Raw genomic sequence first — 72,089 nt, 5'->3', positions numbered from 1 at the left:
CTCTTTTCTTTCCTCTACGTCCCTGCTCCTCTGTCACCAATGGATCCGTCGATCAGTACTGAACAGGGTCAGCGACCCGCCCCATGCACCTCGCTTTGTGCTGAAGGCGGAAATGGACACAGAAGCATCGCAGCTGAACTCCCATCCATGACCTCCTGGGCGCCTGTGGAGGTGGTAAAAGGTGTGGGCTCTGGGGTCAGCACCCTCTGGCACGAGGCCACAAGTTATTGGCCGTGTGACTTCAGGCATATAATTAAACTACCTGAGATTACTTCCTCCTCCGTGAGATAGGGAAAAACTCATCTGCTTCACAGGGTCCTTTTGGGAATTTTGAGATAATATACGGTAAGCGATTAGCCCAAACAATCAATCAATGCTAATTATTATTAGTGTTGGGGACTTGATGTAATACAGGATGAAGTGTGATCAATGCTGGCTCACAGGTAAAACTAAATTGTTTTGAGAAGACAGCAGGAGACTATTTCTACCCAGGGGACCGGGAAATACTCTGTACTTTTGCAGTGTGGCAGTATTCCATGAGAGCCTGGAAGGATGAGTAGGTTTTATCTTAGAGGCAGGGGGATGGTGCAAAGAAGGGAATGGCAACCCACTCCAGTATTCTTGCCTGGAGAATTCCATGGACAGAGGAGCCTGGAGGGCTACAGTCAATGGTGTCGCAAGAGTCAGACGTGACTTAGCGACTAAAGAAAGAGAGAGAGGGAGGGAGGGAGAGGGCGATGGTGAGTGTGTATGTGTTGGTGGGATGTGTTGGAGGGGAGGGATAAAGGACTCTCTCCTGGAGGAACTAGCACTGGTGGAGGCAAGGGGTCAACAGGGTCAGCAAACAGCAGCCCCTGTTTGTACATCCAGCATTCGGTATGTGTGGTGTGCGGTGAGATGTGGGACCCACAGTGAGGGAGGTCTAGACAGCAGGGGCCCCGATGTCACCGGGAAGGAGGAGTCGGGTCTTGATTCTGAAGGCAGTGGCCCCTGTGGAAGTTAGACTAACACCAGAGGCCTCCAAAAGCTGGAGGAAGACACAGTGGAACCAGGAAGTTCCTCAAGGGTTCAGTAATCTACTCCAGTGATGACAAGAGTCTGAACCAGGATGGGGTAGAGGAAAGGAAGGGGCAGATTTGACAATAATGGAGCTAACATTGAGAGCACTTGATACCTGGGGGAGAGGGGGTTCTGGAAAGGAACACTGAATGTGATTCCTTTGTTTCTTGCCGGAATTATCTGGAAGGACAGTAAGGGAGGGTATTAGTTAGAGTCCGTAAGTAAGGCCCCCTCCAGTCCCTGCCCCAGCACCCTAGAGGCCTGCAGGAGGTGGAGATGGGCACTCAGTCAATGAAGAATTTGATGCCATGGCAGGGAGGGAAGCACAGAGAAATCCCAAGTTTGGAGGGGTGCTAATTAAGGTTAAGAGACCCAGTGGCAATCATGCTCTCTCCAGAGGGCTGCTGGAAACACAGACTTGGATAGAGGAGTGGGGTGGAGATAGAATCTTAGGGACGAACGGCAGCAAAATGAAAATGACAGCCGCACCCATGCTTAAAGCCCAAAGATGGCCCAGATCTTTAATCAATCTGTAGGCTCCGTGAGATTTGTCATGACAGTGATTTTAGAGACAATATCAGATGCCGGGGTTGGCGGGTAGGGAGCACATGATGGACTAAGATAACCAATGCTCCTCATAGCAACCTCCAGGAATAGGAACAGACAGGTCCACTTCCTGCTGGAGTCTCACGTGCCTCAGACACCCCTGCAGGGCCGGGGGCAGGGGTGGTGGGGAACACCAGGAATCCCCTCCTCCTCTATCGCCACTTTGAAATGTCAGCGTGAATCCTTTTCTCATCAAAACATGATTTTAAGACTTTGTTTTTTTAAATCAAAAGGGGTTTTAGAGCTGGAAGCCTTGCTGCCATAATGAGACATGTTTTATGGAGCCATTAACAGGCACTTGGCGGACAGTGATGACCTATAAATGTATTCATGGATTCAGAACTGAGGCAGGTTTCACCGACTGATTGCAGGTGCCTTGGAGATGACGTCCACAGGAAGGAGACAGCCAGCCATGCTCACCAGCCACGAACGAGGCTGCCCACACCTCCCCACCTGCATGCCCACTTCACGCTCACCCTGCTGCTGTGGCATGGACCCCAGCATCTCAGTATCTCTCTCAAACTCTGAGACACCTTTCAGGAAAACCACAGGTCCTAACCAGGCCGTCATTTTCTCTGTTTCATCTACAGGACGCCCCCGGGCAGCCCAGCACCCCAACTTCCTCACTCACTCCCAACTCCCTCCGCCATAATCGGCTTTCTCTGAAGTTGTAGCATTCAGAGTTAGGCTGACCTGGGTTCCAGTCCTGCATGCTTAGGTCCTGACCATGCACAGCCAGCCTCTCTGGCCTCAGCTTTCGGGTCTGTGAAAGATTCTCTCCTTGTCTGTACCCTGCTGGGCCTGGCACAGTGCCTGGCACACATCTGATGCTCCACAGATGCCAAGTGGGTGCTTGGCTGCCTGCTTCCCGGGAGTGCTACGTGGATGTGCACCAACCCGCCTTGCTTGCCCTATGAAAGTGCTCAGTGATGTTTAGGTTGGCTTGTAGATGTTGGTTATATCATACCAGCCTCCTCCTGGTGTCCTGCGTGGCTCCCCATTGGAAAAGACTTTGCCCGTTTTCAAGAGCAATCTGGGAACTCCCCTGGTAGTCCAGGAGCTAAGACTGTGCTCGCAATGCATGGGGCTGCCCAAGTTCGATTCCTAGTCAGAGAACTAGATCTTTCATGCTGCAATGAAGATCAAAGATTCCAAATGCAGAAGACCTGGTGCAGCCAAATATATATATATATATATGTATGTGTATATATTTATGTGTATGTATGTGTGTGTGTATATATATATATATATATATATATATGTATGTAAAAAGAGGACCGGTCTGCCTCACTCTCTGGTCCCAGCAGACTTTTGCCTTCCTCGTGCAGCTCTCCCTGGCTGCCCCAAGCCTGGATGATGTCCCTCCCCTGGCTGATGTCTTCCTTTTAGTTCCTCTGAGTCTGGGACTTGTGCTAACTCTGCAGCTCCCAGCCAGGTTCTAAGCCCTACAAGATGCTGTTCGTAATCTTTCTTTGCTTGGTAGACATACCCAAAGATAGGCGGGCTGGCCAGTCACCAGATGCAGTCACTGATGCAGTCGCCAGAAAGGAATCCCAGATAACACATCAGAGCAGAATCAAATCTGTCCCACAGTTTTGGGCGTGGGACCAGGCCAGGCATTGGCAGTGCACGCAGGCCTGCACACAGACACAGACACACACACACACACACACTTGAGTGTGCCAAGGCATACTGGGGAAGGGATAGTCTTTTCTTCCCTGTAAAGCTCCACTGAGTTGTGCCCCAGTTCTGAGGGCCCAGGTCTGAGCGTGGAGATGACCTGCACGAGGTGAGGAAGGTTCTTGTCTGACGGACTGGTCGAATGTGATGTGGCTGCTGCTCCACTGCTGAAGGGGCACCGGGAGGAGGCGAGGGCTAAAGCTGTGCAGCCCAGCTCGGCGGGGGGAACACTGCCAAGCCTGGGAGGCGTGGGGATGAGATGGGTGCATGGGGGTCCCAACCTGGGGCTTTGTCCTGAGGTAGGGGGGCTGACATCTGACAGTAGGTTTTGATTTCAGGTGAAAATATCCACTCACACACATGGAGATCCATTCTTGCCACACACACACACACACACACACACACACACACGACACCCTGAGGCAGTAGGTACATAGCTCCCTAACACACCCTGCTCACACACTGATACTGGACGAGCTCTCGCTGGTTTCTCAGGACAGGAAGTAGGAACAGAGAGTGGATGTGCCCACAGAACAGAAGGGGCATGTACACAGCGTGCAGCCTTGTTGAGTGGTGAGTGGTGGGTACACTGACTCAACAAATATCTGCTTATTTACTGAGACCCACAGTGCGCCAAACTGTGAACATACCAGACATGCATGTACCTACCTACACATGCACACTCACACACACACCCTTAATTGTATCTCTTCAGGGGCAAAGCCCTACACAGAGGCATGTTTAAATGATGCTCACTTTCATCACAAAGGCATCCACACACACATGCACTCATCCATCCACAGACGCCCAGAAGTGGCCAGTGAACTTGTGTTCTTTTCCTCACAAACTGGGAAGCTTGTAGTCTGAATCACCAGCTCCAGGTCCAACAGTGTTTCCCTAGCTGCCTCTCCTGGGGCCAGGGGCCAAGTATCAGACGAAACGACTTTTTAACACCCATCTGGAAATCAAGAAGGAAAAGGAGGTGCTACTAACACTCCCTTTGTAACCCCTTTCCAGCGTTTGAGAAAATTGGGTGTTATTAAAATTGCTTTAACTCTAAAGGGCATGAAAGGTGGACACGGGAAAAGCCAGCAGTTGCAGCCTGGAGGGCTTGCTGGATGCTGCAGGATGCTCTTGGGGAGAGGATCCCTGCACACAGGGATCTGGCAGGCTGTCCTGGCATGATTTTTCCAGCAACTGGAGCATGACGCCAATCCAAACCATTTGCTGTGAGTCGCAGCCATTCTTCTCTGAGTGCTCCCATGGGTGGCACCTCTTGGGTTCTCAGGTGAGCTCAGGTAAAGGGAAGCTTAGACCCTGTTGCCTGGGAGCTCCTCAGCTGATGGGAGAATCAGAGCTCCTGGTTTCAGGTGGCTCTTGGCCTCATTGAGGGAAGATGGACATAAATATGCTAACAAGAGAGGGAAAATAGAGTTGGAAGAGAAAGAAATATTCGTGCAGTATAATTAGCATTTATATGAAATTTTAAAGCATGAAAAACAATTCCATATGTTGTTTTGACAGACATACACAAGAAGAATAAAGTGCAGGCAGCCGTTGCTTTGAACAATTCCCCGACATATACATGTGTACACATACGCTGCCAGCAAATGTAAGGTTCTTACTTCGTTGGCACTGGTGGGTGAGTCATTTAGATGCTAATGTGTTACAATGAGCATATAACAAGGATCAAGGTCTACCGGAAGTCGAATCTTATGGATCTTGGACTTATTTGTCTCCAATTAGTTTATGTCATATCCTCAGGCTATTCTTTTAAAGGTTGTGCCCTGCCCCCTGCCCTCCTATTTCACGTATATATCCAATTCCCATAGATTAATATATTCCATACATATATACATTCTTATGTGTATGTATACATGGGAATACACACGGATTTCCATTATCATGGTTGGGTTAAACCTGTCCCCCAACAACACAGTTTACATTTAAGTTACCGTGGTATGTTGGCAATGAGTAATCGCACAAGGCGCAAATTCTGATGCTAGTTCTTCATCCCATGTAACACTCAATAAAAACAAAACAAAACCGTGCTTCGTGGTCAGCAGCTGGTCACGTCACGTCTTTCACCCCTGCAGTGATTGGTCATTGCACGTCTGTTCATCAGCTCGTGCACAGACAGCAACATGTGCAGCTGTGCTGTTTCCCTGTCTCCTGGTGGTGGCATTTTGCAAAAATGGATCATGTAAAGAGGAAAACGGCCAACAGGGATGAAAGCATAGCAAAGACACAAAAAGTTGACAGCCCTGGGACTAGAATAAAAAAAATCAAATGTCGGCGGAGTTACAGAAGAAATAGCTGACCGTGGGTGTGTGGACTCAGCTGCCATGCGGGAGACCACAGATGTGCGGCCAGAGGAACTTAGAGAAGGACAGTTCATGGACATTAATGAGGTTGTGATAAAAAGGGCGAGGATATCTCAGAGGAAGTGACGTGGGCACAAACTTCACAGTAAAGGAACTCTTGGAGATACTTATGACATTGGAAGTGCAAAGGATAAAATTCAAACTTAGGAAGGATGGAAAAGATATTTGCTCTTTATTGTAAAATGAAAAAAAAAAAAAACAGAGTTGAAAGATGTTTGCCCTTTATCTATATGATGAGAAGAAGGCAGGCACTATTCAAACTACTCTTGAGAATTTTTTTAACAAAGAAACAAAACATTTTAATTAATGTTTCTAATGTTTTAAATTAAATGAATTACATAAAATTAATATTTTGAACATCATTTTTACTAGTTTTAAAGAACGTTCCTGTATGTTTCCCTATACGTTTCCTATAACCTATAGTGAGAACTTTTTAATGTTTTATCCCCAGTTTTTTAATCTTTAATTGGAGATAATTACTTTATAATGTGTTCGTTTCTGCGGTACAACAATGTGAATCAGCTGTAATTATACATATAGTCCCTCCCTCTTGAGCCTCCCTCCCCTTACCATCCTTCCCCTCTAGGTCATCACAGAGCACTTTGCTGAGCTCCCTGTGTTATACAGCAGCTCCCCACTAGCTATCTATTTCAACAAAAACATTTTTAAAGTCACAATGAAGTCATAAATTTTCCCACTGATTTTTTTATTTATTTATTTATTTTTATTTTTAAATTTTATTATTTTTTTAATGTGTATTTTATTTTATTTTTATTTTTTTAAATTTTATTTTATTTTTAAACTTTACATAATTGTATTAGTTTTGCCAAATATCAAAATGAATCCGCCACAGGTATGGGACGACCCAGAGGGATGGTATGGGGAGGGAGGAGGGAGGAGGGTTCAGGATGGGGAACACATGTATACCCATTGATTTTTAATATGACTTTGCATAGTTTGAGCTTGTGTGGTCCTTTTTATGGCCCTGAACTACTGTGCAGAGTGAGAACCACCTAAGTAAAGAATAATGTATCAAGGATATAGGAGTGTGTGGGGATGATAAAAACCCGATTCAGTGCTTCTGGTTAGGTCTGGAGGATGGAGAGGGGGAATGCGACTAGGGAGGTGAATACAGGAGACTTTGACTGTATTTACAGTATTTTATTTCCTAACTTGGTATCATAGTTTCAATAGTATTCGTTGTACCCTCTCAAATATTTTTATACATTAATTTCTTAATAGAAACTTAAATAGAACTTTACGAATAAGCATTTCCAATCATCCCATTTCTTTACTATAATGATATGGTGCTGATTAGGGGAAGAAAAATTATAAGAGCAGGGCTGGTGATTTAGAGGAGACTTTCTGAAAGAGAAGGGCTTCTCCAGTGGCTCAGAGGTAAAGAATCCACCTGCAATGCAGGAGACCTGCTGGCTGATGCAGGAGACCTGCCTGCTGATGCAGGAGAAATAAGAGACTCAGGTTAGATCACTGGATCAGGAAAATCCCCTGGAGGAGGAAATGGCAACCCACTTCAGTGTTCTTGCTTGGAGAATCCCATGGACAGAGGAGCCTGGCAGGCTACAGTCCGTGGGGTCACAGAGTCGGACTGGACTGAGTGGGCATGCATAGGTCCCGAAAGATGATGACTCAGGTGATAAAAAAGACAGGAGGGGCAGGAGGGCGTCTGAAAAGGTAGAGAGCACAGACTCCAGGGGGAAGCAGGCCCTGGGGTTACAGATATCCTAGGAAAGACTCTGGGCTCCCCAGGATGGAGGTTGGGAGTGACTGTGGAGAAAAGGGCCTGAAGGAGGCCCTGGCTCTGGTCTTCCTCCCACTGTGGATGAGCCCACCACCCGGGACAAGTCCTTAATCTCCCTGGGCCTCAGGTATCTCATCTGTAGAAGGGGGATGCTTGGACCTTCTCAGAAGAAACACTTTCTCGATGTTCCCTCTGGGATTAATTATATTTCTTTCTTGCACACTAGGGTTATGGCCAAGTGTTTCAAGTTCCCCCGACCATGGGCTGTGTGACCTATTTCTGGGCAAAGGAAGGCCATTCCCACTGACCCTCCAGGCAATCTGGAAGCTCTCTCAATAGTGCACCAAGGCGTGCGCCAACCCTATCAGAACCATCGGCACCTTTCCTCTTCTGTCCTTGGAAGCCACCAGAAGCACACTCAGGTTGCCAGCCACCTCTGCTGATTGATTGGGAGAGATTTCCCAGGGTGGTATTGGTCATGTGCATGCGTGCTAAGTCCCTTGAGTCATGTCCGACTCTTTGTGACCCTATGGACTGTAGCCTGCTAGGCTCCTTTGTCCATGGGGATTCTCCAGGCAAGAATACTGGAGTGGGTTGCCATGCCCTCCTACAGGGGATCTTTTCGACCCAGGACTGAACCTGCCTCTCTTATGTCTCCTGCATTGACAAGCAGATTCTTTACCACTAGCACCATGTTGGTCATGGGCCGTGGTAACACAGGGACGCTACACAGCTGGAAGCGGAAGCTGTCAGGCTGACCTGCAGGGGGGCAGTGCTGGCCTGTCAGAAGGATTTGGGGCAAAGAAAACACAGGGTTTCTTTTCAGGCAGAAGGATTTTGGGCAAAGAAAACAGTTTTCTGTTTTTCTTGAAGGCTGATGGGAAAACTTCAATTCTCATCTATAGGAACCTGATCCCACCCTCTCCAACCCCTCGTCTTCCCAGGGGCCTCTGAATTTCCCTAAATCCTTCACAACAGAGTTGGTTCCCAAAGGATAGAGGGAGATCTTCCCCTTTTCACTGTCTGTCATTCATTTTGGATCTTTTTCTCATTACCTTCCTTCCAGTTCTAATTTAGTCCCTGGTGCCTCTCTCGTCCTGAATGACAGAACCAGATGAAAATCAGAAAGAGAGGAACTTTCTGCAGAGGTGAGAGTCAGGTGCTTTGGGGATATCTCTCTTTCCTCTAGGGATGAGGCTGATTTTCCTAAATCTATTATTATAAGATGAACAAAACCATTTCAAGAATTTATAACTCTCATAAGACATTCCAGATGGGAAATACTCCTCTGGGACTTGGGGTGAGCTGGCTCTTTTTTGGTAAAAGCAGAGATGAACAGATATCATACTGAGAAGGTAGCAGATAATGTAGACCCAGTGGAGAAAAGGAAACCTTCCTATGCCAGGAAGCCTGCAGGGGTGGAAAAAGCGGTCCTTTCATGGGGTAGAGTGATGACGTAACTACCATTTAGTGTAACCACAGGTGTTGTGCTAAGTGTTTCACATGTCACCCACACCACCACTCACAATGTAGCTCCTATTATTAGGCCCATTTTACACGTGAAGAAATGGAGGCATGGAAGGCAATGTGCCTAAGACCATAGAGTGGGACCATGGGCTTCCCTGGTGGCTCAGACAGTAAAAGAATCTGCCTGCAATGTGGGACATGGGTTTGATCCCTGGATTAGGTAGGTTCCCTGGAGAAGGGAAAGGCTACCCACTTCAGTATTCTTGCCAGAGGAACTCCATGGACAGAGGACCCTGGCGGGCTACAGTCCATAGGGTCAAAAAGATTCAGACATGACTGAGCAACTTTGAGAGAAAGATAGAGTTGGACCATAAAGAAGGCTAAGCACCAAAGAAGTGACGCTTTCAGATTGTGGTGAAGACTCTTGAGGGTCCCTTGGACTTCAAGGAGACCAAACCAGTCTAATCCTAAAGGAAATCAACCCTGAATATGCATCGGAGGGACTGAGGCTGAAGCTGAAGCTCTAATACTTTGTCCACCTGAAGGAAAGAGCCAGCTCGTTGGAAAAGACCCTGATGCTAGGAAAGATTGAAGGCAGGAGGAGAAGGGGGCAACAGAGGATGAGATGGTTGGATGGCACCACTGACTCAATGGACATGAATCTGAGTAAACTTCAGGGGATAGTGAAGGACAGGGAAGCCTGGCGTGCTGCAGTCCATGGGGCCGCAAAGAGCCAGACATGACTTAATGACTGGACAACAACGGCAGCAACAATGACGACAAATAAAGCCGATGGAGCCACTTGGGTAATAAATGCTGATGTCTAGGAGAGAATGTGATTCACTTGCTGGAGTTAACTGTGTAAATTGATGCCATCTTTTTATTTACTTTCTTTCAAAAATTTTTTTGATGTGGACCATCTTCAAAATGAATTTGCCACAACATCGCCCCTGATTCATGCTTTGTCTTTCTAGCCACAAGGCATGTGGGATCCTAGCTTCCCGACCAGGAATCCAGCCCACACCCACTGAACTGGAAGGAAGTTCCAATCATTGAACCACCAGGAAATTCCGGATGTCATCTTTTATACCGCTGTTTCTTTGTTAGTTGCTACCACTCACTTTCCCTAAACCCAGCAAAAGAGGAACTCCAGGATGGAGTGCTGTGCTGGCGTTAGGACGGCTCCATTCTGCAGCCAGCTCAGCTCGTCCCTCTGTGTGTGACCCCAGGCAAGACCCTCCCTGACCCTGGGATGTGGGGTGTACATCTGTCAGAGGAGGCAGTGAGACTAGTTGGCTCCAGCAGGACATCTCAGTCCCACCATCCCGTTGACATCAGTTTACTGACTCCATGGAGGGTGGGGGATCATGTCGCAGCTGCTGTTTGTGACTTTTCCAGGGCTCTCCCTGCCTGGGCGTGGCCCTCATGTTGCCTGTGTTTTGCAGTGAAGCCAGTCATATAGGAGTGCCTAGCCGCCTGTCCCTCTTGAATTCTCCCTTTGGGGATGTGACTTCACACCTCCCATGCTGGGTGGGAACGGATCAATGCTAAATGTTTGCTCTGAGGAGGCACCTTCCTTCCCTTCGGCAGGATGCCTTCAGCCCAGGATCTGGGGATGGATGTCTCTGATCTGACCTTCTGTGAGCTGCTAGGGGATGTCCTCCCAGCAGCAATCGATCACCCCTGCTGTGTAAGCCCATCTTTCCTGGTCCCCAAAGGCCAGAGGTAATGCCTGCTTTGCCAGAGCTGGTCCCTAACTGATGGAGGAGGTGAATTAATTACGTAGCCTCAGGCACATCGTGGTCCCACTCTGGGTCTCAGTTTTCACAATTGTACCATGAAAAGATCAGACCAGACAGTCCCCTAAGATACTTCCACCTCTAATATTATATAGTTTATTTCATTTCTGTGTTTTTGTTTCATGTTCCTCCCAGGCCCTCACAGTCCCCATGTCTTAGCTACATCATAACTGCTGGTTGGGCTTTTAAGCTGCTTCTAGCATGTCACTGGAGGAGCATAACACACTGGGCTAAGTGCTATTTTGTTGGGCTAACTTGCTATTAAAACATGGCTAATATTGAGGTTTTGTTTATGAAATAACACTGCATGCCAAAGGCAAAACAGGAAAGAGGACGCACGCATTTCTTGGAACGTAGGGAAAATGTCTAACAGCACCGGAGAAGGAACTCAGAGAGATGGGGTGTTTCAGTTTCATATCCGGTGGCTGCTTTTGGCTGTAATGTTGCTGGAAGCTAATAATTTCTAAAAAATGCGGTTGATGAGACTAAGGGGCCTTCCAAATTTCATCAAGGAGCCTATGGGGCTTCCCTAAAATTTCATTAGGAAGAGACCAATTTAAAGATTAACTAATGGAAGAGATGCAGTCATCTAATTAATTGTAGCAGGCCCAAGAGGTAATGTAGAGAGAGAGGTTCCTAGCAAATGATGGAGATCCAAAAAAGAGGAGAGCTGAAGAGTAAAGAATAATCCATGTTTGGGAGGGAGGGGACATGGGTATACCAATGGCTGATTCTTGTCGATGTTTGACAGAAAACTACAAAATTCTGTAAAGAAATTATCCCTCAATTAAAAAAATAAAGTGTCAAAGAAAAAAGCAGGCCCAAGAGATAATGTAGGTAGAGAGGCAAAAGAAAAAAAAAAAAATCAGTGTTTCTATGGCCCAGGGAGGAAGGTTCCCTTTCCAAATGATGAGTCTCAGTATCGAAAGAGTGATGTTCCTGGAAGCTGGACCCCTCTATAGTTATGGAATGAAAAGAACCTTGAGATGACATTCAACTTCCTCTCACTTATCTCAAATTCCTCAATAGCTTTGTAATGAAGTTTAGTCCCTATGCAAATCTAACCAGCAGGAAGAAGCACCTGTGCAAATATCATTGCTAAACTACTGAATAAATCTCCTGGTGCAAATAATGACAGCAGCTATGACTTACAGTGCCTTCTGTGTAAAATGTACTTCATATGCGTCTAACTATAGTTTTATAATAACCCTGCATGGGGATTAATATCTCAAGGCTACCGTGTGTAGTTATGCAGATGACACATTACACAACGATGGGAGCACCATTCACACTGGAGTCTTTGTGAATCGTAGCTTTGGAAATTGTGCAGTGCCCAACCTGTACAACTGCACAAGTTTAATCATAATATGACAAGACCTCTACAGTGTTCTGCACTATTCTAAGCACTTACGTATTTGTCAGCTCATTTAATCCTTATACCCCACCATGCAAAATGTCTGGGTTCAAAATATACCTTTCTGTCATTCCATGTTACCACTTGGGCAATTATTTTAATACATTGTCCCATGGTCTCTGGTCAGCTTCTCTGCCTACAACTGTCATGCATCTGTAGAGGGTGACTGTACTGAGTTCCTGAACCTGTGAAGCTGACAACCCAGACCTGGAACACGGTGACCCACTGAGGCAGATGTTCTGGGAGGCCCTCCTGAGTTGGCCAGGGAGCCACTTCCCATGTTCATCAATCACCATGTTCACCACACACCACTGGTCTTCACACCTAAGGAAGAGGCACTTGCTCCACATTTTTGTAGAATAGGAATGTAAACCATTTTGAAAGATTCTGTGTTGACTGCATAAGAAGAAGGGAGTAGAAGAATTATCTGATGACCACTCCTTCCCCAAACTCTCATATATGAGGTACCAAGGAGGGGGAGAGGACATTCCTCGGGTCATTAGATCTCTAAGACTGGCCTCTGGTTGGGCTCGGCACATTCTGTACCAGAAGCAGTGGAACGGACATGGTGTTCCTGTCAGAGCCCTGGTTCTAGCTTCTTCTTTAAAAAAAAAAAAAATTGTTTCTTTGGCTGCACGAAGACTTAGTTGAGGCAGGCAGGATCTTTGATCTTCTTTGTGGCATGCTGGATCTTTAGCTGTGGCGTGTGGGATCTAGTTCCCTGACTAGGAATTGAACTTGAACCCCCTGCATTGGCAGCACAGAGTTTTAGCCACTGGACCACCGAGAAAGTCCCCTTACTCCTTTTTACTCACATGCTGGTGTGATGTGTCTGGCTGTGCACATGGTTAGAGGAATCATTTTGCAGTTAAGTGGGATGAAGCATCAAACCATCCCTCCATGGAAAAGGCATGTCTGCTCATGGGCATGACTCATGAGGACCACGGCTCACTCCTTGTATAGACGTGCCTTGTGGCTGCTCCAGGTCTTTCTTCTCTGCAACCCCTGTCAGCCAGTTTTCAGTACGAAGAGCACCCTCTCTCCCTCAGGTGGGGAGGACTTCCATCCTCCACAACCATGTAGCCCCCACGGATTTCAAGTAGCCTTGCTGTTGCCATAGCAACTTGACCCAACCTGCTTGTTGCATATTTCTGAGTGCAGATTGCATTCTGTCGTCTTGTCCACATGTCTGGGCCAGCTTGGCTAGAAGAGGGGGTGGTGGGTGTTCAGTCAGACTGGACAACAGCAATGTCCCTCAGTCACTTGGGCTTGGTGGGAAAAGCAGATGAGCTCAGCGTGGTTTCCTAAGCCTCTCAGCCCTTTATATGCCATCTAATGCATCTATACCATGGTACATTCCCTGCTTATCTTCCCCATTTGTTCTTCCTCTTCCTGAATGTTCCTCAGGCTCCTCCCACATGTCAACTGTCATCCTTAACCCAACCAATCTTCCCAGAGGCCTCAGGCCCCTCTCCTGGATCAGACCCAGAGGTGGGGTGTGGGGCTTGTGTCAGAGAGCTGGAGAAGGAACTTAAGATAGAAAACCTGTCCTTTGGGCAACATTCCAAACTTCTCAGCCCAAGGTTTTCTCTTCACAGGGGCAAAAAAATGAGGTATAAGAGGATATGGGAGTCATCATCCTTATTTATCCTAAAATCTTCAGGATAGATTGCTAATTTTCCTTAAGTCATGGCCAGGATTTCTCTGGGTGATTTATACTAACCTTACATTTCCCCCTCTTAAGATAAGTATTTTACCATAGTTACCTTGCTGAAAATTGGATTTTTAAAAACTCTTTTACTGGGATCTTCAGTTGTTGAAAGTGAAAGTTGCTCAGTCGTGTCTGACTCTTTGTGACCCCATGGACTGTAGCCCACCAGGCTCCTCTGTCCAATGAATTCTCCAGGCCAGAGTACTGGAGTGGGTAGCCATTACCTTCTCCAGGGTATCTCACAACCCAGGGATTGAACTGGGGTCTCCTGCTTTGCAGGCAGAATCTTTACCAGCTGAGCTACCAGAGACCCTTAAATTGTGATCCTTCTTATAGTTTGTGCTCAATTCCTAACCACTCCTCAGAACCAAGGCCAACCCATCTCTCCTCTTGTCCCTGAAGTGATCTGTTCGGGTAGCCCCTCAGGGATTAGAGGCATCTCAAGATTAGGGACTGGGCATCTCAGGAGCCTGTGAAGATGATGCTGGTGTCTTTCAAAAGGGCTCCACGTGGTGGCTTCAGAGCTGGTGTTGGAAGGTCAAAAAGTTGCAGTCCAGCAGCCCATAAACACATACTTGATTTATTCATTTGGTTGTAAAATTTTTAGTTTATACATATATGTATTTTTAGCAAAAAGTTTTTAAAATTGAAGTATAGTTGTACAATGTTATATGTTAGAGGTGAACGATATAGTGATTCCAAATATTTAATGGTTATACTCCATCTATAGTGAAAAGTGAAAGTGTTAGTCACTCAGTCAAGTCTGGCTCTTTGCGATCCCATGAACGGTAGCCTGCTAAACTCCTCTGTCCATGGAATTCTCTGGGTAAGAATACTGGAGTGGGTAGCCATTCTCTTCTCCAGGGGATCTTTCCAACCCAGGGACTAAACTCGTGTCTCCTGCATTGTGGGTAGATTCTTTACCATCTAAGCCATCAGGTAGTGAGTGAGTGAGTGAAAGTCACTCAGTCTTGTCTGACTCTTTGCGACCCCATGGACTATACAGTCCTTAGAATTCTCCAGGCCAGAATACTGGAGTAGGTAACCTTTCCCTTCTCCAGGGGATCTTCCCAACCCAGGTCTCCTGCATTGCAGGCGGATTCTTTACCAGCTGAACCACAAGGGAAGCTTGTGTTGAGCCACCAGGAAAATTATAGTTATTATAGTTAGTATTTATCTATAGTTATTATATTACAGTTATTATAATAGTTAGGATTTGTTTATGGTTATATAATAATATTATAGTATATTAATTATTATATTACACTAATAATTATATTATATTTCTTATAAAATATTGACTACACTCCCTGTGTTGTACAATATGTCCTTGTCTCTGATTTTATACACTGCAGTTTGTAACTCTTAAGCTCCTACCCCTATACTACCCCTCCCCACTTCCCTCTCCCCACTGGTGGCCACTAGTTTGTTCTATATATTTGCGAATCTGTGAATATATTTGTGAATTCTTTTTTTGTTATATCATGAATACCTATTTTAAAAATATTTGAAATTGATTGTTTTGAAGCAAAGCATGCACACTCGTATTTGCCATAGTGTCTCTAAGATGTGGTTGTCTTTTACACTCTGATATGTCACTAAGTGACTGGCTTGATGCGAAAAGCGTTCACGTTTGCACCATCTGGGAAAAGAGCTGGTTCCTCCTTGGTCAGTGGTGGCAGATCGGGACTGTGCTGTTAACTGTCTCCTGCACTGAGCTTGGTAGACTCCCACTTGCTGAGTAGGAATCTATCTTTCGGAGTCAAGGTTTGCGACTCAAGATATTATTCATAGACAGGGTCAGATAATGAAAAAGGCTCTGCTTTAAATAGGAACAAGTTCTCCTTCACATTATTAATACACGGAGATAATTATAGTCTCTGGACAAAATTCCAGGGAAAGGATAATTGATTTAGGAAATGTTTGGAGTCAAGGTCAGGTTGACCTTTGATACAATGTCCCTGGGAACTTGGTGAGCATTGTCACTAAAGCTAGGCTGGCCATAGTGGGACAGGATGCAGGATATGCAAAATTTGTGGAACTGGGCTCAGGAAATCCAGCTTGGAATCTGGAAGGGTGAAACAGGAAAGGAAATGCTTAAGTTGGTAGACAGCTCTCTAGACCACAGGCTCTTGAAGTGGGGTTCATGAACAGCATTCCAGGGACCCCTGAACTTGTGTGGGAAAAAGTCATAGTTTAAAAAAAAAAGTCATAGTTTAATTTCAATAACTTCTAACTGCAATCTAGCATCTGCTTCAATTATGAACATAGACAAACCCCGGCAGTATTAGTGGTGCCTTGACTCTCCTACGAGTGGAAATAAGCTTTTCCATCATTTGACATTTTCTGCAGATACCTCGAAATGGTGTTTATACTTATCACTCTTCTAAATGCCTTTAGATTTTAATGGGTTAATCAAAAGTATTATTAATACTACATTATAAATTTGAAGACATACATATAAATAACTAGCTTCTTTTGTAATCCTATACATTCATGCATTTAAAACATCATTTGGAGGAGGGTCCGTGGGCCTCACGTGTACATCTTGCAACCCAGCCCACCTGTGGCCAGTCCTATTGGAAGGGCCCAGAATCTGGGGGATGGCCTCGGTGACAACTCTCACCAAGTTCCTGAGGACGCTGTATCAGACGGCAGCCTGATTTTGACTCCAAGCAGCTCCTAATCAAAATCACCATGCTAAAGGGGTCCATATCACAGGGAAGAGTCACAACAGCTGCTCTAGGCATCCCTTTATTTATTTGGGGGGGGGGGAATCTTTTTTGTTTATTTTTTTAATCTTAATTAATTTTTATTGAAGTATAGTGGCTTTACAAAATTGTGTTAGTTTCTGCTGTATAGCAAAGAGAATCAGTTATATGTATACATATGAAAGTGTAAGTCGCTCAGTCACGTCCGACTCTTTGCAAACTTATGGACTGTTGCCCATCAGGCCCCTCTGTCCATGGAATTCTCCAGGCCAGAATACTGGAGTGGATAGCCAGTCCCTTCTCCAGGGGATCTTCTCAACCCAGGGATCAAACCCAGGTCTCCCGCATTGCAGGCAGATTCTTTACCAACTGAGCCACCAGGGAAGCCCGTGTACACATATATCCCCTCTTTTTTGGATTTTCTTTTCTTTTAGGTCACCACAGAGCACTGAGTAGAGTTCTCTGTGTTATACATAGGTTCTCACTGCTGCTGCTGCTGCTAAGTTGCTTCAGTCATGTCTGACTCTGTGCGACCCCATAGATGGCAGCCCACCAGGCTCCCCTGTCCCTGGGAGTCTCCAGGCAAGAACACTGGAGTGGGTTGCCATTGCCTTCTCCAATGCATGAAAGTGAAAAGTGAAAGTGAAGTCGCTCAGTCGTGTCCAACTCTTCGCAACCCCATGGACTGCAGCCTACCAGTCTCCTCTGTCCATAGAATTTTCCAGGCAAGAGTACTGGAGTGGGGTGCCATAGTGGTGTACACCTGTCAAGGCTTCCCTTTAAAAGGAGAAGCAAATTCTGGAACCTACAGGTAAGGCCAGACTGGAAGGGAAGAGCCCCAGAAGCCCAATTTAGCCACACTTGCATATATAAGGAAGAATATTACGAAGGTTAGGCTTAAACCAAAGGAGTAAAACTCAAACAGTGGCATCTTGGTATTTGTGGAGAGATCTTTTTAGAGGGCTTCCCTGGTGGCTCAGACAGTAAAGAATCTGCTTGGAATGCAGTAGATCCAGGTTCAATCCCTGGATGGAGAATATCCCCTGGAGAAGGGAATGGCTACCTAAGCCAGTATTCTTGTCTGGAGAATTCCATGGACAGAGGAGCCTGCTGGGCTGCAGTCCATGGAGTCGCAGAGAGTCAGACACAATTGAGTGACTAGCACTTACTCCTATAAATACTGCACAGGCAAACGTCCCCTCTGCAGGCACAAAAGCTTGCTTTTGCTTCAGATGGGGTCAGAATGGTGTCAAAAGGAAGTCAGGAGGGTGGGCTTGCCAAAGTACCCCAGTGTGGATTATGGAAGAGCATCTGGAAAGGTCTCCATTGGGTGGATCCTGCTCTTCCAGGGGATGAGTAGTGGAGATGCTGAACTTCACCTTGATTCCAGCAGCCTTAGGGCTACAACTGTCTCAGTGTCCAGGAAGCCCCCTCCTCCTCCTCAGGTGGCTGCTCGATGCAGAGGCCTGAACCTCCTGGGGACATGTGTCACAAGAGTGTGCCAGGAGCTGGAGTTGCAAGCAAAATAGAAAGCCAGGTTTTTGATGTTCAGCCAGAATATTCGGTAAAGGATTATTATCCCGATTGCAGGTAGCAACTTATTACTGGGTCATAAAATCAATTTAGTGGATCACAACAAGCATTAAAAAGTAGAACAGAAAATAGTGTATGTCACACCCAGGTTAAGTATTACCTTGTTAACCTAGTTTTTGTTTTATATACGTGTATGTGCGTGAGTACTGGGTTGCGATGTGATTTATTTCTTACTATGGATCACAGCCAAGAGTTTAAAAAACAGTGCTGTCAAGATGCCGGTGCAACCCCGCAGAGAAATCACAGCAACGGGAAGAGAGTGTATCCTAAAGTAATAATTTAATTCAAGGACTTAATAGTGATTTTAGTGAATATAAGGGGAAAAAATGAGCATACCAAGCCACAAGAGTGCCATCTATTATTCAGCACTAGGATCAAATCAGGACCTCACCTTGCAGGGACCTCATCAATCAGTGAGCGGTGCTTGGATGACTAGAGTAAAAACTGAAACAGTCTCTGGGAATGAGAAGGGAGAAGAAAAGAATTAATTAGATTATCCCCACGAAGGCAGGCCTCACAGTGGGGTGGATCACAACCGAGGTCCTTGCGTCATTTTTTGAGACTTGATTCTTAAACTCTAAAATGAGGATGTGGGTGGGTGAGGGTGGGAGGGAGGCTTAAGAGGGAGGGGGTTTATGTATATTTATAATTGATTCACACTGTTGTACAACAGAAACTAATACAACGTTGAAAGCCATTATCCTCCGATTAAAAAGTTTAAAAAATAGAGCAAAAACAAAAAAATGTATTACCTACTGAACTTGGGAAACCTTCCTAATAAAGAATTGCCTTTAGTTTCCTTGTCTAATCCTGCCCCACCAAACAAAAAAGTTAATAAAAGGAAGATGATTACTTCAGGCTGGCTGACCTCATGGGACCGGTTTCCTGATCAAGTGGGATAATGCAGAGGTAAGCTCTGGCATATCACTCCTCCCTAAAACAGAAATGCTAGTAAATTTGAGGAGCCGTTTGCATTACAGTAAGAGGATGGGCTCAGGCACACAGGGCCTTCAGCATTTCTTGCTCTAGTTTCTTCCATTAATACTTCCGGGCGGGGGCAGTGGGGGTGGTGGTGCTGGAAGGTGTCCTCAGAGTGCAGGGCAGCCTGCTGCCTGGGATGCAGATTTTGGGGATGATGACCCAGCCCCGAGCAGACTGTTCCTCCACAAGCAATTCACTGTCTTCTTCCAGAGTGACTGGGCCCTGCTAATCTCTCCTGTTAGGCACAGAGCCATCGCAGAGACTGGAGCTGATGTGTACCTCACCAAGCTGAGGTCAGGCTGGGCTCTGCTGCAAATTTAGCCTCCAGGTTATCATCTGTGAGGCTGTCGGTCCCTTCAGGAAGCCAGGCAGTGGGAGAAGAAGGCAGCAAGAATGGAAGGAGTGGACTGTGAGAGGCGTGGAACACAGCCTGCTCCCCACCCCCTTGCCCTGAGAAAGAGGATGAGATGGTGCTGTGGGCTGAATTGAATTCTCCCAAATTCGTATGTTGAAGTCCTAATCCCAGCACCTCAGAATAGACCTGTATTTGGAAACATTATCTTCAATGAAGTTAAAATGAGGTCATTGCTGCTGCTGCTGCTGCTGCTGCTAAGTCGCTTCAGTGGTGTTCGACTCTGTGCGACCCCAGAGACGGCAGCCCACCTGTCCCTGTGATTCTCCAGCCAAGAACACTGGAGTGGGTTGCCATTTCCTTCTCCAATGCATGAAAGTGAAAAGTGAAAGTGAAGTCGAGAGGTCGTGTCTGACTCTTAGCGACCCCATGGACTGCAGCCTACCAGGCTCCTCCGTCCATGGGATTTTCCAGGCAGGAGTACTGGAGCGGGGTGCCATTGCCTTCTCCAAAATGAGGTCATTAAGGTGGTCCTAATCCAATATGACTGGTGTCCTTATAAGAAGAGGAGATAAGACACAGATGTACACAGAGGAAGCTGGATGTAACTTGTAACTTACAAGCTGGAATCAAGATTGCTGGGAGAATATCAACAACCTCAGATACGCGGATGATACCACTCTAATAGTAGAAAGTGAAGAGGAACTAAAGAGCCTCTTAATGAGGGTGAAAGAGGAGAGTGAAAAAGCTGACTTAAAACTCAACATGAAAACAAAGATCATGACATTCATTCCCATTACTTCATGACAAATAGATGGGGGAAAGAAAGGAGTGGCAGACTTTATTTTCTTGGGCTCCAAAATCCCTGGGGACTGTGACTGCAGCCAGGAAGTTAAGAGATGCTTGCTCTTTGGAAGGAAAGCTATGACAAACCTAGACTGCATATTGAAAAGCAGAGACACCACTTTGCCGACAAAGGTCTGTATAGTCAAAGCTATGGTTTTTCTGGTAGTTAGGTACAAATGTGAGAGCTGGACCATAAAGAAGGCTGAGCACTGAAGAACTGATGCTTTTGAACTGTGGTGCTGGAGAAGCCTCTTGAGAGTCCCTTGGACTGCAAGGAGGTCAAAGCAGTCTAATCCTAAAGGAAATCAACCTTGAATATTCATTGGAAGGATTGATATTGAAGCTGAAGCTCCAATACTTTGGCTACCTGATGCAAAGAGCTGACTCACTGGAAAAGACCTTGATGCTTGCAAAGACTGAAGGCAAAAGGAGAAGAGGGTAGCAGAGGATGAGATGATTAGAGAGCAAGACCAACTCAATGGACATGAGTTTGAGCAAACTTTGGGAGATAGTTAAGGACAGGGAAGCCTGGTATGTGGCAATCCATAGGGTTGCAAGGAGTCCGACACAACTGAGCTACTGAACAGCTGAACTATATGCAGAGGAAGGGTCCTGTGAAGACTCAGGGAGAAAGCGCCATCTCCAAGCCAAGGAGAAAAAACCCACCCTGCCAACATCTTGATCTTGGACCGTTAGCCTCCAGAACTGGGAGAAAATACATTTCTGTCATTTATTTTGCTGTATAAACTTCACTATCCCAGGGGGCCTGGAGAGCCAGGGTGCCTGGAGCAGCCCAGCTTCAGGCTTAGGAGAGAAGATGAACTAGTGTTAAGAGTCTGTGATTGGCAACTATGTAGTCTTAAGCTGTTATATTCGTAGCTTGTTGAAACTAAAAAATGGAGATCCTTACTTAGGTGGTTCTCAGTATGGTTCCCAGACCAACAGCATCAGTGTCACCTGGGAACTTGTTAGAAATGCAAATATTCAGGATTTGCCCCAAACCCACTGAATCAGTAACTCTGGGGATGGGGTCTAAGTTTATTCAAGACCTCCAGGTGATTCTGAGGCATACTCAAGCCTGAGATCCATTGCTCTACATAAAGGTTTTGATGATTAACAACAGGAGTCTATAAACTTGTGTCATACAGGGTAGGGAGTCAGTGAAAGCTGTTGCCATGGGAATTCAGCCCACAGCTTTCTGAAGGGGTCTCCATGACATGCAGATGGAAAGAAGAAATATCAGATGAGAGAAGAACCATTTTGGCTTCCCATTGGCTCCTGCCAATGCAGGAGATGCAAGAGGCGCAGGTTCAATCCTTGGGCTGGGAAGATGCCCTGGAGGAAGAAATGGCACCCCACTCCAATATTCTTGCCTGGAAAATCCCATGGATAGAGGAGCCTGGTGGGCTACAGTCCATAGCATTGCAAAGAGTTGGACATGACTGAACACAGAGGGACCATTTCAGTCCCACAGCCCAAGTTCCCCTGGGCTCAATCAGAAATGAGAGAGCTAGTGTGGCCACAGGACCTTAGCACCTGATTTATTCCTAATCCCCTCAATTCTTTTTCTTCTCAATCCTTTTTCTGACCAAATCTTCACCTACTACAGATATAATCTTAAACAATGACCTTGGTCCCTCTAAGATTTATATACTGGGAGAAAGTAGGGGTGGAGAGAGATAAGAGAGAGGAGAGAGCAAGAAGTTTATTAAAGGGATGCCTACTCAGGCATCATAAAGTGGTCCCAGAAGTGACTTAAATGGCTCAATAAATGTTACTTTCTTCCTCCTTCCTTCTGATTCTTGAACAACTAGAAGCACATTAGTATATCAGAAAAGTTAGCAATAACTTTAAAAGTACTTGTAACTCTCTTTATATGGGACAAAAATAACTAATGTCAAGACATTTGTAAATATGATTTTTATACTTAACCTCAATTTTAAAGGGATTAGGATGTAATGACAAATTAGTTCTGAAAAGGCATCTTCATGTGAAGCTAAAATAATGCCATTAGAGTCTGCAATTTTCTGGCATTCTAGCTAGACTCAGGGATTCTGGAGGAATGCATGTTGAGAGTGTCTTTTATCCCTCAAGTATAAAATGAGTGCCCCGTTCTTTTCCCATAATGATGTTCATTGGGTTTCCTATGGCTCTGGGGAGAACATTGGAGTCCTAGGATCCTGGCAAAGGTCTAGAGTGCAAGCAATGGACATTGAGAAGAGATCTATCTCTTAGCATAAAGCTAGCTAACTTGGCATCTTGCTATGATAATTGGAACCCTGGTTCACTTTCAGTACTTCCTGACTTTCTGGAGCTGGACTCTCATGAAAGACACATTAGCAATAAAGATAGCTAACACTGGCCGGACACTTACCAGGAGGGTCAGAGGCTACCCTGCATACTTGACTACATAGTTAACCAAAGATTGGTAATTTAAATAACTCACCTTGCTTAGCTACTAAGTAGCTAAATAATCTAGAACCTATGTTTTGCTGCTATCACAATGCAAACTTTCAACAGGTATACCCTGACTCAGTGAGATGGAGCAGGGTTTTTCTGGGAAGGCGGAGAACAAAAGAGAAGGAGCAGCAAGTGACCGATGTACCAAACCAGGTCAGGATACGGGAGGATTATCTACCGACTCCAGGTCTTCCTGGTGTGATTGCTTTAAGAAGGAGGCTGTTGGGAAGCACACTCACTTGGAAAGGGACAGTTTGAGAGACCTCAGCGACTACAGTGAGGCATCCAGATAGAAGCCAGCAAGATGAGAAGTTGGCAGCTGAGCAGGACGTGGGAACGGCTGACCATGAGAAGGCACAGAAGACATGAGATTCACAAATGATGGGGCCTTCTGGACGGCAGCGCCTTTTCTCCTACAGGTACCCTCTAGGGAGGGAGGGGTCTCCTACTGACCTGCCCCAGACGCCATATTTATCTCCAAAGCCACCTTATCCTTTCAACCTACATTTAATCTTGACTCCCCCCAGCCCTCAACTTCCCTGACCTTCACCTCACCTTCCTCCTACCTGTTTTAACCTCCTGTGTGTCTGTTCACTGCCAGACAGTCCCTGTTGGGACCAGACATGGCCTTTCCACTTCACCTTTCCACACCTTGAGATGCCTCTCCACCTAGAGATCAGAGCCCTCTCTGTTGACTTGCACACCCAGGGTATTTGCTTTTTAACTCAGCCAGACAAAGGCCCACACCACCACCTCAATAGATCCATGAGAGTTGCTACTTAAGAAGTTCTGCCACCTGAGGGACTAAGACCAAAATTGACTTTTGCAGGTCTGTGACTTCTGATTTTATTTTAATAACCATCAGTTTCCAATGCAGTAGTTCATCCCTTTATTATATGCTCTTTCCCCTGCTGCCATCTACTTGGTGCCTTGGCTTCTAGCACCTGTTTTCCCAAACCCACACCCTATTGTCAAAGTCTCCTCCATTCTACACCTCCTTTTTATTTTTAAAAGTTAAAAAAGTGCTGGGTCTTCACGGCAGTGCAGGGGTTTCTCTTGTGGCCCGTGGGCTCTACAGCATGTGGGCTCAGTAGTTGTAGCATGCTTAGTTGCCCGGTGGCATACGGGGCCTTAGTTCCCCTACCAGGGATCGAACCCATGTCCTCTGCACTGGAAGGCAGATTCTTAACCACTGGACCACAGGGAAGTCCCATCCTGCATTCTAGACTCACATAGAAAGCTCTGCCCAGACACTTTAGTGCCCTCCAAACCCAGTGTGGGCTGTGCTCTGATAGAGATGCCAAGGGAACCGCAGTGGTCAGCTCTCTCCTGGCTCTGCCACAACTCTCAGAGCATCTCATCCTCCTTCCTTTAGGACTTGAAACCAATCCTTCACCTGAACCCTTTATTTTCCTCCTCTGGAATCTCACTCCATTAGCCATGCTTCCCTGACAGCTTCTTTTTCTTATGACTCCCACCATAACCCTCCTTGATCCTCTCCCTACTGCAACAGGCTTTTTCATTCTCAAACTTGGTCTTCACTTCTTAGCTTCTACTTAAGCCATGTGTCTTGGTATAATCAAGTTCCTAGTCCCTTATAACTTCACTGAAACTATTCTTGCTAAGGTCACCAAAATTCTCCTAATGTTAAAGCTTAATACATCCTCTTGCTAATCCTTAGTGTCTACTCTGCTTAGATCTTTGGCCACTCTTTTCCCTATAGAAGCATATGCATCAGTTCAGTTCAGCCGCTCAGTTGTGTCTGACTCTTTGCGACCCCATGAATCACAGCATGCCAGGCCTCCCTGTCCATCACCATCTCCTGGAGTTCACTCAAACTCACGTCCATCGAGTCAGTGATGCCATCCAGCCATCTCATCCTCTGTCGTCCCCTTCTCCTCCTGCCCCCAATCCCTCCCAGCATCAGAGTCTTTTCCAATGAGTCAACTCTTTGCATGAGGTGGTCAAAGTACTGGAGTTTCATCTTTAGCATCATTCCTTCCAAAGAACACCCAGGACTGATCTCCTTTAGGATGGACTGGTTGGATCTCCTTGCAGTCCAAGGGACTCTCAAGAGTCTTCTTCTGGAGAAGGGAATGGCAAACCACTTCAGTATTCTTGCCCTGAGAACCCCATGAACAATATGAACAGTATGAAAAAGCATATGCATAGCACACACTTAATATTTCTTTGTCTCTTCTTTCTCTCAGGCCTTTGGGACTCAAAGGATTTTAAGCACCTGCTGTAGCAGTGCTATAAATGGTGCCAGTGCTATTTCCTCCTGCTGTTCACTGTTCCCATGTGGCTGTGGGCTTACTCTTTTCCTGCGTTCCCCACTGAGCCTGGTGGTGTGGACTTTCAGTTGTGAAATGAAGGAAAGTTGAAAGGAAATGAGTAGGGACAAGAGAACGATCCATGTAAATGACCCTGTTGGTCAGACATCAGTCCTGATCCTCCAGGAGAACAGAACATGTTTATTTGCATTTGAAAAAAAAATGTTAGTAAAATACTTAAAATACTGTCTGTTTTATAGATGCTCTCATCTCTTGAGTCACAAAGTCTCCTTTGTGACCCAGGGTAGCATCAGAACATTCCCTGGAAAGTATTTTAAGAGAGGGGATTGAAAACCAAAGATCTGGAACTAGACGACCTGTCCCCACATCCTCTCTACAGACACGTTTCAGTCCTCCTTAACCAGCCAGAAGAGCTCTCCAGAGGCAGAATTCCATTGTCTCAGTTACCCAACCATCTCTTGTGGATCTTGTATTTCCCGTGGTCTGTCTCCTAATGGCTCCATCTCTTCCATCTCCATCTAGATTGCATAAGCATTAAGCCCATCAGAAATAACTCTCATCACATTCAGGGGTTCTCAATGACTGCCTGGAGGAGAAGAAAACCTCTTTTAGCTGTTTCCTTTTTTTTTTTTTTTTTTTAAGCTGGTGGATGGGGACTTCCCTGGTGGTCCAGGGGTTGAGAATCCACCTTGCAATGCAAGGGATGCTGCTTCAGTCCCTGGTCAGGGAAGATCCCACATGCTGCAGGAGCAACTAAGCCTGTGTGTGGCAACGACTGAGCCCATGTGCTGCAAGTGATGAAGTCCGCCCAGCTAGAGCCCATGCTCCCCACAAGAAAAGCCACCACAATGAGAAGCCCGAGCACCGCAGCCAGACAGGAGCCCCTGCTTGCTGAAACCAGAGAAAGCCTACGTGCAGCAACAAAGACTCACTACAGTCAATAAATAAATAAATAAAGTTGGTACGTAGGAAGCATAAATAGTTTTAAAAAGGTACTTCCTTCTAACAGATTTGAACAATTTGTCCAGTCACTGAACATAGAGGAATTTATGTTTGTACAAGCATTTCCTGGAAATACTGTAGCCAATGTTAACACCTTTAGTAGCTTAAGTGATAAAGAGCAAAGATAAAAATACAGGAAAAGCTTTTCTGGAATGCATTTGTACCTTGAGGGTATAAATCACTTCGATATTTATAAATCTTTATAAAGTTTCTGACTTATTTACACTCAGATCCTGTTGTGTCTGGTCCTTCCAGTGCTGCATCTGCCAATTATGATCTTCCCTCCTCTTATCCCTCTAGGACAGGAGAGCCTGGCAGGACAGAGGAAAAGCCAGGGCCTTGAGAGTTTTTGACATTTGTCTGTGGCTTTCCCTCTATGACCACTCAGGGAGTCCTCATCTGCAGTCTCTCTTCTGTAGAGGGGAAAGTTTTAATATCCTTCGTCTCTTTACAAATTAACACAGAAATTCTGCTGACAAGCCTTACCCTTTCCAAGGTTTAAATCCCAGGGCCCTTGAGCTGTGACAATTTAAATGAGTAAGATTTCCAAAAACTGATGAGTGAGGTTTTAAATGTCTCATAGAAGCAAGTTGCCAAATCCTCCTTTAAAGACTTCTGTAGGACAAAGTAGTTGGTGAGCATTTGTCTGCGGAAGCATGCATGTCCACATGCTGAGATGGTGGGGAAGCTACCTTTAAGAGTAATTATAAACCAAAACAGAAGAAACCTTAAGGACTAGTCCACCCATAAGCACATTTTAAAGATGATTAAAACTGAGCTAAGGAGGGTTAAGTCATTTGTTCAAGGTGACAGTGTCAACTTTAACTTAAGTCTCCTGAGAGTAGGGCTAAACAAAATCTAAAGAAATAAAGATCAAAAATTTAGCCAATTTTGCAGAAGTTATAGGCATACAGATTCAGAAAACTGAGTAGCCCCAAATAGGATAATCCTAAAGAATCCTTACCAAAACACATGGTAGTCAAATTTCTGAAATTTTGTGAAGAAGAAATTTTGAAAACATCAAGAGAAAACTTATACCAATTTGAATGATAACAGATTTCTCATAAGAGGCTATAAGGAATTGGTACAACATTTTGCAAGTGCAGAAAAAGACCTTAAAAGACAGATCGGCCAAATGGATAAAAATACATGACCCAACTATATGCTGTCTACAAGAAAGTCACTTCAAATGCAATAATATAGGTAAGTTGAAAATAAAAGAATTGAAAAATATATACCATAGAAGTGTTAATCAAATGAAAGCAATGTCAGAAAAGGTAGACGTTAGCACAAGGAAACTTAGCAAGGACAGAGGGGGTCACTACATGATCATAAAAGGGTCAATCCACCAAGAAGACATTGCAACTCTAAATGTGAATGGACCAGGGGGCAGAGCTGGAAAATATGTGAAGCAAAAACTAAGATGTGAAGAAAAAGAAGAGAGTTAGACAAATCCGTAATTATAGTTCGAGATGTCAGCACTCTCATGTCTTAACAAGTGGCAGAACTATCAGACAGAAAACTCTATCAACTATACCAGGGAGGGTATGGAAGAGCTCAACAGCACTATCAACTGGCAGAATCTAGTAGACATTCGTAGAGCACTCGACCCAACAAGAGCAAAATACCAATTCTTTAGCACCCACAGAACAGAGACTGAGAGAAACCACATTCTGGGCCACAGAAATGATCTCAAATTTTTTTCCAAAAGTTGAAATCATGCAGAGAGTGTTCTTGAAACCAAAAGTCAAAACAGAGAGATGAAATGAAAATCTCTAAACACTTGGAACAGCTAAGTAACCCATGGTCCAAAGAGGAAGTCTCAGGGCAAAGTCTATACATATAAGCATAATATTAATACATATATTAAAATGATATGCTATAAAATATATATTATATTTATATACACTAAAGCTGTACTGAAGAAAATTTATAGAACTTCGAGTTTATATTAGAGAAGAGGAAAAGTCTCAAATCAATAATCAAAGCTCTGACTTTAAGAATCTAGTAAAACAAGAACAAAATAAACACAATGAAATTAGAAATATTAAAGATAAGAGGATAAAACAATGAAATTGAGCCAATAAAGCCAATAACACAAATTTGTTTTCTAAACATTAAATAAAATTGACAAATTTCTAGTAAATTTAACAAAGAAAAAAAAAGAGAAAATGCAAATTTCTAATATCAGGAATGAAACAGTAGATATCACCTCTGATCTCAGAGACATCAAAAAGATATTATGAGCACACTACAAACAACTCTACACGTGTAAATTTGACAACTTAGGTGAAATGGACCAACTCCTTGCAAAGTACAAATTAACATAATTTACTCAATAAAAAAGAGATTATTTGAGTAGCCCTATCACTATAAAGGAAACTAAATTTGTAAGTTAAAAACTCCTGAAAAAGGACTCTCCAGGTCCAGAGGGTTTTATTAGCGAATTCTACCAAACATGTAAAGAAGAATTAATGCTGCTTCTACAATAGTGTTTTCCAAAAAATAGAAGAGGAGGGAACACTTTTCAGTTCATTTTAGAAGGCAATTCAGGCAGATCTTGTTTTATTGCAGTTCATTTTATTGCTCTTTGCAGATACTGCATTTTTCACAAATTGAAGAGTTTGTGACATCCCTGCATTGATCACGCCTATTGGCATCATTTTTCCAACAGCATGTGCTCCCGTTGTGTCTCTGTGCCACATTTTGGTAATTCTCTCAGTATCTCAAACCCTCTGATAGCAAAAAGATGATGAATCGCCGAAGGCTCAGGTAATGGTTAGCCGTTTTTAGCAATAAAGTATTTTAAAATTAATGTATGCACATTGTTCTTTTAAAGCACAATGCTATTGCACACTTAATAGTGTAAATGTAATATTTTTACGCACCAGGAAGCCAAGAAAAGTTAATTGTGATCATTGTTTTGTTGTAGTGGTCTGAAACCGAACCTACGATATCTTGATGCTAACACCAGACAAAGATAGTAAAAAAAAAAAAAAAAAAAAGGACTAAAGACCAGAATCCCTCATGAATGTAAATGCAAACATTTTAAACAATCAGCAAATAGAATTCAGCAATATATTAAAAAAACCAACCTCAAAAGGTCATATACTATATGATTCCACTTACATACCATTTTCAGAATGACAAAATTATAGAGATGGAGAACAAATTAGTGGTTTCCAAGGATTCAGGGATGTGGTAATTGTGGTGTGTGAGGGGGTGTGGTTATGGCGTGGAGAGTGTGTGGGAGACTTCTGCAGCCGTGGAATAATTCTGTATTTTAGCCGAGGTGATGGTTACACATATCCACACATGTGATAAAATGGCATGTCACTATACCCACACTGTACCAATATGTTTCCTGGCTTTGATACTGTATTATAGTATATATTAGACACTGCATCATAGTATATGTAGCATAAATTTAGTATATATATATAAAATATATAGTATATATTATAGTTAAGATCTAACCTTTGGGAGAACCTGGGAGAAAGGTACATGGTACTCTGTACTGTCTTTACAACAGTCCCTTGGACTGCAAGGAGATCCAACCAGTCCATTCTAAAGGAGATCAGCCCTGGGATTTCTTTGGAAGGAATGATGCTAAAGCTGAAACTCCAGTACTTTGGCCACCTCATGCGCAGGGTTGACTCATTGGAGAAGACTCTGATGCTGGGAGGGATTGGGGGCAGGAGGAGAAGGGGACGACAGAGGATGAGATGGCTGGATGGCATCACTGACTCGATGGACGTGAGTCTGAGTGAACTCCAGGAGTTGGTGATGGATAGGGAGGCCTGGCGTGCTGCAATTCATGGGGTCGCAAACTGAACTGAACTGAATTGATGGATCTGCGATTATCTGAAAACAAAGGGTTTAAAAACCACTTTGTCCGTATCACAGCCAACAGATTCAAGATGCCAGGCTTGGCTCTCCCTCTCTAATTAGGTCCCCACGCCCACACTGTCGTTTGGTCAGTGTCCTAAGGAGCATCGGTTCCCACAGCCCATCTCTTCAAGTCATAATATTTGCAGCTATTCCTTCTAGTTAACAAACTATAACCCTGCACCAAGGTACCAATGAAACCATCATTTGGTTGTTAGCTTCTAAACTCAATGACTTTTCTGTCTCTCTTTGTTATCTGCTTGACCATTTAGGAAGTCAGTAGCAGAAAGGTGGTGGAGAAGGTTGTCTTGGTAGCACCAGCTCTTGTTTTCTGGGCATCTTCCGTCCTGCTCCCAGACACATCCCTGATCTCAAGCCAGAGTTCAGATGGTTGGGTTTGGAGTCTCAGCTGTGAGCTTGAAGGAGAAGAAAAGATAACTTTGCTGGCTGGAAAGATGATACTGGGAGCCCAATGTGCCAAAGCTAGACTGGGGGTGGGGCTGAGGCCGACAGGGACCCAGGAACACCAGGCACAGATCAGAACCCAATCATTTCTGGAATCGATCTTCTTTTTAAAAAATATTAATTAATCAATTTTATTTTTTGACTGTGCGGGTGTTTCTCTAGTTGCGGCCAGCAGGGGCTACTGTTCCTTGCAGTGCGTGGGCTTCTCATTGCTGTGGCTTCTCTTGTCGCGAAGCATCAGCTCTAGGCTCTCGGGCTTCAGCGGTTGTGGCTTTTGGGCTTTAGAGTGGTGGCTCAGTAGTTGTGGCTCATGGGCCCAGTTGCTCCATAGCATGTGGGATCCTCCCCAACCAGAAATCAAACCCATGTCCTCCACATGTCCGCAAGGCAGACACCTAACCATTGGACAGCCAGGGAAGCCTCTGGAATCAATCTTCTTATCAGGGCCCTGCTTGTTCCAAAAATGGAACAGGGAAAGCAGCAGCCTCCTATAAGATAGTCTCCTTTCTTCCTAACAAAGATCCCGGAACCATTTACATGCCATGCCATGTTATACAGGGTAACAGAATGCTTGCCTAGACCGAGTGAGCATGCGTCTTCCAACCCATGTGCAACAAGTAACCAGGGTAGATTAATAGCTTGATTAAGTGACCCAGGTCAGAGCTAATCACACAAGGAGACTATGAATATTTGGAGCAGTATAGATGATGATCTCTTTCCATGTCGACCACGACAGTCACTCTGACCTTGCCAGAGTGTTCTTGGCAAGAAGGGAGAAAAAAATTCGTAGGGTATCCACAAAGACCAGCCTTTGGAATCTTTATTCCGCTGAAAGCTGATTCACAGTCGGTGCTACATTAGAACCATTCATGGCATATTTCCACTGAAACAGCATCTTAGAAGTCAAGCTCTTCATATGCCAAGATACATCTCTGATGTCCTAATTCAGTCTAGGGCATTTTTTTTTTAACATTAAACCTCAAAGCTTGTCTGTGCACTGCAATCCAGCTGTCAATCACTCTCCAACCCTCAGGGCCTAGCACCCCACTCTTTCGCAGGGCAAGGAGGGACGCCTGTATAGTCAGCTTTATTTGCTGCCAAGACTGGGCAGTGAAGCAGCTCATCCAACCCATGCCTGGGCAGCTTGGTCCTCTTGTGGACTCTTGTCCTCAATGTTGTGGTCTGCGTGTCAGCCCGAAAAGAATTTCTAGACACGAGGCAGAATGAGAGGAGAATAGAGTTTATTAGAACGGGAGATGCATTTAGAACTGTGGGTCAGCTCAAGGGAGAGCCAACCCCTTTTGTGGGTTTGCAGCCAATTTCTATAGCCTCAGGACAAAGAAAATTCCTATGGAGAGGTGTGGCATTAGGTCACGATCCTATATGGTGACTTAATATGAAGACGGGAGCTGGCTGTTTAGGCACAGGATAGCTCATGACAAACAAGATGGCTCATGACAACAGTTGCCATGAAGCTTGGCTAATTCCAGAGATACTGTCCTATGACCTCAGTACAGGGCTCCACACTCAATCTCATTAGGAGTTAGACTCAGCTTAGTGACTGGTATTCAGGATCTTCATCTCCTCACCTCAATAAAAGCTGAAGACTCAGCTTGTGATGCCGAGTTCCTCTTCTCTCTAAGCACAGGAAATGAGCTTGCACTGAGGATCAAACTTAAAAGTCTGCCAATAGGGCACCAGGGCGCTGAAGCCACAAAGCAGCCTATGTCAGTTTGAAGCAAGGCATTTTTTTGAGGCTCAATAATGAAACTCCAAATCCCAAGAACAGGGTTAACGCCCCAGCAGAAATATCCCCCAGATATATCCCCCAGATATCCCCCAGAAATATCCAGTGTGTTACTTGGAAGCTTCACAACTCTGAAGCATCAGTGCTTTTACACCATTTTCAGCATGTCTACCCTTTCTGACCTCAACATTTTGTGATTGGGCAACTTTAGCACTTGTATATGAAACACACTCCAGAATTTATGAAGAATGCTCACACACACCACACACATTTAATCCTCAACCAGTCCTGTGAGGTAGATGAAAAAGAACTGTAGGGATAAGAACGATGCCCATTATAGGAATGCAAGACATCGTTGTCTTACAGCATCACAGTTCTTTTCATCCCCTCCCCCATCCCAAGAGTGTGTTAGTCACCCAGTACTCAGTCGTGTCTAACTCTTTGTGACCCCATGGACTGTAGCCGCCAGACTCTTTTGTCCATAGAATTCTTCAGGCAAGAATACTGGAGTGGGTTGATAGTCCTTCCTCCGGGGGATCTTCCAAACCCAGGGATTGAACCCGGGTCTCCTGCACTGCAGGCAGATTCTTTACCATCTGAGCCATGAGGGAAGCCTTACCCCAAGAGTAAACCCCTCTACTTATTTCTTAAGGAGGTACGCCACTATGCTAAACCAGGAGCTATCCATATTGATCCCAAATTCAAAGAGTTTCATTTATATGTTGTTCTCATTTAATCAGAGAATCATGAAAATCACTTATAAGAGGGTTTGTTTCTGATTACTTCTTTTCAATAAATGTCACCCAATAACTTAATTCAGCACTAAGACTTTCTAAGTGATCAAATTGTACACAGTAATTTGGGTCTCAAAAATATCTGGCTTCTTTTTTTGTAGTTTGTCAATAGAAAGTAGAGAGAGAAGTCCAGAGGAGAGATGCTTATATACAAAATCCAGAGCCCAGTGGGTAGAAATAAACATAAGTAAAATTGCTCCAGGCAATTGCTCAACACTCCTGGCACTTCTACTTAATCCCAGGAAGTACAAGGACACAGAGCTTCTCCCGCACTCTACACTTACTTTCTCAGCAGTTTTTAGAATAGTCATAAAAGACACAGGGTAGAAAGAAGGGGGGACTGGTTAAAAAATGTTCTGTAACTCTTTTGTTAACTTTTGAGTAGGATAAAAGTCTTTAATAATCATAATGTTATAGGCATAAATTCCAGGTTCAACTGCACATCCAGGGAATTATCATTCAATAAAAAGTGTGCTAACTATGTATTTGGTGCTGTTCTGGTCATTTCAAAGCCTAACTTAGAATATTTCCTTTGGAATGAATAATTCATGATTAAAATTTCAAAATTTTGAATAGATAATTCATGACTGAAAAATTGAAAGTGTACAGAGGAAAATCTTGCTGACTTTGAGTTTCCCACCCCAGAGGACACTAGTATTAACATTATCTTTTGTACATATATGGAAGGATGGGAGCAAATATAAAACCCATTCTTATCTACTCATCCCCTTTTTACAAAATGACAGGTAATTTACAAATAAATGGTTAATTACTGCTCTCACCTTTTATCCTCTACTTAACATGTCTTCATGATTTCAAAATGACTAAAGGAATTCCCTTTTTAATGACTATATAGTATTTCACTGTATAGATGTACCACATTTTAACCAGCCCCCCCATATGTGGCATTGTTTTAATTTTTTTGCTATTATAATAAAATTGTGATAAATTGCCTCTTGCTTGCATCATTTCAGAACATATGTATCTAAGATAAATTTTCAGAAGTAGAAATGCATTTGCATATTTGTCATTTTGAGGTACATTGCCAAGTTGTCTTCCTTACAAAGTGTGTTGATATCAATCTGTCAGTCTTTACTGATTGCCAGCATCCCAGAATGCTCTGGTTTGGAGAAAGTCCATGATCAGCTTTATCATACAGTTTAACACATGGTGGTACATTTCATCACACATTTAGGAATTCTCACATCTTCAGGAGCAGTCCACAGAAACCTGAGCAAAAGGACCAAACCGAAACAGTTAATGTAAGATATGGCGCCCATCTTTGGAACAAAGACCCTGAAGGATGGCAAGTGGTATTCTAACTAGAAATTGTAGCTATGTCTCTGATTCAGACCTACAGTCTGAATACTTCTAGTAATGCTTCAGCGGAGACATAAGTATGACTCTGAAGCATTGTCTGGAAATTGGTATAACATTTGCTTTGATTCTGGCTGCTTTCAAAGACCATTCATAAATGGTACCGGGTTTCAGTCCCTTCCTCTCGGTAGGTAAATGTACCTCATCATTATTTTGTCTGCAGAAGATAACAGACTTGTTTAATCCAAATACTCAAGCGGTATACAGTTGCTCCAGCATCAGGAGCAATTCTAAAGCTTCCATCCACACAGCAATATTTAAATGCTCCTAAATTTAGGATGGATGATAAATTTCAACATGCATGTCTTAAAGTCAAAAATCTTAAGCAGACTTTTCTGTCTTTCATTTCATCTGTTTTCTTTTGAAACAAGGATATTGTGGCAACAACTAGCAAAAAACTGTCAGCTTGTTCTTTCAGAGGAACATTGTTCTCTTTATATTGTAAAGACTGGGATGCAAAAAATCCCCGTAACAGATGCTTAACAGGCCACGTTCAACTATTCAGAGGAATCCTCATTTTCGGGTATAGGAATAACTTAAGGATGAAACCACAGAGAAGTGCAATAACATTTTCATTTCAGAAGTGACATCATCCAAGTTGTACTTCTTGTATCTGCCTTCACTGAAGGGACAGCTGGGTACCAAACTCAGTTGATACAGCTTATGTATCTTCTACCTCACCAATAAGTAATTTTTTCCTACAAAGTCTGATTGTGGGTTATAGATGTGCTTTGCAAATCTTGCACTTTTCCTTGTGCTATGGACATATTCCTGTGGCATTTTAGGGATGTGAGCACAGCTATTTTCTCCATCATGCACCCAAGGCTGAGAATAAATAGTTTAAATGGTGTTGCTTGAGCTCTGACCTAATGTACTGATTCATTTAGTCGAGTGTCAAATGATCTGTCTCTCAACTACTGACCACTGGGGTTAGGCACACAATCTTGAATTAATCTGGCTTGAGGTTGACTGGCCAGCTTACTTTCACCTGAGACAGTATCAGATGTGGTAACAAACCTAATCCTCCAGGGACGATAGAGTTTTGTCTATTTTTTAGTCAATTTATTTTTTAATGTAGTGGCTGCATCCCTTTCCATAAGGCACCTGGCTCCTCTGTCTAGAAGCAAGCATCATCAATTCTTAGTGAATCCTTCAAAGAAACGTCCTTTGCATATACAAGCAAGTACACCCTCAATCCAAAGCACATTCGATAGTACTTTAGGAATCATCTACCAATTCCCTCAAATGTCTGCACACTCCTTTGAAGCACAGGAGCAATAGCCAACATGATTATAACATTTTTTTAGAAGCCATATGTTACATCAACAGTTTTACTCTAAGAAGGAGACTTGGGCTCCTTCCTGGGATTTTGGCAGTCCTTATGTTATCAGGGGGCTTCCCAGGCGGCTTAGTGGTGAAGAATCTCCTTGCCAGTGGAGGAGATGTGGGTTTGATCCTTGGGTCAGGAAGGTCAGTGGGGGAAATGGCAACCCACTCCAGTATTCTTGCCAGAAAAATTCCACGGACAGAAGAGCCTGGTGGGCTACAGTTGCAGAGTTGGACACGACTGAGCACACACACACACACACACACACACATTATCAGGAATCCACTTATAAAACATCTCCTAAGTGGAATCGCAGAGTCGGACACGACTGAGTGACTGAACTGAACTGAACTGAAGTGGAATCTCTTGAGGATACTTACAATATATTATGAAAACTCTTAATCATACAAAAGTAGGAAGTTTTATTATTAACCTGTATCCAGTCTTGTTTCTATTATCCCTTACTGGATTATTTAAAAGCAAATTCCAGATCATAATTCATCTTGGGATGACCTTTTCAGAAGTAAGTAAGAATATCTATTTCACGGGGTACAATTGGCTAATGTCTTTCCAAAAGCTAGAACCTTACCTTGGCCAGTCCCGCAACAGCTATCTTCCCTTCTCCAAACAGTTGTTACCATAACCCTGTGCTGTTCAGCAGCTCTCACTGTTGAGATTTTTTCTCAATAGTTAGAATATAGCCAGAAGGGACTCAACAAAAGGGTTAGAAAAGATGAAGGTGGTGCAGAGGGCCGAGAACCAGCCCACACACACGGTTCATGGGAGACGCCTTTTCCCCATACATACTTTTGAAAAGGGTCCCTTTCTTCCCCACTTGCCCAACCTAAACAGGTTGGCCATATCAGGCCTCCTGACTAATCATGTTTCTTCCTCTTTCCAACTCATGTAGCCGTGCAGGAGACCTTTGGTATTTTAGATTTTTTTTTAATGGATGAATAAAAACAGAAGCTAGCTCATAAGAGTCCCTGGGAATCTATCTACTGAAGATACTGGGTAAGAAAGACAGAGAAGAGTGAATAGAGACAAGATGGAGATTAGAGATATAAACACACGCGCGCACACACACACACACACACACAGAGGCTTGAGCTGCCGAGACCCTTATAGGCAGACTAGAGACAGGCTGGGAGAGGTGATGCTGTAATCTGTGGCTGGAGTACAGAGATGTGTGTTTGGCTATATGTGAGCATGGGCAGAAGGGGTCAGGGGCAGACCCCGCAGCCTGAACCAGAAATGTTGCAGTAGCGCTAGACGCCAGCACACGCTCATATAGTGCTTAAGCACTCACACGGATATTTTAACAGAAGAGGTTTGTGCTGGTTGAGTGAGACTTGACAAACAAAATACTTGTAAATTGAGTCCCTCGTGTTTTATTATTTCTGGGAAGGTATACTCCAGAACAGAAAATTGCTTCTATCTGGAGCCCAAATTTTTCAAGAAATAAATCAGATAGGCTAACTCTTATAGATCCAACCAGAGTGCAAGAAGTTATCTGAGGGAAAAGAAGGGAGTATTCTAGACTCCGGGGCATAATTAAAAAAAAAAAAATAAAGGAAATCTACTTACTAGAAAAACTGCCTTGAAGGCACTGGTTTCTACAGAAGAAAATATTTCTTGCTTTAGAAATTTTAAATTTGTATACGATTTTTGAAGATTTTATTTTCCGGTTACAATTATTATACACTGTTGGCTGTACTGTCTGTGTTATACAGTGTATCACGGAGCCTCTCTTACACCCCGTCGTTCGCACCTCCCACTCCCCGTCTGACATTGCCTCCCCGACCCCAAATCAGTAACCACTGGTTTGTTCTCTAGGGCTTCCCTGATGACTCAGTGGTAAAGAATCTGCCCGCAACACAGGAGCCACAGAAGGCGCAGATTCGATCCCTGGCTCAGGAAGATCCCCTGGAGGAGGGCATGACAACCCACTCTAGTATTCTTGCCAGGAGAATCCCATGGACAGAGAAGCCTGGCAGGTTATAGTACACAAGTTCTCAAAGAGTTGGACGCAACTGAAGCGACTTAGCACGCAGGCACGGTTTGCTCTCTATATCTGTGAGTCTGCTTCTTTCATGCTATGTTCACTGGTTTGTTGTATTTTTAATTTTTTGGTGTATTTTTTTAGATTCCACATATAAGCACTATCATATAGTCCTTATCTCCTGTGAGTTATTTCACTTAGTATAATGCCCTCCAAGTGCATGCATGTTGCTGCAAATAGCAAAATATTATTCTTTTGTTTAGGGCTTGGTAGTCTTCCATTGTTTATATATGTTGACACCACAGTTTCTTTGTCTAGTCGTCTATTGGTGGACACTTGGATCATTTCCACATCTTGGCAATTGTAAATAATGCTGCTATGAATGTTGGAGTGCATGTGTTGTTTTGAGCCAGTGATTTGTTTTTTTTTCAGATGTATGCCTAGAGGTGGAATTGCTGGATCATATGGCAGTTTTAATTTTTTAGCTTTTTGAGGAATTTCCATACTGTTTTCTACTGTGGTTGCACCAATTTACATTCCCACCAACAACATACGAGGGTTCCCTTTTCTCCACGTCCTCGTCAACATTTGTTATTTGTAGACTTTTTAATGGTGGTCATTGTGATAGATATCTCATTGATATCTATGTGAGGTGATATCTCATTGAGGTTTTACTATGAAGAAAACATTTCTGAAAAGAAACCTGAAAGCCAGGAACAGTCTGGGATTCAGAAAAGGAACCCAGCCAAGTGACGTTCAGGTGGAAGTAAATGGGAGTATCTGACTCACAGAGGGTCAGAGAAAGGTAGTCTGAAAAACCATGTTATCCCTTTCTCAAAAACGATGTGTTCACGAAAAACTCTGGACTGACTGTAAAAATTACTGTAACTTTGTAGATCTTAAACCAAAGGAAGTTGCTTCCAGGTATGGAAATGCAGGGTTCCACTTCCAGGAAAACATCAGATTCTGCATTAGTGGTCACTGGAGACTATTGAACAATTTAAATTGGGGGAAGGGAAGATGGCTCAAGGGTAGGTTTAAGGCAGAAATTAGAGCTTGTTGGTGATTCAGAAAGCAATGTGTCTCCAACAGGACTAGATAAAGGACTAGTTGTACTAAGCACTGCCTACGTTGGGAAGGCCAGACAAATATTTATTCACAGAAGAAATACTAATTATGAAAATGAATTATGATCTTGTTGGCACAGCACAAACTATTCCAGCCAAAGGTATCCTATGACCTTGGTTTCAATATTACTTGAGATAATTCTCCATCCTTGAAGTATTTGAGAACTAAGTGTGAATGTTTGTGTAAATTGCCCAGTCTTATCTCGTTTGTTTAAATCTGTTGCTCTTTGTAGTTTTGAATTTTGATAGCAGGGACTTCCCTGGCACCACACTTGAATCCATCTGGAGTTTTTACCTGCCTTGTTCTCTAAGAAAAGGCATCCTCCAACAGGCTCACATACGCTTCCAACCTCAGGCCATTTGATGTTTTTAGAAGGTGGTTTCATGGGAGGTTCTAGGACCCAGGTGGTGCAGTGGTAAAGGATCCACCTGTCAGTGCAGGAGACACAAGAGACACAGGTCCAGTCCCTGCTTTGGGAAGATTCCCTGCAGTAGGAAATGGTAACCCACTCCAATATTCTTGCCTGGAAAATCCCATGGCTGGAGGAGCCTGCCAGCTGCAGAGAGTCAGACATGACTGAGCGACTGAGCAACCACGGGGACTAGTAGCTGATACCAGTATCATCTTCAAAGTGATAAGCACGGTTCTCCCACCTCCACTGTAGTGGTTTCTAGGTTTGTGACATCTTAAGTTACTAAAGAACATCATCTTCCTCAAGCTGTTCTCTGTTGACAGATACCTTACAGTCTCTCTAAAACTCTCCCAAGAACAGTCCTTAACTGCTTCAGTCATCTATGTGGAAGCTGGTGACACTGGTGCTACTGTGGCAAATGTAACCTTCTTAGTTGAAAAGATGCACTTTGCATCAGCCTCATGAATACATCATGTTCCCTCATCAACCTCCCTAATGAGATTTGGGAAGTGAGACCAGCTGCCATAGTCAGTTTACCACGTAGACAATGTTCCAAATTTTCAAATGTTCCAGTTTTATCAATGATATACAGAGGTGATGAAGATGCTAGGTCATCTTCCTTCTCTTTAATCATTGTAGGCAGAACCCATTTACATTGTAAACACACAAATGCAGGATCTTTCGTTAGGTCAACATGGCTCTTCAGTTGCGAGCACTGACATTTTCTGAAGGCTGGCATCGTGAGAAATTTTTGTCTGATAATCCTAGTCTATTCCTTTAATGATACCTTTCGAGGTCATCTCAGTGGTCTTTGGTATATGATGTGCATTCAGAAACAACCACTGATTTGGGGGGCCAGAAATAAATCTTGCTGCTAAGTCACTTCAGTCATGTCTGACTCTGTGCGACCCCATAGACGGCAGCCCACCAGGCTCCCCCGTCCCTGGGATTCTCCAGGTAAGAACACTGGAGTGGGTTGCCATTTCCTTCTCCAATGCATGAAAGTGAAAAGTGAAAGTGAAGTTGCTCAGTCGTGTCTGACTCTTAGCAACCCCATGGACTGCAGCCTACCAGGCTCCTCTGTCCATGGGATTTTCCAGGCAAGAGTACTGGAGTGGGGTGCCATTGCCTTCTCCCGAAATAAATCTTAATCTTCCTCTATTAGGCCTCATGATCTGGGTACATTCAGCTTCCAAACAAGATGTGACATTGGACACGGACATTGTGATTTTCACAATTTTTAATTTATGGTCACTTGGCCAGAGTTAACTGAATTAAAATTTGTCATGAAGCTTTGGTTGTACATAGTAAAATATTTCAGCATGGCAATATACCTTTCTCCTTGTTGCCCTGTCAACTGACTTTTTTTTAAAGTGTGAACCTTTGAAGAGCACTCTGTTGATCAATCTAAGTGTCTTACGGTGGCAGTGATTTTTTTGTAATCAAGCTCTCTACATTTTGGTTATTTTAAAAATCAGTTGGGAAACATTACTCTAAGTATTCAATACGGTCCCAAAATATTTCAGATTTTATGGAAAACAGCAATGATTTAAAATAAGGCTTGTAAACAGAAAAATACTGAAATTTATTCCTACGAAAGCAAGAGAAGAACTGACCCTATTGGAATGGCTACAATAAAAAGTCGTGACAGCACTAAATGCTGGAGAGGATATGGAGAAACGGAACCACGCATGCAAGGCTGGTGGGAGATTTAATTCTCTAACCTTTTTATTTTGAAATGATTATTGATTCACAGGAAGTTGCAACAAACACACAGAGATTTTCACACTCCTATTCTCCCTCAATGGGAAATCTTTTTTTGTTTTACATTAGAAAAAATTTTATATTTGTATAGTTGATTTATAGTCTTGTGTTAGTTTCAGGCACACAGCAAAGTGAATTAATTATACATATACAGGTATCTGGGCTTCCCTAGCAGCTTAGTGGTAAAGAATCCACCTGCAATGCAGGGGAAGGTTCAATCCCTGGCTCCGGAAGATTCCCTGGAGGAGGTTATGGCTAGCCACTCTAGTATTCTTGCCTGCAGAATCCCATGGACAGAGGAGCCTAGCAGGCTACAGTCCATAGGATTGCAAAAAGTTGAACACAACTGAAGCGACGGAGCATGCATGCATACATGTATCTTCCTTTTCACATTCTTTTCCAATATAGGTTATTGCAGAATACTGAGTATAGTTCCCGGTGCTATACAGTAGGTCCTTGTTGATTATCTATTTTATTTATAGGAGTGTGTATAAATTAATCCCAAACTCCTAATTTATCTTCAGTGGTAACCTCCCTCAGTGGTAACATCTTACGTAACCATTCCACACCATCAAAACCCAGAAATTGACATTGGTACAGTCCACAGAGCGGATTCACATTTGTATAGTTTTACATGTGCTCATTTATGCACATGTATAGTTTTATGCAACTTTATTACATGTACAGCTTCGTGGAACCATCATCACAGTCAAGTTACAGAACTCTTCCATCACCACAGGACTGCTCTGTGTCACTTCTTTATAACGGCACCAGCTCTCTCACCCGCTTTCCTAACCTCTAGCAGGCACTATAATTTTGTTATTTCAAGAATATTCTAGAATATTATTAACTCTTTTACAGTGTGAAATCTTTTGAAATTGGCTTTTTTTTTCACTCATTATAATTCCCTTGAGATCTATTTAATTTCTCAAGTGTATGATAACTTGCTCCTTTTTATTACTGAGTACAGTTGGCGTTCTTTATTCCAAAGTTATTCATCCTCAAGTCAAAAATATTAGAAAAGAAAAAATTCCACAAAGGTTCCAAAAAGCAAAACTTGAATTTGCCACACACCAACAACTATTTACTTAGCATTTATGTTGTATTAGGAGAAGGCAATGGCACCCCGCTCCAGTACTCTTGCCTGGAAAATCCCATGGACGGAGGAGCCTGGTAGGCTACAGTCCATGGGGCTGCAAAGAGTTGGACACGACTGAGCGACTTCACTTTTACTTTTCACTTTTATGCATTGGAGAAGGAAATGGCAACCCACTCCAGTGTTCTTGCCTGGAGAATCCCAGGGACGGGGGAGCCTGGTGGGCTGCCGTCTATGGGGTCACACAGAGTCGGACATGACTGAAGCAACTTAGCAGCAGCAGCAGCAGCAGCAGGCATTATAAGTTATCTACAGTTATCTACAGATTTAGGGGCTTCCCAGGTGGCTCAGTGGTAAAGAATCTGCCTGTCAATGCAGGAGACTTGCAGGAGATGAGGGTTTGATCCCTGGGTTGGGTAGATCTCCTGAAGCAGGAAATAGTAACCCACTCCAGTATTCTTGCCAGGAAAATCCTGTGAACAGAGGAATCTGGCGGGCTACAGTCCCCGCAGTGGCCAAGAGTCAGACACGCCTGAACATGAACACGCACAGGTGGTGTAAAATATACAGGAGGATGTGCGTGGGTAATAGGCAAATATGAAGCATGCCATTTTATAGAAGAGACGGAGCATCCTCTGAGTTTGGTATTCCAAGTTGGGGGTTGGTTCTGGAACCAATGCCTTGTGGATACCAAGGGACAACTGTAATAGTATTGACTGTACTGCAGGTTAACTCTTTACCCATTGAAGGACATCTGGGTTGTTTCCAGTGTTGGCAAATTTGAATAAAACGGCTATGAACATTTGCGAACAGGCTTTTGTGTGAACCTAGTTTTCATTTCTGTGCAGTTAATTCCCAAGAGCACAACAGATGTATGATACAGTAACTTCATGTTTAGTTTTAAAAGACGTTGTCAAACCAACTTTCACAGAGGCTGTACCATTTCACAGTCCTGCCAGAAATATATGAAAACCCAGTTTCTGTTCATCCTTACCAGCATTTGGTGGTATTACTATTTAGGTATGTAGTGATATCTCATTGTGGGTCTAATTTGCAAGCATCTAATGGCTGATGTGAAGAGTTGACTCATTGGAAAAGACCCTGATGCTGGGAGGGATTGGGGGCAGGAGGAGAAGGGGACGACAGAGGACGAGATGGCTGGATGGCATCACTGACTCGATGGACGTGAGTCTGAGTGAACTCCGGGAGTTGGTGATGGACAGGGAGGCCTGGCGTGCTGCGATTCATGGGACACGACTGAGCGACTGAACTGAACTGAATGGCTGATGATGTTTTATGTCTCGTCGTGGGCTATCTCTATCCTCTTAAGTGAAATGTCATGTTTACTATCCGTGTATCCTTCTCAGTGAAATGTCTGTCCGTGTGTGTTGCCCCTTTTCTAATTGGCCTGACACTTCTCTTCTACTGCTGAGTATTGAGAGTTACTTATATATTTTGCATACAACAACCTTGTTGAGTATGTGGTTTGCAAATATTTCCTCCTGGCCTGTAGCTCATCTTTTCACTCTCTAAAGAGAATCTTTGGCAGAGCAAAAGATTTTAATTTGGCTGAGGTCCAGCTGATAATTTTTTTCCTTTTATGGTTCATGCTTTTAGTGTCAAATCTGAGAACTTTTCATTTACCCCTAGATCCTGACGATTTCTCACTTTTTTCTTCAAGTTTTATGTGTTACACTTAAGACACTAGTTTTCTTCAAGTGTTATGTGTTACACTTAAGACCATGATATGTTTTGAGTTAATTTCTGGATGAGGTGTGAAGTTTAGGTCAATGTTCATTGTATTTTTGCCTGTGGATGTCAGTTGCTCCAACACTATTTATTGAAGGAGGTATGTTTTTTTTTTTTAATTGAATTACTTTCACACCTTATCAAAAATCAGTCAGATATATTTGTGTGGACCTATTTCTAAGTTCTCTGTTCTGTTTCATTGGTCCATGTGTCTAGAAACCATCAAAACCACACTATCTTGATTTCTGCAGCTATGTAGTAAGTCTTAACATCAGGTAGAGTGATTTCTCTCTCCCATGCTATTTTGCTTTTGCAAAATTGTGTAAGCTGTTCTAGGTCCTCTCCTTTCCAAGTAAATTTTAGAATAAGCCTGTGTATGTTTATAAAACATCTTGCTGGGAATTTGATAGGAATTGTATTAAATATATAGATCACTTTGGAGGAAATTGACATCTTTACTGTGTTAAATCTTCCAGTCCACAAATAGAGTATCTCTCTCCATTTACTTAGGTCTTCCCTGATTTCTATCATCTGTGTTTTGTAATTTTTCAACATACACATCTTATACTCATTTTGTTGGCTTTATACCTAAATATCCTATTTTCTTTGGAGCAATTATACATGGCATTGTGTTTTTTTAATTTTGATTTCCACATGCTTGCTGTTTGTAAATAAAAATGCAATTGATTTTTGTGTGTCTTCCTTGTAACCTGAAACCTTGTCAAACTCAGTTATTCTAGAAATTTGAAAAAATTCCTTCGGATTGTTTGCAGAGATAATCATGTCACCTGCAAATAGAAATGGTTTTATTTTTTCCATTCTGATTTATATGTATTTCATTTCTTTTTCAAGATTAAATTTTAAAATTCTACAATTGTCTCCAGTTAATAAGTACTAAGGATATAATGTACCGCATGATATGTATAATTAACACTGTTGTATGTGATGAGAGAAAATCCTAAGAGTTCTCATCACAAGAAAATTTTTTTTGTCTTTCTTTAGTTTTGTATCTAAACAAAATGATAGGTGTTCACTAAACTTATTGTGATAATCACTTCATAATGTATTTAACTCAAGTCAATATACTGTACACCTTAAATGTATACAGTGCTCTATGTGCTATATGTCAATCATGTCTCAATAAACCTGGAAGAAAAAAAATGAAAGAGCCAGAGAATGCTAAACTTTCTACAATTCATAAAGCAGCTCCCCTCCCGCCCCCCGAAGCAGGAACAATCCAATCTAAACTGTCATTAGTGGAGACTGAAAAATCCTAAATGATGTTAACCTCTAAAAAGGGCTTCCCTGATGGCCCAGTTGGTAAAGAATCCTCCTGCAGTGCGAGAGACCCTCATTCGATTCCTGGGTCAGGAAGATCCGCTGGAGAAGGGATAGACTACCCACTCCAGTATTCTTGGGCTTCCCATGTGACTTAGTGGGTAAAGAATCCGCCTGTAATGTGGGAGACTTGGGTTCGATCCCTGGGTTGGGAAGATCCCCTGGAGAAGGAAAAGGTTACCCACTCCAGTATTCTGGCCTGGAGAATTCCAGGGACTGTATAGTCCATGAGGTTGCAAAGAGTCAGACATGACTGAATGACTTTCATTTACTAACCTCTAAAAATCTCAATATGACAGGGCTTACATGAGAAGTCTTGGTACTTTCTGCTCAGTTTTGCTGTGAACTTAAAACTGCTGTAAAAATAACATTTATTAATTTAAGAAGTTAAGTTCTGTAACTGTGACTGGGATTTGTGGACTTCTTTGAAGAATCATTGGCTGGAACTCCTCTTTTTAAATGGACACATTTATATCCTATATCAGAGAGTACTGAAGTTGATAAGACTTCCAGTTCCAAAGCATTTAAATTTAGTGAACAATTCAAGAGCATCAGAGACCATTTATTTAACCAAAATTGTCTTGGGAAAATATTTGTTGAAGACAAGTACTGGATAGAGATAAAAATAATAGAGTACATTTGAAGATATTTGGGTTGACATTTATGCATTTTAATTTCAAAAAATTGAATTTAGAATAGTCTACATTTAGCAGATGTGCTCTGACCTGACCTGGTACTTCAGCACCTATAAAAAGTTTATTTTCACAATTAAAGCTATTACTATCAACAGAAGAGTCAATTGACCTATCAACTCAAGCTTATTTTCATAATATACAAATCGTGTTGAAAGCTAAATATTGAAAAGAATATCATATTGAGATAAATAAAATCTTCAGAAAAATAGAAAATGACAAAAATGTTGTCATATACCAATGACAATTATTCTCCTTGTTATTTAAAAATTTCTACTGTCAGTATAAAGCTTTTATTCTGCTTTCATGTAAGTGGATTTTTTTAAGAAAAATATCATTTAAAAAGTTTAAATAGAACCAGATTAAGGCTACTAATTTAATAAAAGTCAACATTGGTCAGTACATGTTTCAAACAATTATAGACTTTATTTTTAATATCTCCCTTTGCTCTAAAAAAGTGTCCTGTTTAAACATTAAATTGCAATGGTTACCTTTGGTATAACTTAACTGAACTCACAGATACAGTCAGCATTATGATATTCTAAGATAGAACTTCTGGTATAGGTACAAGGATAAGGAATTGTCTCGTAACAAGCCCCTAGGACACTAAAAGCAGGATGGATAACCAGAGCAATCATAATTAGGTGGAGTTAGGGAGGGAAATGGCACCCCACTCCAGTACTCTTGCCCAGAAAATCCCACGGACGGAGGAGCCTGGTGGGCTGCAGTCCATGGGGTCGCGAAGAGTTGGACATGACTGAGTGACTTCCCTTTCACTTTTCACTTTCATGCATTGGAGAAGGAAATGGCAACCCCCTCCAGTGTTCTTGCCTGGAGAATCCCAGGGACAGGGGAGCCTGGTGGGCTGCCGTCTATGGGGTCACACAAAGTCGGACACGACTGAAGTGACTTAGCAGCAGCAGCAGCAGGGAGCACATCTAAGAGAGGACAGGACCAGGGACTGTGCTCTTTGAAAGCTCGAAACACCCCTGCACCTACACCAGAGAGAGGAGTGCCATGGGAACACTCCAACTCTGCCTGCCCTGGAAGAGCGCACTGGTGGAAAATTGAAACACATGACTGTAGACCCAAAGAGACTGGGAAACGAGTTTATTGGAATGGGTGAAGATGCTGGCGGTCCCATCATTTGCTTCTGGGTTTCTCTCTCAGTAGCAGCAGTGGGTGTGTACAACACCCCCAGTGCAACACCGCTGAAGAAAAATCTGATACTGTGCCAGCTCCTAGGACGCTCCACAATTATCAGCTGGTACATGCAAAGATACGGACCACAAGCATCAACCTGTGGTGTTCTTGGAGGAGTTAGTCTAAGACTCTTCTGTCCCTGCTTCTAGCCCAAGCAAGGACAGGAGAGCTCCCACACTCACACTGAAGACAGAGACAGGGCCACTGAGACACAGGAAAGAAACCTGTCATGCTAGAATTCGAGCTGATAGACTGGGGAGATGAATTAGATTTCTGAGGCTGCAATAACAAAGCACCATAAACTAAGTGGCTTAAAACACGAGAAATGTATCCTCTCATGCTTCTGGAGGCCACAAGTCCAAAGTCAAGGTGTTGATTAGGGCCATGCTCTCCCTGAAGCCTCTGGAGGGTGCGGGGTGGGTGGGTGGGGTTCCTTCCTTGCCTCTTCCAGCTTCTGGAAGCCCACAGCATTCCTTAACTTGTGGCCAATCTGCCTGTCTCTTTTCTTCTTGTAAAGACACCAGTCATACTGGATTAAGGGCCCACCCTGTACCAGTATAATCTCTTCTTAACTTACATCTTAGTTATATCTACAAAGATCCTATTTCCAAATAAGTTCATGTTTACAGGTATCAAGGTTTAGAGCTTCAGCAAATTAGAACTTCTTATCTAACTTCAGTTAGAACTAATTATTTTCTCAACATCACTCATTATCAGAGAAATGCAAATCAAAACCACAATGAGGTACCATTTCACACCAGTCAGAATGGCTTCTATCCAAAAGTCTACAAGCAATCAATGCTGAAGAGGGTGTGGAGAAAAGGGAACCCTCTTACACTGTTGGTGGGAATGCAAACTAGTACAGCCACTATGGAGAACAGTGTGGAGATTCCTTAAAAAAATGGAAATAGAAATGCCATATGACCCAGCAATCCCACTGCTGGGCATATGCACCATGGAAACCAGAATTGAAAGAGACATGTGTACCCCAATGTTCATCACAGCACTGTTTACAATAGCCAGGACATGGAAGCAACCTAGATGTCCATCAGCAGATGAATGGATAAGAAAGCTGTGGTACATAAACACAATGGAATATTTCTCAGCCATTAAAAAGAATACATTTGAATCAGCTCTAATGAGGTGGATGAAACTGGAGCCTATTAAACAGAGTGAAGTAAGCCAGAAAGAAAAACATCAATAAAGTATCAGTTCAGTTCAGTTCAGTTGCTCAGTCGTGTCCAACTCTTTGTGACAACATGAATTGCAGCACACCAGGCCTCCCTGTCCATCACCAACTCCCGGAGTTCACTCAAACTCACGTCCATCGAGTCAGTGATGCCATCCAGCCATCTCATCCTCTGTCGTCCCCTTCTCCTCCTGCCTCCAATCCCTCCCAGCATCAGAGTCTTTTCCAATGAGTCAACTCTTCACATGAGGTGGCCAAAGTACTAGAGTTTCATCTTTAGCATCATTCCTTCCAAAGAACACCAGAATCTATCTCCTTTAGAGTGGACTGGTTGGATCTCCTTGCAGTCCAATACAGTATACTAATGCATATATATGGAATTTAGAAATATGGTAACGATAACGCTATATGTGCGACAGTAAAAGAGACACAGATGTATAGAACAGTCTTTTGGACTCTGTGGGAGAGGGTGAGGGTGGGATGATTGGGGAGAATGGCATTGAAACATGTATATTATCATATGTGAAATGAACTGCCAGTCCAGATTTGATGCATGATACAGGGTGCTCAGGGCTGGTGCACTGGGTGACCCAGAGGGATGGGATGGAGAGGGAGGTGGGAGGGGGGTTCAGGATGGGGAACACATGTACACCCATGGCGGATTCATGTCAATGTATGGCAAAATCAATACAATATTGTAAAGTAATTAGCCTCCAATTAAATAAATTTATATTTTAAAAAAAGAACTAATTATTTTGGGGGGACATGATTCAATCCACAATTATTTTTAATTAACTTATTTTAATTGGAGGACAGTTACTTTACAATATTGTGATGGTTTTGGCCATACGTCAGCATGAATCGGCCAGGGCTTACTTACGTCCCCTTCATCCTGAAGCCCCCTTGACTGGAGGTTTAACAATTCCAGTCAAGATTCTTGAAGAAACTCCTTGTCAGTGAAGGAAAAATATGTTATACTCAGATTATGGGTACCTGGGGCTTCCCTGGTGGCTCAGTTAGTAAATAATCTGTCTGCAGTGTGGGAGACTTGGATTTGATCCCTGGGTGGGGAAGATCTCCTGGAGAAGGAAATGGCTACTCACTCCAATATTCTTGCCTGGAGAATTCCATGGAAAGAAGAGTCTGATGGGCTATAGTCCATGGGGTCACAAAGAGCTGGACATGAGTGAGTGACTAACACTTTCACTTTTCACTTTTAGGAATCTTAGACAAACGGGCATATAAAGTCAAGACAGAAAATTTGAAATATCAAAAAAGTTCGATGACTCTCTAGCCAGAAACATTGCAATAAAAGATCGCTTTGGATCTCTTAGCGCTACTATAAAATAGTTTCTCATTTTGAGAAGTGATTTTGAATGATATGATTGCTCTACTCTCAGGAATGGATATGATCAAAGCCCAGTAAAGATAAAATGACACTCTGTATTCACATATGTCATTTGCAATGCTTAACGCTATTACTGATCCCTAAGAAAATTTAAATGCAAGCCCAGACATATCTGGTCTATGCTGGTCTATATTGGTCTTCAGGAATTTTCCCTAGCAAATATGAAGCAGTTCATATAAATATGCTGACATCTTTCAGCAGCTGGAAGGACTCGTTCTGGGTGTTAACACAGCAGGGAACAATCAGAACTGGGAGAAGAATCAGTGATTGACATGCTGACACGCGGCTCTAAGAATTGCAGTGGGGAACAATTACATTGCTCAAAGAACATTTCACAATTGGATGGGAAAAGAATTATGTCAGCGCTGAAAGATTTCACAGCTGTACTCCAAAACAAACCTGGAAATGCACATTATAGGTACTGGAAACAAAAGAGCCTATTATTTTGTCTTCTTTTAGATAAGTGGTAAAGTACTGGGAGGTGGCAGGAAAGATAATTCTAAAGGGCAATTTGGCTTCCTGTCAGCACCTGGGTCTTGGTAGTTGTCATTTCCAAATGTGTAACTACCTCCCCAAAAGAGCAGGGTTAGGCTTTCTGTAGAATGTTAGAATGAGCCTAGTCTGAGAATTTTTTCTGTAACCCCAGGATAACTATTTTACTGTATTGGTTTAAGGCTCAATAAGTTTCAATTTTTAGTAAGACTTTTGATATGTGACTGAGGGGATGATTAAAAAAAAAATCTGACATTGGAACATAGAGTGGGCAAAACAAATTTAATTCCTAAATTTAAGAGAGCTTTTAGGATAAGTCATGGTAATAAGCCGAACACAGTAAACCTAACGTACAACTTCACTTCTCTCTGCATTTAGATCGTGCATAAGATGCACATACATCTTGTTTGGGTTATTAAGATCTTGTTCTAACTTCTTGACCAACCTTCTACGCTTTGCTGACTGCCAACTATATTTCTCCTTTGCCAGCTAGCGCCTTCTTAGGTTCTGCCACTAGGGGGCACTAGAAGGTGACCAGAAGGCTGAGACTGTGCCAGGGACTAGTTCAATATTTTGAGTCTGGTTCCTATGACTGTCATGCCAGCCACTGTTGCTCACCCCAGCTGGCAGTCTTGGGTTCCAGTTCTTTCCATGTTGCCAGAATCAGCCTCACTACAGTCTCTCGAAACTCCCTAGTAACTGCTAACCAAGTCTTTAACAAACTGCTGCTGAGTCTATTTTCCTGACTAGACCTTGACAAAAAGGCATCAATAACACTACACAATTTCTCTATATACTGTTTCCTTAGCCATTGTATTTGATGTGCCTGTAGGTCATTTACTTCCAAGTGTAGCTGTAAGATTTAGATGTATGAAGATGTGTTTGTGTTGAGCTTAAAGGCACCAACGCGTGAGCTACTTGGCCTGTGCTTCACACGCACCTCTCACATTAACTAATGCTCCAGTGTGTTCACATTCTACCTGGCCTGAAAAACCCTTACAGTGGGTACTACATCATTAGCTGAATCATTACATTATTACATTCCCTACATTGATGGCATAGCAACTTTAGATCACGGTTTTGAAAAATGCTTAGACTGTCTTCGATTACTTGGCTGTCCGTTCCAAAGCTTAATGAATTATTATCTTGAGATATCTGAAGTTAAATATTTGAGACACAAGGGAAATGGATGTATTAATCTGTACTGGAGAAAAATTGTTTTAATAAAAGAAAAGGCATTTTATTAACCAACAACCAGGGCAGATCACTCCTTGGGGAATGTGTTGTTGGGGGAGATTTGCTGTTCATTTTGCTACAGCCAGACCATTCAAAACAGTCAATCTTAAAGCAAATCAACCTTGAATATTCATTGGAAGGACTGATGCTGAAGCTGAAGCTCCAATATTTTGGCCACCTGATGCGAAGCTGACTCTGAAGCTGATGCTGGGAAAGATTGAGGGCAGGAGGAGAAGAGGGCAACAGAGGATGAGATGGCTGGATGGCATCATCGACTCAATGGACATAGGTCTGAGCAAACTTCGGGAGACAGTGAAGGACAGGGAAGCCTGGTGTGCTGCACTCCATGGGGTTGCAAAGCATCAGACATGATTGAGTGACTGAACAACAATAACAAGACCATTCTGTGATTTAACCCAGAAAGGAAAGCCAGACAATCAGAATATAGGATGCTTTGGACCAAGAACATCTTAGGAACCTCTTATAATGGCTGTCAAATGCAGATTTCACAGCAGTACTTCTTCACATGCATGAATGACAAATATTCAGTGATCAGTCTGGATAGAAAGTTTTTATGCTCAGAAAGAACTCATGCTATCTCTGAGAGCTTTAATAAAAGTAAACCTTATAAACTTGGACAATAAATCACAAACAAACTTCGATGGAGCCCATGTGACAACCATGCACAGATTCTTAGAGAGTGCACAACTTCTAAATTGATGAGGGGATGGTCCTAAAGAAAAGCAGTGGGAACCCAGACGTGAAGAAGGTCTTATACAACGAGCAGATGTTGCATTCCAAAGATTTCATGTTTAAAAAAGAAAAAGGGTAATTGTGACCATCAGTTGTGAGAATTTCATAGTTGTTTGAGGCACTTGGCTTGGTGCCAAAAGTGTTCCAAAGGAATTCAAATGCACAAAATGATTTGTCTACAAAAGCCTGACGTCGTTGGGTATTTTATGCCAAACCTGGAGATGCACATAGAGGTACCAGATTTTGCAGTAATTGAAGAAGTATATCTATTTAGTGTAATTAATTTCTATTTCCTCTTCTTTGGCCTCCAGCTCAGTCAATTCTACTCAGTAGTGATAGAAGAACCCACGACATTTTGGCCTCATTTTCCACCAGGGGACCTAGGCCATGTCTCTGATAAATGTTTCCAAGGTCAAGGGTAAGAGAGTAGGTGTGACTAGCAAGCATTCAGCAAAAGGACTCCTGTCCATCCTAAAAGTACTTCTCCTTCTTTGTCTGACTAACTTCACTCAGTATGACCATCTTAGGTCCATCCTTGTGGCTGCAAATGGCATTATTTCATTCTTTTTAACAGCTGAGTAATATTCTGTCGTATATATGTACACAATGCTATATTTAAAATGGATAACCAACAAGGACCTACTGCATAGCATAGGAAACCCTGCTCAATATTCTGTAACAGCCTAACTGGAAGAACTATTTGATATATATATATATATAAAACTGAATCCCTTTTTTGTACACCTGAAACTAACACATTGTTAATCAACTATATTGTCGTTGTTTAGTCGCTAAGTTGTCTCTCACTGTTTACAACCTTATAGACTACAGCGCACCAGATTCCTGCACTATCTTCTGGAGTTTGCTCACCTTCATGTCCATTGAGTCAGTGATGCTCTCCAACCACCTCATCCTCTGCTGCCACCTTCTCTTGCCTTCAATCTTTCCCAGCATCAGGGTCTTTTCCAGTGAGCCAGCTCTTTGCATTAGGTGGACAAAGTCCTAGAGCTTCAGCAACAATCCTTCCAATGAATATTTAGTGTTGATTTCCTTTAGGAAGGACTGATTTGATGTCCTTGCAGTCCAAGGGACCCTCAAGAGTCTTCTCCAGCATCACAATTTGAAAGCATTATTTCTTTGGTGCTCAGCCTTCTTTATGGACCAATTCTCATATCCATACATGACTACTGGGAAATAAATAGCTTTGACTCTACATACCTTTGTCGGCACAGTGATGTCTCCACTTTTTAATATGCTGTCTAGGTTTGTCATAGCCTTCCTTCCAAGGAGCCCTAGTTCTAAGCCATGGCTGTGTCCCAAGCCCCTAGTTTAGAACACACACCCATGGCTTCCTTCTATCTCAGGAGAATGTGACAAGAGCAGGGGCCACTCTGCTATCCTCCACTCACTGGCTTTGCAGACTAACAAAACATGGGCCATGACGTGATTCCACACCTATGTGGTTATGGTCAGTGGGGACCTCTTATACATTCATTTTTCACAATGACCAGAGAATGAGATCTTTCTGTCTGCTTTACTCCACTCACCTTCTGGAAACAGCCAGAAGAGGGAGGCTGTCCTCAGGAAGGGTCTTCACTCACCCTTCAGTGGCACCATCATCACGAGCTACATTGTCACCTGGGGCTGAGACCATGCCCTGTGCCACCCCCTCCCCAGCCCCATCCTGTGGATCAAATCTTGGCAGGAAAGCTGGCATCTACTGGCAGCCCAGAAAGCACTAGAGGTCGGCACAGCTGTCTTGGTTCCTCTTGGTGGGTTGGCTGTCTGGCCTCGTCCTCTCATATCACAGGAGCTGCCCTGGAGCCTGGGTCCCTGGCAGGGACCTTGACCTCTGGAAAACTCCTGACCCTTGAAAGCCATTGAATAGAGTAGGACTTGGCAAACATTTTAGGCCTTGAGGGCCAGAGGCAAAGTAGAGGAAAATTTATAGGAATCTACATAACAAGGGGAAAAAAAAGGAGATCATTTCACCCTGCCCAGTCTGCTTGGAGGAGGGCTATCATGCCAGTAGCACTCTCAATGCCCAGCTGCCACCCCCTGTCTCAGGATGAGGAGCACAGAGCCAGGCAGGAGGGGCCTGGTGGCTCTGGAGGGTGGAGCTTGGGGTGTCACTGGGCAGAGAGTGAAACTGACCATGGCAGCTGCCCAGCCCCACACTCCAGGCCACATCACCTTGGATTTACTTCTTAGAGTGAATCGCTGCCCACCTTTCCCTTTTCTTCATGTCACGTGGACCACGTCAATATCTAAGACCCTTCAGAACTCACATGTGCTCTGGTTCTTTCCAGACCATATAAGTTGGCTGGTTACCACCTCTCCCCACTCTGACCCGTAGCATCATGACTCCTCAAGGCTTCAGCTCTGTGGCCCAGGGCCTAATTTCTGGGGCAGCCACTGCAGTCATTAGAGGATAATTACTGTATTATTTGGCTTTTCTCACAGATACTATTTGAGTGCCCAGCCCTGTTCCCCACTCCACCATCTCAGACCCTTGGCAGGGGACCTGGACCTGTAGTGCCAGCTCCTAAACCATTAGAGAGGAACTAAACCTTGCCTTGGGGGCTTCCCAGTTGGTGCTAGTGGTAAAGAACACACTTGCCAGCATGAGAAAAGCAGGTTTGATCCCTGGGTCGGGAAGGTCCCCTGGAAGAGGGCATGGCAACCCACTCCAGTATTCTTGCCTGAAGAATCCCATGGACAGAGGAACCTGGCAGGCTACAGACCATAGTGTCACAAAGAGTTAGACACGATGGAAGCGACTTAGCATGCACACAAGCTCTGCCTTGGCACTTCTCAACCCCCACATCCCTGGAGTTACCCCAAAGCATCAGACTCTTGGCAATGGGCTGGGCCTCCAACGAAAGCCCAGGAGTTGTACAAAGGCGATCCCCAAACTGCCTTGGTCCTTAGAATTGACTGGCTGCCTGATCCCCTAGTCACCCTACCTCTCTCACATCGCAAAACCACACCAATGCCTAGGACTCTCAGCAAGGGACCTGGGTCTGTTCCGCCAGACCCTGAAACCACTGAAAATTCACTGTTCAGATTGAGAAGGGCTGTTAATTTGCACACCAGCTTTCACAGCCTTAGTCCTAAAAAGAGAATGTAAAACATCTCATTAATACTGGTTTATTGATTACATGTTGACAGAACAACATTTTGGATATACTGGGCTAAATAAAACATATTAAAATTAATGTCCTCTATTTCTTTATACTTTTAAAAATTCAGCTGCTAGACAGTGTAAATCCTACTTGTGCCTCATTCAAGCAGGGATGCAGAAGAGTGTCCCTGGGTAGCCTTGGGACTTCTTTTTATAAGATTTTTTTTTTCGATGTGGGCCATTTTTAAAGTCTTTATTGAATGTGTTACAATATTGCTTGTGTTTTATGTTTTGGTTTTTTGGGTGCGAGGCACGTGGGATCTCAACTCCTTTGACCAGGGATTGAACTCACACCCTTGCATTGGAAGGCAAAGTCTTAACCACTGGCCCACTAGGGAAGTGCCTTGCCTGGTACTTCTCCCACATCACCATGGCCACACTGGGGACTCCAGCTTGGCAGGGCCTCTGGTGCTGACTCCATATTCTCCGTGCTGCTAAGACCTCAGGTCACCGAAGTTAGCAAATAAAAATGCAGGATGCTCAGTTCTATTTGAATTTTAGATGAGCAATGAATAATCTTATATTGTAAGTATGGTCTGTATCATCCTTTGTTGCTTATCTCAAATTCAAATTTGACATCTAGTATTTTATCTGTCAATCTTGTGAGTCAGGCCCCACAATTCCTCTATGACGTCCATCTCTGAGGCCACACCAAGGACTGAGTCCTCAGTTAGGGGCCAAGACCTCTGGTGCCACCCACAGAAGTCCTTACAAGGTAGTGATTGTTTTGCCTCCAAAAATCTCAGAGTATCCTGGTCGCCCAGGCCTACTCCCCACAGGCCCCTGAGACCACACCAATACCTTGGAACCCTCACATGGCCTGAGCTGTGGTGGCCCACTCCAGAAGCTATTAAAATATTTTTGCATTGTTTTGGCTTACTTCAAGTGTATTGTCTGGTTTGACAGAGCCCCACACTCCTGGGTCAACACTAAAGCCATAGCCTTGGTAGTCACAGTCAGCACACTGACTTGGTTCTCCTTAGATAGCATGGTCTCCACTTTGCCATATGCTCCGTGTCACCATGGCACTTGAGTGTCTCAGCCCCTTGGTAAAGAGCCTGGACCACTGGTACCAACAGCAGAAGCCACTGGAGCCTGGTCTTGGCGGTGCCTTTGCAGTTTTCAGTGTGCATTGTGGGCCAGTCTTCATATCCCCCACTCACAGTGGTGTAAGCCCCATAAACCATCAGACAGTGGCCACCGTCTTGCCCTGGTTCTCCTGGTGGGCTGGCCTCTCTTCCCCTGCATTGCTAGGCTTACGGTGACTTATACCCCTGACAGGCGGCACAAGTGTCCCTGGATCTCCAGGTGCACGGCCCCTGCAGTGCCCTCCTCCTCCCCGGGTGAGGATGGTAGGCCAAAGGCCAGCCTGCAAAAGGGACTGCATACAGGCCCCCATGGGCTCTCACTTGCTTCTGGCTGAACCCTTTTATCCTTCCTACTCCTCTTTCTCTACCACTAGACGGTGCATGGATTCCAGCTGCTCCCCCACAGGTCACACCAGAGTCGGTGAAGACCTTGTGGACCTGCAAAGTAAGTCCCCTGGTCAGCTGGCCATGCTTGAGTGTTGGTCAATCTTGCAAGCTTTCGCATAACCTGCTTCTTTTTTTTTTTAAACAGAAGATATTTCTTTGTAAAAAACTTATTTATTTATATATTTTTTTATTGCACTGGGTCTTCCTTGCTGCATGGGCTTTCCCTAGTTGGAACAGCCGGGGGCTGCTCTTCGTTGCAGTGCACAGGTTTCCCACTGCGGTGGCTTTTCTTGTGGAGCGTGGGCTCCAGGCATTCAGGCTTCTGTAGTCGCAGCTTGCAGGCTCAGTAGCTGTGGCTCGTGGGCTCTAGAGTGTGGACTCCGTGGTTGTGGCACACGGGCTTAACTGTTCCTTGGCATGTGGGATCTTCCAGACCAGGGACTGAACCCATGTCCCCTGCACTGGCAGGTGGATTCTTATCCACTGTACCACCAGGGAAGTCTTGCTTCTTTATTTTTATGTCCCGCTCTTGGTCATTGTTTCTGTTGCTTTGTTTTTCAGCCTAACTTCTAATGTCTCATTTGAATATGTGATGTTTGGTGTTAACTAAGAGGGGGTGCAGAGTAGTTCCAGGTAGGAGCTTCCTGTTAGAACACCTGTTTTGGCCTGGTGATGAGGTCCTATGCAAATCTGGAAAAGCTTCTCAAACATTTAGCCTCAGTTTTCTTTCCTGTAAGTGAGAGGGGGTGTCTGTTGGTGCTTTTGCAAGAATGAGAATGATTTGAGTTCTCTGGGGCTGGTAGAATGTGATTTTATATATTCTTTTGAACCCACTTTTGGTCTTCTGGATTTGTTATAGGAACAAGGACAGCTGCCCAGGGAAGCAGTTGTGTGCTAAGAGGGAGAGGAAACCCACCCACACATTTAAAACATCTTAAAGAGTTCTGTTTGTAATTGCTTTTGGAATAGTAGTCTGAGTGGGGCCTTTTGCCTGAACTTCTCACACCTGGGACAGATTCCCACCTAACCTGATGCTTTTGCTTCCATCCCTGCCCCGAGTCTCCTTGTCTCGAATCTCAGCTGTGACCTAGAGGTTTTTCCATTTACCATCAGTGTTGAAGCCAACACTTTCAAGTGGCAGGAGCCCCTTAACCTTGGCTGTAACCTTTAGCAGAACTTGGAGGTTTTGTTTTGGCCCGAGGTGTCTGGTTGCTCCAGCACGCTCCTTGAAAGCACTTAATCGTGGTGTTTTGTATGTTACCACTGGGACTCAGTGATGTGAACTCAAAAGATCATGGTCTGCGGTGGAGAGAATCTGGGTTTTAGAGGCAGGTAGGGGAGGGAGGCTTCTGTAAACTGGCCCCTGGGTGCTACACACTAGCACCCGACTCTCTGCCTCAGTTGCTGACAGCAGTCTGCACCCCTGAGCAGAGAGCCTTGCTTTTGGTTCCTATAGTCTGGTGGGAGAAGCTTCCTTTGAGTATTTTAGTTTTTTTTTAAAATTTTGTTTATTTTTGTCTGTGCTGGGTCTTCATTGTTGGCTGCGGGTTTCTCTAGTTGCAGTGCACGGGCTTCTCACTGTGGTGGCTTCTCTTATTGTGGGGCACAGGCTCTAGGCTCATGGACTTCAGTAGTTGCAACACATGGGCTCAGTAACTGTAGCTCCTGGGCTCTAGAGCACAGGCTCATTAGTCATGGTGCACGGGCTTAGTGGCTCCATGGCCTGTGGGATCAAACTCAAGTCTCCTGCACTGGCAGGTAGATTCTTTACCACTGAGCCACCAGGGAAGCCCAGGACTTTGGTTTTAATATGGCAGCAATCTTATCGTTACATAGAATGAACTCACACACTATTATGCCTGGTGCTGTGGAAACTTGGGGTCAGAGATACAGAGTTGTAGGGTTGTTGTGCCAGCACTGGGAGAAAGGGTGGGCAGGTAAAAATGATGAGATTGCCAAGATGAGGATGAATAATGGGTACTGGGTGCTGGGTGATGTCTCGTGGCCAGCCTGGGCTCTATAGCAGGGATGTCTGGAACCTCCTGAGATCCTCTGATGGTAAAAGCTAGAACGAGGTATATATCTGGGGCCACAGAGGATGTTAGCTGCCCTCAGTCGCTCCCCTCTTCCTTTTCTTCTCAGATTCAAGTAGAACAGGACCAGCTTGAGAGGAGGAAGGTGAACACCAGGAGACTTCAACAGGAGCCCCACTTCGAGCTCCAGCAGCTCAGGTCTCCCCTTGGTCTCTAAAGCTCTGTGTTTCAGGGTGATGGCCTGTCCCTCCCAACCATGGGTCCTACAGGCCTGGAGCTCGAGCCTTTGAGTTCTGGACTAGTTGGAGTATGGATGTGAAAATTCCTTCTTGGGTAGCTCACCTTTCTGGGAGGATTCTGAAATTGAATGTGTTCATCGTTGGTAACGCAATTAATACCCCTTGGCACAGATAGGGACCAGGGGATGCCAACACTTGATAAGGAAGCCTGCATGGGAGAACCCTTCTAGCTCTGGGATTCTATGGGTTTAATCCTGTTATTGTTGCTAATATGTGTAATTTAAAATCTCAGTGATGTATATCAGTAATGGGGATTTAGTTTGCCTTTTCTAAATATATGGGCTATGTATACCTAGTGTTCTGCAGTTTACAAAGCAGGATTGAGATAACCTGGACAAAACCCCTCTGAGTCATTACACAGCTAAGAAAACTGGCTCTCAACTCCAAGTTCCTGATCCCTGCCCTAGAGCCAGTGGGTGGTAGGGCAGTGGGTGGTGGGGCAGTGGGTGGTGGAGGGTTTGCTTGAGCCCTGGGCAGAGACCTTTCCTGGGCTCTGCTCTGACCAGTTAACTGTGTGACCCTGATCAAGGAATCATGTCTCATTCCTGCCTACTCATCCCTTCTCCTCCCCAATGTATCTCATAAACCAGAGTGACAACTACCTTCCCACGGGCCATACCTGGAGTTCTATGACCTGGTCATTCCCTTCCATCTCTTTCTGGAGTGCGGTTCCCAGAGTCACAGAAACTCTTGACTGTGAATGAATAAATCATCATATATTTGAAAAAAAAAAAACCAGGAATCTGAGGACCATGCTATTTTTCAATGTTTTGAAGTAAATTGTAATTTACAGTTTCCAAATTTAAGGGCATTGCTATGGGCTGAATGCTTGTGTCTCCCCAAAATTCCTATGGTGGGTGGTTTAGTCACAAAGTCGTGTCTGACACTTGGGATCCTGTGGACTGTAGCCTGCCAGGCTCCTCTGTCCATGGAATTTCCCAGGCAAGAATTCTGGAGTGGGTTGCCATTTCCTTTTTCAGGGGATCCTTCCCACCCAGGGATCGAACCTGCTTCTCCTGCATCACAGGTGGATTCTTTACCACTGAGCCACCAGGGAAGCCCTAAACCCCAATGTAATGGTATTTGGGGATGGGGTCTTTGGGAGAGAATTAGGGTTAGATGACATCAAGAGTGGAGCCCGCGTGATGGGATTAGTGCCCTTTTAAGAAGATGAAAAAACTAGAGCTTTGCCTATCCACCCTCTGAGGACACAAGAAGAGGGATTCTGTCTGCAAACCAGGAAGGGAGCCCTCACCAAAACCTGTCTGTGCTGGTACCCTGATCTCGGTCTTGCAGCCTCCAGAGCTGTGAACCATGAGTGTTTGTTGTTTAAGCCACCCAGCCTATAGTATCTTGTGATAGCAGCCCAAGCTGATTAAGCTAGGCATGGACAGTGTTTGCATATTTAAAATCAATTTGGGGCACAGTGCTAGGCACCCAACAGGCCCTGGGTAAATGGGAACTACACTCTCTCTTTTCCTTCCTAAACCTCATCATTCACAGGGAAGGACCTTGGCACGACACCCAGAACACTCCCTGCATTTCTGATCTCTTGTGTTCCCTGTAGGTAATTGCACAGAAAATCCATGCTGCAAAGCCCTCAAAGAGAATTACAAGGAATTATAAATCTTTTCGCCTTCCTAGGTTTTCTTTCTGATGGAGAAGCTGGCACATTTTTAGGATTGGGTAGGTGGGCTGGTGGATGAGGCAGACCTTCAGCCATGTAGACGAGCTAGTCCTTGTCCTCATCTCATGTAAAAATCAACTTGGGAGCATGCCTAAGGTTAACCCAAACCATCTTCCACCCTTTGGGCTGATGAGGCCCTGAGAGCTACATTCATGCAGCCTTCAAGGTGGAGGCCAAGGTCCAGAGATGGGGTGTGTTCAGCTCAATGACAGAGAGCTGGTTTGAACTGACCCCAGATGTTGACCACTGAGGGCTGTTTGTGCGGCCTTGAGCTGAGAAACAGCCACTTCTTCCTGCAACAATGATCAGTGAGGATTGGAAGGTCTGCACAGGGCAGGACATCCACTGAGCTGCTTTGCAACAGCCTTGATGGAAATTCACGTTACTGATCACTACTCAGAACATGACGTGAGCCCTGAGATGGAGACACAAGGTTTGACAGTGAGGTTAACACATGAAACCAGGCGTCTGAGAAATTCTGGTCATGTGGTCATCTTATCCTGGTTGGCGGCCCTAGATTGTCAGGCATGAGAGAAAGGAAAAATGAGTCACAAAAGTCTTGGCCTGCCCATCCTGTCCACATCCCTCCCCAAAGGACACTGTAGACTGTGAGGTTGTGGGAAGGATGATAAATGTATTCAAGCAGGTTTAGCAGTGTCAGTGACATAAGAGCAGTAACACTCCTGGCAACTTCCAGAGAAAGGTAATTAAGAGAAATGAAGGTAAATAGCAAAAAATAGGATTAATAACAATAGCAGCTGCCTTCTTTAAGTGCTCACTCTGTGGCAAGCCCTGCCCATGTACTACCTTATCTGAGCGTCTGTGAAGTCTCGTGAGGTTAATATTATAACCCCGATTTTATAGAGGAGGATACTGAGTTCCGAGAAATTGTATTCAGGCCGCTCAGCAAGTAAATGATAAAATCAGGATTCCAGTGCAGACCCCCAGGACCCCAAATCCAGATCTCTGCTGAAGCAGAGTGAAAACAAAGCATGAGTTCTTACGTCAGACGGGCCCTGGTTCCACCGTGGACTGACTCTGGGGAAATGATCTGGGCAAGTGACTTTCATGTGCTTCAGTTTTCTCATCTGGAAAAAGAGGAACATGTGATAATTAAATGAGATGATGCTTAAGAAGCACTAAGCACAGTTTCTGGTTAAGGAAGGTGGGCCCTGAATCAATGCTGCTGGTTTTCTTCTTTCTACACCTTCATTATGATTCTGGGCACCTGTAGCTTTAGTCAGCTTTGTGTTATTTGGAAATCTAGATGTCCTCACCATGTGACAAGGACAGCTCTGTCTTTCCCTGTTGTTCTTCCCCAGCCTTTCCCATCTCAACAAATGGAGTGAATTGTATCCCCTCCAAATTCCTATATTGAAGTCCTACCTTTAATTTGATCATAGTTGGAGATACGGTCTTTAGGGGGTAATTGGGAATACCAGACCACCTGACCTGCATCTTGAGAAACATGTATGCAGGTCAGGAAGCAACAGTTAGAACTGGACATGGAACAACAGACTGGTTCCAAATAGGAAAAGGAGTATGTCAAGGCTGTATATTGTCACCTTGCTTATTTAACTTCTATGCAGAGTACGTCATGAGAAACGCTGGGCTGGAAGAAGCACAAGCTGGAATCAAGATTGCCAGAAGAAATATCAATAACCTCAGATACGCAGCAGAGAAGGCGATGGCACCCCACTCCAGTACTCTTCCCTGGCAAATCCCATGGATGGAGGAACCTGGTGGGCTACAGTCCATGGGGTCATGAAGAGTTGGACACGACTGAGCGACTTCCCTTTCTCTTTTCACTCTCATGCATTTGAGAAGGAAATGGCAACCCACTCCAGTGTTCTTGCCTGGAGAATCCCAGGGATGGGGGAGCCTGGTGGGCTGGCATCTATGGGGTCGCACAGAGTCAGACACGACTGAGTGACTTAGCAGCAGCAGCAGATAAGCCGATGACACCACCCTTATGGCAAAAGTGAAGAACTAAAGAGCCTCTTGATGAAAGTTAAAGAGGAGAATGAAAAAGTTGGCTTAAAGCTCAACATTCAGAAAACTAAGATCATGGCATCCCGGTCCCATTACTTCATGGCAAATAGATAGGGAAACAGTGGAAACAGTGGCTGACTTGATTTTTGGGGGCTCCAAAATCACTGCAGATGGTGACTGCAGCCATGAAATTAAAAGACGCTTACTCCTTGGAGGGAAAGTTATGACCAACCTTGACAGCATATTAAAAAGCAGAGACATTACTTTGTCCACAAAGGTCCATCTGGTCAAGGCTATGGTTTTTCCAGTAGTCATGTATGGATGTGAGAGTTGAACTGTAAAGAAAGCTGAGCGCCAAAGAATTGATGCTTTTGAACTGTGGTGTTGGAGAAGACTCTTGAGAATCCCTTGGACTGCAAGGAGATCCAACCAGTCCATCCTAAAGGAGATCAGTCCTGGGTGTTCATTGGAAGGACTGATGTTGAAGCTGAAACTCCAAAACTTTGGCCACCTGATAAGAAGAGCTGACTCATTGGAAAAGACCCTGATGCTGGGAAACATTGAGGGCAGGAGTAGAAGGGGATGACAGAGGATGAGATGGTTAGATGGCTTCACCGACTCAATGGACATGAGTTTGAGTGGACTCCAGCAGTTGGTGGTGTATAGGAAGGCCTGGAGTGCTACAGTTCATGGGGTCGCAAAGAGTCAGACACAACTCCGACTGAGCCATTGAACTGAACTGAGCCAAGTTCCTAAGAGTGAGTCCTGGGCTTCTCAGGTGGCTCAGTGGTAAAGAATCTACCTGCCAATGCAGGAGATACAAGTTTGATCCCTGGTTCGGGAAGATCCCTTGGAGTAAGAAATGGCAACCCACTCCTGTATTCTTACCTGAGAAATCCCATGGACAGAGGAGACGGGCAGGCTATGGTTCATGGGGTCATAAAGAGTCAGACATGGCTTAGAGACTAAATAACAATGAAGAATGGGCCCTAATCCAATAAGATTGGTGTCCTTCTAAGAAGAGGAAGAGAAACCAGAGCTCTTTCTCTACCATGTGAGAATATTTAAAAAAAAAAAATCCAGATAAATTTAGTTTCAAAAACCTTTTTTATTTTCTTGATTGAAGGACAATTACTCTACAATGTTGCGTTAGTTTCCACTGTACCACACTATGAATCAGTCATAAGTATTCCCTCCCTCTTGAGCCTTTCTCCCTCCACCCCGCCCCCATCCACTCCCCTGGGTCATCGCAGAGAATCAGGCTGAGCGCCCCGTGCTACCGCACAGCTTCCCACTAGCTGTCTATTTCACACACGGCAGTGTGTATATGTCAGTGCTGCGCTCTCAATTTGTCCCACATGTGAGACCATATTGAGAAGGCATTGTCTGTAAACCAGGAGGAAAATTCTCATCAGAAACCATCCTGTTGGACCTTCACATGGTACTTCTCAGCCCCCAGAACTGGGAACCCATAAACCCCTGTGGTTGAAGACACCCAGCGCATGCCATCTTATTACTGCAGCTGGACCCAGCTAATACAGCCACGATGTGAAGAGTCCACAAGCTGGAGACCTGGGTGGTGTTCTGGAGGCTTCTAGTTTCCTCTCGGTCCTCCATCAGGCCTGGCTGATTTGTCCAGGTGTATGGGTCTCACTCCAGCCCCACATCATCCAATAACATATGAAATCAATGCTACTTCCAAGACATTTCTCAAGTCTTACTTCTTCTTGTTTCATTAAGCATCTTTATGGACTGTTTTCAGACATCTTTAAGAATAAAAATATAAGAAAACCAATGTATCCACCACCAGACTCATCACCTGGTAAATTTTACTTCATCTTACTTTACCCACACCCCCTTTTCAGATTATCTTGAAAGGAACCCCAGCCATCCTATAATTTTGCCTATAAATATTTCAGCATTTTTCTGTAAAAGGTAAAGACTCCTTTTAAAAAATATAATCATCTTATCATCATCACTCCTAGCATTTTTTATCAATTCCTTAAAATAATAAAATATGCAGTTGATATTTATATTTTCATAACTGACTAGAGAAAATATTTTTTCATTTTTTTGAATCAGGATTCGGTAGGATCCACACACTGTGACTGGCTGACATGTCTCTTAAATTCCTTTTACTTTGTATGCTTCCTTCAATCTTTTCATCGCTACCTAATTTTATAAATAATTTGGGTCATTTGTCCTGGAGAGCTTCATGCAGTCTGAATTTTGCTGATTATCTCCTTGAGGTATAGCTTAACAAGTTCCTGTGCCCTTTGTATTTTCCATAAATAAGTGTGTGTGTGTGTGTGGAGAAAGATAGAGAATGCCCTTCAGTGTCCTCATTTTAAGTCATTCTATCTTTTGCAAGGGGGTAAAGAATTAAACATATCTTTACATCTTTGGGGATCAAGGAAGTTTTACATTTTTGTTCTGTTATCCTTAGATGGTAAGTTACTGTTCAGTTTCTCTTACAAACTCCCACCTCTCACAACTTATTTTTCTGTTGTCCATGGGTGTACTGATTTATTGGTGAAATCTGTCTTTTAATTTCTTTTTATCTCCATACATTTCCTTCCCCTTAGTCTCAATCATCATTTTTCCTCCTCTGAACAGTGACGATGGTTTCTGGACAAGTCTCCTTGCGACTCCTAGCTCCCTTGGAGCTCAGGCTTCGGCTGGCAGCAGCCAGACTCTTTCTGAACAGCCCTATCCTGGCTCTGCACTGCACCCAAAATACACTGCACAACGCCCTCAGGGAGTGAGACAAAGAAGGATGTTTGCAATTATCCTGCTGTTTCGGCTTAAGTTGCCCCCAAATCCAACTCTGAGATGAGGACTGAATGCAGATATGTTGTTGACTTGTGAGGAAAACTCCAGGAAGAGCGTGCTGCTGCTGCTGCTAAGTTGCTTCAGTCGTGTCCGACTCTGTTCGACCCCATGGACTGCAGCCTACCAGGCTTCTCCGTCCATGGGATTCTCCAAGCAAGAACACTGGAGTGGGTTGCCATTTCCTTCTCCAATGCATGAAAGTGGAAAGTGAAAGTGAAGTCGCTCAGTCGTGTCTGACTCTTAGCGACCCCATGGACTGCAGCCCACCAGGCTCCTCCATCCATGGGATTTTCTGGGCAACAGTACGGGAAGTACAGATAAGAGGGTTGCTATCAAGTCAGCAACCCAAGGGGTGAGTGGGACTCAGTCCTGTGGGGAGGCCCTGGGAGCCAGGGTCTCAGAGTTACCCCGCCTGTGGGGTGAGGGAGCTGGGGTACTAATCCACCGCTTCCCCTTAGTCATGGGAATGAGGGACAGCTGCTCTGGGGTGGCGTTTATTTCCAGGAATTTCTGACCTACCATCAGGTGGCAAAGTAGACCTTAGCGTGCAGAAAAAAAACCCAGACAAAGGATACACTAATGGGGTAAAGGCAGGGGGTACGGGCAGAGCGCAGACAGCACCTGGCATACCTGGGGGCACCTGTTTCACCACAGACCCTGGCACTGGGAACTGCAGGAAGTACTCAGATACTGTTCGTGCATGCTCAGCTGCTTCAGTTCAGTTCAGTTCAATCATGTACAACTCTTTGCGACCCCATGAACTGCAGCACACCAGGCCTCCCTGTCCATCACCAACTCCCGGAGTTCACTCAGACTCACATCCATCGAGTCAGTGATGCCATCCAGCCATCTCATCCTCTGTCATCCCCTTCTTCTCCTGCCCCTAATCCCTCCCAGCATCAGAGTTTTTTCCAATGAGTCAACTCTGCGCATGAGGTGGCCAAAGTACTGGAGTTTCAGCTTTAGCATCATTTCTTCCAAAGAAATCCCAAGGCTGATCTCCTTTAGGATGGACTGGTTGGATCTCCTTGCAGTCCAAGGGACTCTCAAGAGTCTTCTCCAACACCACAGTTCAAAAGCATCAATTCTTTGGCGCTCAGCCTTCTTCACAGTCCAACTCTCACATCCATACATGACCACAGGAAAAACCATAGCCTTGACTAGACGGACCTTTGTTGGCAAAGTAATGTCTCTGCTTTTGAATATGCTATCTAGGTTGGTCATAACTTTCCTTCCAAGGAGTAAGCGTCTTTTAATTTAATGGCTGCAGTCACCATCTGCAGTGATTTTTGGAGCCCAGAAAAATAAAGTCTTACACTGTTTTCACTGTTTCCCCATCTATTTCCCATGAAGTGATGGGACCAGATACCATGATCTTTGTTTTCTGAATGTTGAGCTTTAAGCCAACTTTTTCACTCTCCTCTTTCACTTTCATCAAGAGGCTTTTGAGTTCCTCTTCACTTTCTGCCATAAGGGTGGTGTCATCTGCTTCAGTCATGTCCAGCTCTTTGTGACCCTATGACTGTAGCCCACCAGGCACCTCTGTCCACGCAATTCCCCAGGCAAGAATACTGGGGTGAGTGGTTGTGCCTCCAGTGGATCCTCCAGTGGATCCAGTGGATCTTCCTAACCCAGGGATAGAACTTGCGTGTCTTAATGTCTACCTACATTGGCAGGCGGGTTCTTTACCACAAGTGCCCCCTGGGAAGCCCACTCAGATACTGTCCCTTCCCCATATCACAGACAGGCATCCTGACAGAGGCCAGACAAGTGGCCATGGGAAGGATTAAGCCCACTGCAAGCAACAAAGACACCTGTACTCTGCAAACGAGCCTCCTGCTCCTGCAGGTGACTGTCAGGGAAGTCCAGTTCTCATGGCCACTTACTTCAGGCGACTTCCAGGTGGTTGAGTGTGTCTGCTAAGTGACAGAGAAGGGGCGTTGGTGACAACCTTCAACCTCTCAGAACAGTGGCACATCTGTGACCCGTTCCCTTGGAACGACTGCCCTGTGAGGTGGGTGGGAAGAGACTGTTGCCTGCATTTTACAGAAGAGAAAGCAGCACAGGTGGGAGAAGGGGCCTTGCTGTCGTCCATCCAGATCAGGAAGGGGCAGGCCCCTAAGCCCTGGCTTCTTTCTTAGTGCTGAGCATCTATGTGGGCAGAGCTATTTTGCTAGAAGTTGCAGGTGTGGGGAAGAAAGTCAAGGTCAGAGTGAGAATTCTGTGGCAGCTTTTCCAAAGTGCCAGCCGGGGCAGGTGATATCCTGGAGAGCAGCCACAAGGTGGCAGAGAGACTGCATCCAGCTCCGTCTCTCTGGTCTCCTTGGGGGCCGGGGGCAGGGGACCAAGGGTGAAAGTCTGCTGATGTTCCTTGAGACCCCTGATGACTCCTGGAGGGTTGTCAGGGAACAGAGGAGAAAACACAGGGGGAAACGAGAAGGTAGGAATTCTGCCAACTCCTGTGTGACCTTGGGTAGGTCACTTGCCCTCTCTGGGTAAGATCTTCTCCTGTAAAATGGGGGCGTGTTTGGACTTCAAGAAGAGCATCACAGTCTTGTCAAGCTCTGGCTTTGCAGGAGGCACCAGGAGGACTGAGGTTGTCCTCGAACTGGACTCTGGGTGCAAGACTGCGGGGTGGGGAGATGGTCAGGTGGTTGGGAGATGATGCAACGACAGTGGCCCAAGGGCGACTTCAGAGCAGTGTGAGGACGGGATAGGAGGGAGAATGTGGAGAAGATACAGAGCAGCATGTGGAAGTGAGGAATCAGACACTAGAGGCAGGGCAGCACTCTCAGGTAATGGCTTCAGGTATCACCTCTTCTTTGGGCACCCCGTCCCCCTGTTCCCAATGCACACTACACATTTCATACCCTGTTAGACGGCTTTATTTCCTTCATGGCTTCCATCCCTTTCTGAAATTATTTACTGATTTATGGCTATTTCTGTCTCCTCTGGAGTTTAAGCTCCATAAGGTCAGGGGCTTTGTCTTCTGATTTATTCTAGATCTTTAGTGTCTAGAACAGTTCCTGGAATATAGTAGTTGCTCAGTGAATAGCAGCTAATGAATGCCTGTCTATATAAATTGGAGTAGACAATACCCTGAACTGGAAGTCACAGACCTGGTAGGCGGCGGTGGGCGCCGGGGGCGGGGGGTGTCTGTCTGCTTCTGCTACAAGCATGCTGTGTAATCTTGGGGGAATTTCTTTCTCTCTCTGGGCTTCAGTTTCTTCATCCTTAAAGTGAAGTATTTGAGTTCCAGGATCAAGCATCTTAGAGATTCAGTGACAAGAATTCTTTCCCTCCCAATTCTCAAGTCCTAGGATTCAATCCCCCTTCATGGATCACAGCCTTGTTGTGGTGAAGGGACTTGGGTAACTCAGTGAAGCTATGAGCCATGCCATGCAGGGCCACCCAAGACTGACGGGTCACAGTGAAGAGTTCTGAAAAAATGTGGTCCACTGGAGGAGAGAGGGGCAAACCACTCCAGTATTCTTGCCATGGAACCCCTTGAACAATCAACATCACAGTAATCCAAGTCTATGCCCCAATCAGTTTGGCTGGTCAGCCATCGTAGTTGCTTTCCCCTTAAGGGAGACTGATGGAGAGAGACCTTGGCGGGCAAGCGTTGATTCACTCGACAAACACTTCTAGGCCCTTATTTGTGTGAGGCTCCAGTCTGAGTGCTGAAAGTACAGTGGAGACCAGAGTGCACGCTGGCCTCACCGGGCTTCTCACTTTCTAGTGGGAAAAGACAAGAAATCCTGGGCCTTCTCCCTTCTCTCTTGAAGGCAGAAAAGGCTGAATTCTAGAGACAGACAGTGATCTAGGCTCAGAGACATCCAAAAAAGGAGATCTCTGATTTAAGATGATGGGGCCTGTGAGAGTAGGGCCTGTGAAGGTTGCTTGTGGGCACAACTCTAGGAAAAATAAGAGTGAATGAAGCGGCATTTCAGTCCTGTTCTGGGCCTGGTGTCTGAGAAACAGCTGGGTCTGGCCTTGGTGTGCAAGGCCTGAAAGCCTGCCCTCTCCCACCTGCCCATCTCATCAGAGCATACCAGCCCCGAGTCCCCAGCCCCTTTCTTCTGTGTCTGCTTTCTGTTCAGTGATGAATGTGAGTTGGATAGAGTGGAGCCAAGGCATTAAGGACTATAGGATTTACGCTTCCAAAACACAAAGTTGAAGTTCATTACCATGTAAACCCTAAAGAAGTGACTCCAATGGTAGAATTTTAGGCCCATTGTCAGTTAGGTTTGGGGAGAAAGATACAAAGTTTTGCCTCCTATAGCCTGTTATCTGCAGTGACCTCGACTTCCCCTCTTCTGGGGCCCAAGCACACAGGTCTCAGAGCTTCTCTATTCAATGTGCCATCAGAAGCCATGGCATCAGCACCACCTGGAAACTGCTTAGAAATGCAGAGTCTCAGGCCCTGCACACCAGACTCTGCAATTTAATAGGATCTGCCCCCACACACTCTCGTGTCTGAGAAACCCGGGGCTGGACCATCTCTCTTTCACCATGAGAATGAGGACGATGCTGCCAGCAGCCCCAGAGCCACCCCTGCCTGTCTTTCCAGGGCCAAACTGCTTACTTATTAGGAGGCAGAAAGAGGGGCACTGGGAGCCCTGGATACAGAAGAAGGTGGCCACCTGTTAGCGTAACAAGCCATGGCAGCTCCCTCAAAAAGCCTCCCTTTAGATACGGGGTGGGCTGGCTGATGGCTGGACCCTCCTTAGAATTAGGAATTAACTTTGCATTCAGACTGGCATTTATTCACAAAGGAAATCAGTCCTCACTGAGCATTTCCAGTGCTCACTAAAGAGCATCTGTAATACGTGTGTGGGATCTCTTTCCTTTACCCGTGCAGAGCCACACTGCACCCCTTGAATGGAGGCTAAATTATAATTTTTTAAATAGGATTATTTATTGATTTTGGCTGTGCTGGGTCTTTGCTGCTGTGTGGCCTTTCTCTAGTTGCAGCGAGTGGGGGCTACTCTCTAATTGTGGGCTTCCCATTGCGGTGGCTTCTCCTGTTGCAGAGTACGGGCTCTAGGCGCACCAGCTTCATTAGCTGTGGCACACGGGCTTAATTGCCCCGTGGCATGTGGAATCTTCCCAGACCAGGGTTCGAACTGGTGTCCCCTGCCTTGGCAGGCAGATTCTTTGCCATCGGACCACCAGGAAAGTCACAGGAAGACTAAATCCTGAAGCAGATTTCTCTAGATGTTTGCAGGCCAGGCCACTTATGTTTCAAGGCATCAAATTTCTGCATTCCAATGGCTTGGCCTTTAACTAGCTGTGCATTTTTGGGCAAACCCATTTTCTTCTCTGGTCTTAGTTTCCATATTTCTCAGAGACATTCAGATCCTAACAGTGTATTATTCTTTGGCTCCACAGTTTCTGTATAGAGTTCAGACATGAACAGACTAGGAACTAAACTGGACTTGGGGATTTCCTGTAATTCTTGTTCTCCGTCATTATCCCTTCTGAGTTAGTCCTCTCCTGGGAAAACCTCTCTCTGCGTTCCTCTCCAGGGTGCTTCCCTCGCATGGTTTGCTTTCCTCCCCCGCCTCGGATCTCCCCTGTGCCTTTGTCCAGGCTGGTCCCTTTGTCTTAAATGCCCACCCTTCCTTGTTCTGCTGGGTTCACTTATACCCTACTCCATCATTCTTAAAGACTTGGGTCAAGGGTCACCTTCTGTTTGAAACCCCCCGACTCCCTCAACTTAGTTGTTCATACCGCCATTTCTCAGAGCTTTCCCTGTTGGATCCATTCTCTTTGTGGGCTTAGAAGGATCCATTCTGGGGTCTGCCTGCTCATCTCGGCTCCCTGAGGTCAGGGACGCATGTCTGTTTCCCTTCATACCTTAGGCCGCTGGGCTACCATTCCCACTGTGGACACGGTAGGGTGTCCACTGTGGGAACCTAGGCGCTTTCTGTTCTTTTTTTCTTTTTTAAGTTTTCCTGCCTTTCTAGACTTTCCAGCAAGCCTTCTGCTACCTTTGTAAAGAATTAAGTCAGTTTCAGGTTTTTCTCCCTCTATGTAACCCCAGATAAATCTGGGTTCAGCTTGTCTTCATTCACATTTGCACGTCTTTTACTTTCTATTTATTTTTAAAATATTTATTTATCTGGCTGCATTGAGTCTTGGTTGCATCACGTGAGTTCTTTGGTTGTGGCTCACAGACTCTCTAGCTTGGTGTTCTCTGTAGCACGTGGGATCCCAGTTCCCCGACCAGGAATCAAACCCATGCCCCCTGCATTGCAAGATGGATTCTTAACCACTGAACCACCTGGGAAGTTCCTACACATCTTTTTAATGCCCTGCAAGCTGACTAATTGTTCATCATAATTGACACTGGAAACCACCTCTGTGGGTTCCTGATGCCTAGACCAAGGGTTTCTGTCCC

Source organism: Bos taurus, chromosome 23 (assembly GCF_002263795.3).
Source record: "Bos taurus isolate L1 Dominette 01449 registration number 42190680 breed Hereford chromosome 23, ARS-UCD2.0, whole genome shotgun sequence".
In the NCBI taxonomy this organism is placed as follows: domain Eukaryota; kingdom Metazoa; phylum Chordata; class Mammalia; order Artiodactyla; family Bovidae; genus Bos; species Bos taurus.
Note: the sequence above shows the minus strand (reverse complement) of the source record.